The 72,089-nt window shown below is 39.0% G+C and overlaps 1 protein-coding gene across 1 annotated transcript; it reads right to left on the reverse strand.

Moving 5' to 3' along the window:
• Positions 1–11,159: 11,159 nt before the first annotated feature.
• Positions 11,160–36,090, reverse strand: EDNRB (endothelin receptor type B). Its single transcript, XM_082859328.1, has 8 exons — positions 35,979–36,090; positions 34,653–35,188; positions 20,078–20,190; positions 19,738–19,942; positions 18,014–18,163; positions 17,478–17,611; positions 16,535–16,643; positions 11,160–13,703 (listed from the first exon to the last, which is right to left on the reverse strand). Exons 2-8 carry the CDS (start codon positions 35,136–35,138, stop codon positions 13,569–13,571), a joined length of 1,332 nt encoding a protein of 443 aa, XP_082715454.1. The 5' UTR covers positions 35,139–35,188; positions 35,979–36,090; the 3' UTR covers positions 11,160–13,568.
• Between the last annotated feature and the right edge of the window lie 35,999 nt (positions 36,091–72,089).

Consider the following 72,089-nt stretch of genomic DNA (forward strand, 5'->3'; position numbering starts at 1 on the left):
GTGTGTATGTGTGTGTATGGGGTGAGGTAAAAGCAGGGTGAGGTGAGCGGTTAGGAAGATTGCTCTCTGGCTCAACTTGCAAGTACTAAAATTTAAAGGCATGAATATGTGCAGATCCTGGCTGTAAGTGATAGTTAATAGCTGCATGAGGCCAGCTATCACATGCTCATAGGATGGAAGGGACATGTCTCTTCACATTCACTAGTTATCAGCTCCCTTTGCATATCACGTATTTATTACCAATCCCTGAACGAGAAAAACAACATGCAGCGTCCTGATTTTGTATTTTCCTTTTGGTTTCATACTACATGTGGTCGTACTCCTTACCCTTTCTTTGGACACAATTGATTTCTTAGGAACCACAATATCTGGAAAAGGATACACTAGAAATCCTTTTGAGTGATTCATAACTCCTCTCCTAAGTAATATAGCTGAAGGTTGAAGCCAGATAATTGTGTGGAAGTGCTTTTAAAGAGATTTTACCGTTTGGGATGATCATTAGAGACAAGAAAAGTAGGGCATTCCTCTTATTGTCCCTAAGTGGTGGATTGTATTACAGGGAACTCATCATGACACACAGTGGTGGGTTTTTTGGATTGACGCTAGCCTCACTTATTGGTTCCCAATTGCTGTTGTAAGCTGAATAGCCTCTAGTCTTTTTGGATGTATTGGGGTTTATCTGAATTTATTATTCTATTTTTTGTGCTTTGACCCACTGACATTGGTTTACAACAGATTGAAAACTTAAAGCTGACCTTCAAAAAATAATTTCTCGAGCAATAGTCCTGGAAACAAATGATGTGCTGCTTTTCTCTAAGGTGATTTCTTGGTTCATATTTTCTTGGTAAAGGCAAACTTAAAATGTTTTGTTAGACAGAGTACACGTTTGTTAAGATGTCTGGCTGGGTAAGTAGAAAAATAATTGTTTTACAGAAGAGAATTGAAAAATCAATCTAACTTCACTGTACTATCAATCTCCTCCTATTCCATGAAAGAAAGGCCATTTGTCTGTGCAGGTGGTCTGAGTTAGAGTCAAGTCACTCTATTGATGACAGGTAAGATGTGGTGTTTCCCCAGAACACTGGGCTCAGAATAGGCTCCTGGCTTGAGGAAAGATGAGAAAAGTACTCTACTAAGATAGCTCTTCTTATTGCTCTCTCCCCGACCAGAGTCAATGAACAGAAGAAAAGAATTAACTCAATTCAGGAAATAATTATAAAACCAAGCAATTTATTAGAGGACAAAAAAATCTTTGAAAGGTTTCATGTAGTTGAATTATTTGTCCAGAACAAGAGAAAGTTTAAGGCTGAGTAAACAATTATCTTAAAATTATTTCAGAGAGTATTTTTTATAGAGGGTGTTTTACTCATTTAATAAATAGCTCTTGGGCACTTGTGCCAAGTGTACAATGGTGAGTAAGGTAAGACCCTTACTCACCAATGAGGGTAAGACCGTGCCCTTAAGGAGTTTTGCCTGGGAGAGAGCCCCTCCCACAAATCAAGTAAGTGAACAGAAGATAAAGGAATCACAAATTGTGATAAGGGCTGTGAAGGAAGCATACGAAGGGCTCAGACAAAAAATTAAAGAAGAATCTACTTTAGATAGGAAAGTCTTTTCTTTCCCATCTCAGCTTAAATATTCCCTTTAGAGGAGGCATCGCATTTAGGGGAGGTGGCATTTAAGCTGAGATCTGAAAGAAAAAAAAAGGAGCTAGCCATGCATGGCAAACGGTGGGGAGGAGGAAGAGTGTTCTAACAATTTTGTATGTGCAAAGGCCCTGAGGCAGAAAAGTGGTTGGCTTTGAGGATCCCCTGGAAGACCATTATGCTTAGGTGATGGGAAGAAAAAGAGAGTGACTCAAGATGTGGTTGGAGAGATAGGAGAAGTCAACATCATGTAGGCTTCATAGGTCATGTTAAAGACTTCGGATTTTATTCCAAGCACCAGGAGAGTTTATTGAGGGGTTAAACTGAGGTAGTGACATGATCCAATAAACATTTTTAAGTATTATAATTTTACAAATATGGAAGTGGAGAGACCAATCAGTAGGCAATTACAGTACCCAGATGATGATAGCTTTATCTGCCTTGCAGAGGCAGAGAAAGAGAAAAGTGCGTGAATTTGAGAGACATCTTGGAATAGAACCCAGAGGCAGAACTTTCTATTGCATTGGACATGACAAGTACGGAAAAGGAAGGAATCAACCTTTCTATTTTTTGGGGGGTGGGGCGGTGGCTGGTAGTACACTTGACTTAACGGAGGCATACTGAGAGTGGTGAGGTGGAAAAGAGATTTGAGGAGAAAATCAAGAATTTTGTTTTAGATATGTCATGTTTCCTATGTTCATGGGGCCCCCAAGTGGAGAAGCCAAAAGGATGTTTTAAAGAGAAGTATGGAGCCTCAGAAGAGGCCTGGGTTAATGATACCAATGTGGAAGTCAACAGCTAATTCAAGGCTGTGGGAATGGATGCAGTCAGCTATGAAGAGAACAGAGGGAGAGAAAAGAACAGGTGAGGAACCCAGCCTCCATGAGCATGATAGAGGCTGGATCAGGTGACAGAGGAATCTAAGGAGAGACGGTCGATGAAGCAGAAAGAAAACCAGCACACGGGGCATGGGAGTCATGAAGAGAGTGTTTAAAGGAGGGAAGAGCAGTCAGTTGTGCCAATTGCTTCTCAGACGTCTGAGGACAGAGTAACTAATGCCTATTGAGTTTGACAACATGAAGTTTTGGATGATCCTGATCTAGGCATTTCCTTGGATGGTAAGGCTGGAAGACCATATGCATTAGGTTGAAAAACTAAAACTCGAAAGAAGGACATGAAAGGTAACCTTCTGTCCTACGTGCTTAAGACTCAACCATGCATCCAACACTGGTGATTTAGGAATAATTTTATGACAGTCAAAATTGATTTCCTCAATTTTGGGAGGGAAACGTAGACTCTCTCCTTCTTTGAAAGCATTTTAGAGCTCCACAGTTCTTGATATATCCAGAATGCTTAATGGTAGCCTAGCTACCAATATTTATTGTGTTATCTGGTGGTCAGCATTTCTGAATATCCACAGTGAAGAAAGTATCATGTAAAGCACCTGGGGGGGGTTACAAAAGAGGCAGAGACGTAATCACAAAGTTCCAAGGAACTTACAATTTCAACTCAAGCTGTGGCCCAATATTTATAGAAAACAATTAAGCAACTTTCTCTCATAATAATCTCAACAAAGTCCTGTTGTCCCCACCATGGTTTATTATGAATAAGGAAGATTTTCTGTACAATTAACGAATTAAATATCATCTATTTCAGTATTCCAGAATGTATTTTGTAGATATACGATTATGTGTGTCTCAATAACAACTTTTTAGAAGCCGAGGAGAAAACAGAGACTCAAACCAAGATTAATCAGAAGAGTTGTTTCTAGTATAATGTTATATGCCAATTACATCTCAATTTTCTTAAAAAAGTTGTTTCGTTGTTTCTCTCTCTCTCTTCCAGTCTAAACCCAACCTGTCCTTGTAGAACTCCAATCCCATCTCCTCACACTTTCTCAGGGTTTTCTTCTTTACAATATCCCCCAAATCTTCTGTATCTTTTACCTCTCCCTCTCTAGCAGTTTACCCCCATCGTTATGTAAACTCTCAAGATTCTCATGTATAAAAAAAGACAAATGATTTACAAGCTCCTCAAGTTTAAGAGATGCCAACTCAAATACATGTTCTCCCCTCACTCCTGGCATGCACACACACACACACACACACATACATACACACACACACCCTTCAAACTAATTTCAGGCTTCCTTTCCCTTGTGATTCCCCCTCTCCGTGAATGACATCACCCAAGCCAGACACCTGGGATGTGTCGTTGACTCTTTAACTACCTGACCGTCACTTTTCATTCATCACTAGGTGAGGTCCTGTTGACATACCTTCTAAATATCTCTTTAGTCCAGCTACATCTTTCCAGGACTATTACCCTAGTCTAGGGCACCATATCTGTCACCTAAATCACCTATGACCTTTTAACCGGTTTCTGGAATTCCAGTTTTGCTCTCTTTAACTGTCTACAGTGCATCCATGGTGATCTTTCTAAGTGCACATCCCTGGATTAAAAGTATTTAGTGTCTCCCCATCGCTACCCAGGTCAAATCTGAACCTCTTATCTTTGAAGAGCCTTTCTGAACTAGATTTGTTCACTTGCCTGTCACTGTTCTCTTGCTCTGATGCTACACACACATACGCAAACACACGTACACACAGAGACATACAGTTCAGATACACATGCACGTACACATGCACAGAGACATACACACCCATTCACGTGCATGTGCGTACATACAGACACACACACACATCTTCAGAGATCATGTTCTCGCTCATCTCTAGGCTATGTGGTGCTGTCTTCTCTCCTGGGAGAATTTCTTTGTTTATGGCCTCTGTCTAGCTAACTCCCACTCATGCTCAGACTTCAGCCTAAATGTCACCTGCCCTAGGAAGCCTTCCCTAAGTGCCGTAGAGTCTGGGCTCCTCTACGCTTTTCCTGTCAGAGTTCTTACTGAGCTCCATGTTGTGTGATTGATTTGGGGGCTGCTGATAGGAATAAATAAACAGTGTTGCTTATCTCAGATTTATAACTTGGCTTTCTCCACACTCTTTTTAAAATGTACTGAACAGTGAGTTTCCAAATGACTACAATGTGAATTTAAACAATTGAAATCGTAAAAACTTTCCTAGTCTAAAAGTGACTAGGATAATATGCTTATTTGTGTCTTGTTGATTATACTATGTTTCAACCTCTTGGAAAAGATAATTTTTCTAGCACCACCTACAACATATTAAAATGAACTTCACTTTCAGCCATTGTTTTCTTTTTCCCCTGTTTCCTTTGATTTGCCAAAAAGCTTAAACTTTCAAGAATTATTTTAGTAAGGCATTCGAATTTACCTGCTTATTATATTGAATGCATTATAGTTTTAAAATCCCCTTTGGAATTTATTCACTTAATCTTTAGTCAACATTACAAAATGCTTCTATATTACCTGTTTAGTAAAATAACCTTGTCCTACTTCTGCCAACCCCAAGGAATACAGACACTCTGCAAATAATAAACACCAGTGTGATTAATAAGCAGCATAAAAAAATCTAGCCAGAATGATTATAGAGCTTACGACCCAGGAAATGCACTCACATGCCTCTCTCTACCACTATTCCATTTTTCAAAATTAATTTTTATATTTATTAAACGAACATATACACCTAGTTTACTGTAAGAAGGTTTATAATGAGTAATAGCTGCTTCCTGCCCCTTCCCCATATCCTTTGCTTTTGTGAATTCTGTACCCTTAAATAATAACTTTCTTTTTTTACTAGCCTTTTTAGGCTTTTCCTTTCATATTCCTAAATAACATACTTTTATTGCTATTTCTTGATTTTTCAATTACGTGTTATCTATATTTTCCCTGTTTTTTTTTTTTTTTTACTTCTTGAATTATAAACTATAACACAACTATAGAAAAGGGCATAAGACATGTATACTTAAAGAAATAATTATACAAATTTAGTAGTATATAAAGTGCATCATATTTTATATAATATGTATATAATAAATAATATATATGTAATTTTATATAGTACTTGTATAATATATAATATAATGTATAACACATGTACAATATAAATAGTGCTGAGGCTGAGAAAACTGTAGTAGAGTATTTCATTGTATGGCTATACCAAAAACTCTAGCCACAGAAAATTATCATAGAAATTATCATAGATGGAGTTAGAGTTTTTCCATTTTAGGCCTAAACAAACAAAACTTCTATGAACATTCTGATATCTGTATCCTGGTCACATAAGCAGTTTCTCTACAAGTAGAAATTTTGGTCATAGGATAAGCATATCTTCAACTTTTCTAGATAGTCTGCAATTGTTTTCCCAAGTTGGGTGTTAGGTTTTTAACATAGAAAATTAAGATTTACCTCTGTTGCACCATAACCATCATACAAACTTTTCTTCCCCTTTTCTTCCAGTTTATTCATATCACAATTTTATTTGTGTCACAAGACTATTTAAAACAGTCTTCGGTGTTCATATTGACAACATAAATGAACTTATATCCAAGTCATGTACCTATTATGATTATTTTTCTCTGCAAGAAAAAAGTTTGGAGATGAATAATTACGTAATTAATTTTTTTGTTTGCTTACGTTCTATGTAACTATTATCCATTTATCCTTAGATGCTTTCATAGACTTATAAACTCCTGTAAATATAGTCAAACATAAAAGGCAATCTCTCTGTTCTACTTTTTCTTGGAGAGATACTTCCTCTACTCTTCAGCTCCTAACTAGATTAATTGCACTGTAGACAGGTTAAACAGTACTTTTTCCCCCTCAGTCATCTTGGGAATAGTTTTTGAGTCTTTCCTGTGTTGGATTCACCTGTTTCCTGGATTCCTTAATTTCCTTCCTCAGTTGAGCTTAAGCACATTTTGGAAGAATAGCTTTACATTCTACTTTCCCTCAACTTCATCTCTGAAATCCTTTAATTTTATTTTATTTCTCCCATCATATTTTCATTTTCCAGGGGCATTTTTCCCCATCTTTGAATGTCCCTTTTATTTATACAGCATCCAGGTTTTGCTGTTTGTTGTTTATTGCTCTGGGAAGATCAATTACAATTTTGTTGTATTTTTTTCTTGCGCTCCCTGCACTTTTGTTCCCTCAGTCTCTCCCGTTTTTTTTTCTCTTTGTTTCAGGTTCTTTCATTTCAGACATTTTCCTAAAATGTCTGCTGGTCTTTGCCTGCTTGTTCATATTTCAAACTGTGGCGCCAAGGGGCAGATTGGAAATTCTATGTGTGTGGTGGGGCAGAAAACCCATTTCAGTGAGAACCTTCCTCACCCTCAATGTTGATATCTGTAGGTATTCTTTTCCTTGAGTTGAGTTGAGCTGGTTATTTCCCCAGAACAGAATCTTCAGTCTCTTGCCGGGATGTAGAAGGCTGTCATCACTCTTCTGGTGTGTCTAGTGGGGGATAAGGGCTGAAGCTCTCACTGTCTATAAGGCAGGTCTTTGCTTAATCCTTCTGATTCCAGTAAGGGGCCTCCGTCCCTTCCCACCTTCAGCTGTCCTCATTGTGTGCCCAAGTCCACGGATAACAGGCACAACCTCTCTGGGAGATAAGCTACATGTCTTCAGCTGACTTGGAGCAATCACACGTTGTACGGGCTGGAGACGGATGCTTGAGTCTGAGCTCTTAGAATTTTAATAGAATCTTTTGTTTCTCACTTCACTTCCGTCCCTTGTCTTCAAAGACACCTGTTCTTCCAACTCCTGAGCCTCTTCTGGGCTGTGAAACAGGTCGGCTTGCCTCCCTGGCAGCCACTGTGTAGAGAAAAAGCCCAAATCTGACTCTGTTGTCCCTCATCTCTCTGGTTTCCATCTTACACAATATCGTTAACATTTCTAGTCAGCTGCTATCTCCTCTTTCATCTCTGTCTTTGTGGGTTTATACCTTTAAACATTTTTTTCCTGTCATTTTAGAGGAGTTTTGGAAGGAGCATGAGGAAAAAAGCATATATTTTTAATACGCTATCTTTAACCAAATGCTTAATCCTTCTCTGTTGCTAAGGTGACATGCTATATGATATATATATATATAAAATGTGTAATAATGAGTTAATAGGAGATGAGAAAATAGAGACACGTTATCATCATCATCTCTCTCTCTTTCTGTCTCTCTCTCTCTCTCTCACACACACACACACACACATACACACACACACACACACACACACACACACACACACACACGGCTCCAGATGAGTTCTCCGATGTTTCTCAAATTGCCAATTTCAGAGGTTGCTTTGAACATTCTCATTTTACTCTGTTTGACAGCCTACTTCTTTGTTTTTGCATTACCTTCCCATGACTCTGGGGACACCAGGCTTCCTTGTTTCTTACAGTGTCTTCTGAATTTCTCTTCTCTGTTCACTCCTCATGCATTTGTGACTCCCATTATTTTATTCTTTTTTTCTACTTTTTCTGATTCTCCTTGAACATTTCCTCCCTTTAATTAGCATCTCTAAACCACGATACACACATTTTCGTCTTGCATTCCGATAGAGCTCCTACGTTTCTCTGCGGTTGCTCCATAATGGTACCATAAGCTCATTCTACCCCAAACAGACTTCATATCATCCCCACAGTTCTTTTTTTCTCCTCCAATTCAGTTGCTACCTCTTTTTTCCCTTAATGCTGTTTATCTAAGTCAGGGGCTGGCAAATGTTTTCTGCAAAGGCCAGATAGTAAACACTTCAGGCTTTGCGGGCCATGCAGTTTCTGTCACAATTGTGCTGCTGTAGTGAAGGGCAGCTATAGTCAACATGTAAACAAGTCAATGTGGTTGTCTTCCCAAGACTTTATTTACAAAGTTGGCCAGTAGGCTGGCTTTGGCTTGGCCTATAGTATGCTGATCCCTGATCCAGATTAATGGCCATCCAGCCAGAAACCTCATAAGAACTTTACCTTACACATCTATCTGCTTCGTGGGTTACGGTGACTGTGTCTTTCCAGATCTGCCCTTCACCATCTTCACACATTTTCCTCCCTCAGACCCTCATCTCTCTCACCTGTCAGTTGCAGTAGCTGTTTAACCCATCCCCTTACTTTCCATCTCGTAGTCATGCTACACATTGCTTCCAAAGCAGTGTCTTATGAGAACAGAATTTATCCTGTTACGTCTTGTTTAAAATACTCAGTGTTCTTCAAATCTCTACACTGCAGGGCTTCCCCAATTTTAGATGTATAAGAGCTACTTGAAGTCTTTGTTAAAGACTTCTGGGTCCCACCCAGAGGTTCTGATGATATGAATCAGAGTTGAAGGTCAGGAATCTGCATTTTAAACAAACATCCAGATGAGTCTGCAGCATGCAGTCCTCAGACACTTGAGAAACACTGGCCATGGAAAAGGGCAAACCCTTCTGTGTGGAACACAGGCCCTGTGACCTCTCCAGCCCCACCTCTCACAGCCCCTCCTTTAACGTGTTGTGGATCAGCCCTTTTCCTGAACTGGCCGTGCTGGTTCACCCCTTCAGTTTCCCTATTAGATGGTCATTTTGCCAGTAATGTCAGTAACTCCTGGTCTGCTGGGAAAACTTCCTTTAAAGCTCAATTCAAAACTTCCTTTAAGGGGCTTCCCTGGTGACGCAGCGGTTGAGAGTCTGCCTGCCGATGGTAGGGGACGCAGGTTTGCGCCCCGGTCGGAGAGGGTCCCACGTGCCGCGGAGCGGCTGGGCCCGTGAGCCATGGCCGCTGAGCCTGCGCGTCCGGAGCCTGTGCTCTGCAACGGGAGAGGCCGCAACAGTGAGAGGCCCACGTACCGCAAAACAAAACAAAAAAAACTTCCTTTAAGGCCCAATCCCTCTGATGAGTTTCCCTGAACTCTTGATTCTTACTGTGTGTATCTGTATTCTAGTAACTATAACAAATTAATTGCTTTAATTTATTTGTCTCTTGTGATTGTGAGTTGCTGGAGGGCAGGAACTATGTCTTCTGCATTTGAGTATACCTATGTTTTAGAGGGGACAATAAAATTATATAGTAAGTACGCCAAAAATTTGTTGATTCCATGTAAGAATTAGGTTGGGAATATTAATATCTATATTTTATAGATAATTCAATTGGAACTCTAAGATATTAACTGACTTGTTTGAGGTCAACCATATTGATGAAACAATCAAGGATATCATATTGTTTTTTGACTTTTATGCTTTTTCCATTACGCGTGCTGCCTTCCTACCATGATGGAGTTATTCCCTGTGCTTAAGCGAGCCTTGAATCTTGAAAGTGTTCAGTGAGATTTTCTGATTTGGGTATACACATTCGACCAGTTGATTATTATTATTATTATTATTTGCAGTACGCGGGCCTCTCACTGTTGTGGCCTCTCCCGTTGCGGAGCACAGGCTCCGGACGCGCAGGCTCAGCGGCCATGGCTCACGGACCCAGCCGCTCCGCGGCACCTGGGATCCTCCCGGAACGGGGCACGAACCCGTGTCCCCTGCATCGGCAGTCGGACTGTTAACCACTGCGCCACCAGGGAAGCCCAGTTGATGATTTAACGTTGTCACTTCTGAGGCTTACTAACGACTGAAAGCAAGTCAGTCCAGCCAGATACATTGTTCTTCACAAGCTTGGCCTCTGCACTCTTTGGATTTCGGGACATTTCCATCTTAGAGCTGCCACATCTTTTGGTATTCTTCCAAGAATCTACATTGTATTTATTCTGCCTGCATTTACTATAATGAATTATGTGGGCATTATTATTATTATTGTAACTTGACAACTAACAGTTCAAGAGAGAGGGTTCTGCCTGGGTTTTGCTCTCTTGTACTTCTCATATAGCTCCTGAATTCACAACACCTATATCTCAAAATACCCAGCTCAGATTAGGCAGGTGAAATCCAGCAAAGGTGAGGGATGACTCATAGAAACCTCTGAAACACTAGGCTGAGTTTAAGATAATGATATGGGAAAAGAGTAAATGCTAATTCTAGATGATTTTTGTCAGGGAAAGAAAGGGATTATGTGCTAAGAGATACAGACACGTGAACCTCAAGAGCAGTCAGTACACAGTTATTTAGTGGTCACTTCATTTTGCCTTGTATTAAATTTTGTTATCATTTCTATCTCCTGTCAAGTAGGAACCTTTCTTCTTATTAATTTCATCCCATCTTGCACTCAGAGCTTATGAACTGAAATGAGTGATTCCAAAATCTCATTTCAGCCTTTCAACTTTCACCTATGGTACAATAATGATTAAACAATGAAATGCTCCAAAGGCAGGAAACCAGAGATGGAAAGACACAAGGTGCCATTGGAAACAATCAGTCAGATAACCAACCTCAGAAAACTGAATGTGTATATATCTGGTTACTCACCTCAATAAAACAGAACAGAAATTTGGCATTTTAATGTAACAGCTTTCATATTTCCTTGATAATAGTGTGTTTAACATAAATAATGTCCATTTGTAACATTTATATTTCCTTTAAACACTTACTAATAAATTAGTATTAGTTATTGCCTGCACAGTGAAAAACAAGCTGGTCTTTTTTTAAAGCAATTTAAATTTTTATTGATTTTGTTTACATAACATAGAATTAGCAACTACATTAGTTGCCACTTTAAGTGACCTCAGAAAAACAAAATATATAATTATTTTACATGGTTATATTACAATTTTATAAAGTTAGCTACAGCATACCCATGCTTTGTTATAAACTGTATTCCTTTGGCCATATGTTGTAAGCTGTCAATACTAACACGCACCCATGTTAGCAAATATAAAGGAGAAAACAGTCTAAAATCGCTTATAAATCTTTTAAGTTTTACATCCATGTTAACATTATTTTTGTCCATTGTTATATTATACAGTCCTTAATACTAGAAAATACGTTTTAAAGTTAAACAGTAGCACCTTTTCCCATATTGATTTTATTCATGCTAAGAAATCATGCTTGTTTCTTACCAACCTTTGTCAGTATGTTAAAATTTTGAATCAAACATTTTTAGAAAAGCTACTGAACACAATTTCATTATAAATAATGCATGTATATGCTATTTGTGTGCAGTTTAAAATTTGGCAAGATGATCACAGACCACAACTCTGACAGGGAGAAGGAAGGGGCATTATGATGCAGATGAGAAACAAAATGAATGGTAATAAAATGAGCTCAAATTTAAATAGGAATAAAAAATATATTAACAAACTGAAAACAGTAGTAACCCAAAGTTAATTTAAAATCCGAAGTTTGAAATGTCTTTCTTGATGACAAGCATCTGAAAAAGTGATTGGGAAGAAATTAATAAATAAGCCTGGGATTTGTAAATAGATTCCATGTGGCATGTGAATTAATTACTGTCCTTTCATTCTGGTCCCATTATTGGGGTTTTGGTAGCATCACCTTAGATGCTGGCAGAAAACAACATTGCTCGCTTATTCTCAACATGTGGCTGTGGCCCTGGGTTACCAAAAAAAAAAAAAAAAAAAAAAAAACCACACACACACACAAAAAAACAAAAAACAAGGGTAGAAACTCTGTTATATTTTAAGACAGAGTTAAAGCTCTTGGGCCCAATTTGTTCCTGAAGCCACTGTGAGAACATTGCACTGTTTTGCTGGAACAGAATCAGGACCTTTTGCATTGATATGATGGGCAGTGACGAACATCAGGCTAAGAAACGGAATCTGTCCCCATGGGTTTCCTCCCGCCCCATCTCATTTCCTCTGTCTTCCGTTTTCTCTTGTACATACTTTCACACACATCTCATCCAAGTTAACCTGAGGCACTTTGCTGGGGAGATGAAAGAATTAGGCAAGAATGCACAAAGTAAGAGGTTCTTAACAGTCTCAAAAAGCAGTTTTGCCTGTAAGTGGTAGGAAAGCACCACATCCAGAATTCTTTTCTATTAGTTATTTACACAAATAATATAAAAATTAGTAATAAGCTTTACAGGTAACTGTTACATTGACTCTAATATCTATGATCTTAAAAATAGTGTTTTAACTATCGTATGATGCATTGCCAGAGACGATCTTAACTGCAGCAGGGGTGAGAGAAGATGCTGCTTTCTCCTTTGCCATGTGGACACTGCTCCAGGCAACTCACATTCTGTCCATTATGGGGTTCCTGGCATCTCTCCATTGTAAAGGTATGAACACTGGGGCCTGCCCTTCGTTTAATCATCTACACGTTGTGTATTGTAGCTAAGTATTTACAGATGACAAAACTGAACAAATAGCATTTAAACTACAATAGTGAAAGAAGAATGTTTTAATAATCCTCAAAAAAACTGTAGGTAGTATTTTCTTTGCAGAGTACACGAATAGGAGATTTCAAAGCAGTGTTTTGGGATGGCATTCCAAACCTTCTCTCTGTGTCCCTTTGTGACATTTGATCTTATCTGACTGTAAAGTTGAATATTTTCAAAAACCTCAATCTCTCTGATACTCCCTCCTGATCATTTAAATATGTCTCTAACATCAAAAAAATACACCAGCTGAACTGCTCTCATATTTTGTCTCCAATTACAGTCCAACCAATGGTGTGAGACTATTAATAGAAAAGGTCCTTTAAAAGATTTTTAAAATTCTAAATTGAGCAATTTAAATTTCATTTAAAAATTCTGTTTCGCAGCAACACATTTATCCTTTGCATCCGATTCACCTTAATATAAAAAATAAGCATCTTTAATAGGAATTCTGAGTGAGCTCAATTTAAACGTAAGTGGTGTATGAATATACCAGAAGTTCAGAAGAGCCACATTGAAGTGCTGACTGTAAAGGATTAAGTGCTTTCACAATGAGGCTTCTTAATTCTCATCGCTTTTCTTCTCATGCTGTAAACAGCTCGTAAAATGTCATGAGTAACTCTGAGTGTTAAGAAAATAATCACTCTCACATTTTTACATCGTTTTGTGCAAACACACAGTTGTTTTGTTTTGTTTGGCGGATGCCTCATTGTTTTAATGATTTCTGTCCAAAGTAAAGAAAATGAATATTCCTTCTTTCAAGATGAGCTGTATTTATTACTGGAACGGAAGTTGTCATATCCGTGATCATTAGCTTTGAACTTTAAGCACGACTGCTTTTCCTCCAAGGACTGCTTTTCTTCAAATGACTGGCACCAGCAGCATAAGCATGACTGTACAAAACAAGGTAACTCATAAGTTTACATCAGTTACACTATCACAACCCTTCCTACTCTCCAGAATTCTGGCTTTCTTTGCATGATATGCAATTCTGCCAATTTCTCTCCATGCCCTCTTATTTTCCCCTTAAAAACATATAACTACATAAGTAGTATATGATAATTCTTTTAAACTAGAAAATACAGAGAAGAAAAAATGTACATAATTAAACTTCCTCATCTTTTAATTCAAATTGAAAGAGAAAGCCACTCTTAATTCTTGATACTTACTCTTGATTACTTGAGAAATACTTTTAATATTTGATAAATACGTAACTCAAGACTTTTTCCTATGCAAATGGAAATATTACCACACATATCTACAACATGACTGTATATGTGCATGTTTGTGGAAGTGTGTGTATAATTATGTTAATAAAACTGGACTATACATACTACTCCATGGCCTTGACAGTGACATAAACATCTTTCCATGTCAATAAACTTAATATTACATCACCATTTTTTTCAGCCACGTGTTTAATCTCATGTGACTTTTCAATACTGTTACACAATAAGGTTATAAAGTATATGTGTCTCAGTTTTAGTCATCCAGATTTTTTCTTGGATTTTAAAAAATCCTGTTAATTCTGTTTGTTTTCTGAGAATTTATATGTATAAGAAAATGTGAGTTCCATTGCTTTCTGTTCTGTAAAATGAGGGACATGATCTGGTGACGTTCTCTTCTAGCTCTAAAATCTATGAGTTTATGAGTAAGTGAAGAATTTTATAGACTGCCTTTGATCTTACAAGGAAGCTAAGTTCTCGGTTTTCCAATAATGAACTTCCAGTGGAACCAAGCAGAACCAAGGCACCACGCCCTCCAGTACAAAACCCAGCAGTTAATAATAGGACAATAGAGCCACAGACTCAGTGTCTGATGCACATTCCCCAGTTGTTGTACAGCTGCCACCAGAGGGAAAAAGCTAACTCCATGACGACCAGACTGTAACCATGACATAAGCTGCATCATCCTGAGCAGTACTGAATCTGTGGCCAGCACAAGTCCAAGAACGAGCTTCAGGAGAATGGGATTAACATTATTGCTCATAATAATCTGTATCTTGGTGGGCAGCAGAATAATTGTAGCTTGTTCTGCCCGTATATGTAAGCACGCAACTACAATAAAATTGTCGGCAAAGAGATGTTACAGATCCATGTTGACATCTTCCACTCTGAGAATGTGGCGTCCCATGTCAGCATGAAGAAGTTACAGAAGATAGACCTTTGCCCCTAATCCCATAGAAATGGAATGGTGTTTGACAGTGGGGAACTGAAAGCAGCTCTTTTGCCCCTTTCCTGTTTGCCCATTTCTGTTCCCCTCTAACCTTGAAAGAACCTAATTATAGGAATGTGATCACTAAGCAATTGAAACTAATTCCTGACTTATGCTCTCCTGAATGCACACCATGCCTTGCCTAACCTGTCGATTCTCTTCCTAGATAAAAACAAGTAAGACTAGCTCTCTACCCACAGTAGCCGCCCCCCCCCCCCAAGCAATCCTGCATGCAGACCACTCAGGCAAGATAACATCTGAAGAGAGAGCCAGCCAGTCTGTCCGCAGGGGAGAGGCAGAACCCAACCTCCTGCCTTGATGATTCATTGAGATTCTTCCCCCTCCATTTTTCCCTTTAAAAACTCATGGCTGAGCAGAATCTTTGGTGTTGGTCTCTGGACACGAGTCCACCATCTCCCCAGACTGCTGGCTTTTCTGATTAAAGCACCTTTCTTTTCTACTGACACTTGCCTCTCGAATTATTGGCACATGAGTGGTGAGCAGCTGAATCTGGCTTCTGTTACACCAGGGACAAGTGAATCATTCCCACATAAGGGAAGGCAATATTTTATTTATGCTAGATTGTTGAAGGAGTGAATGAATGGATGGATAGATGTTACACACAAATGCAAGCAGGCAAATGAGGAATAATCTCACATATTCCACATCAAGGAGCGCTTCTCTGCTATAGAATGAAGGCAGAAAAGTGGAGGTAAAACCTGAATTAAACTGCTTTGTTTGACTCGTTATTGTCACCTCTGTATGAAAAAGAAACTAACTTAGTTATAATCTACAGTGTGCGGCATGGTCCAAAATCTTCCAGAAATGGGAACAGTGCCTTTAATCATGTGTAGCTCTTATTTTATCATGTGATATTTGTCAGACATCAATGCATGCAATTGTTATTCATTTTCTGTGTAACTCTATGAGTAAAATTGATTGGTTGAGGCAGTAGGGAATGGTTGACTGGGATTTGTAGGGAGAAATCAATTATAGTGATTTATGAGCAAAATTCACATTTAAAAAGAAACGTCTAGGGCTTCCCTGGTGGCGCAGTGGTTAAGAATCCGCCTGTCAAGGCCGGGGACACAGGTTCGAGCCCTGGTCCGGGAAGATCCCACATGCCGCAGAGCAACTAAGCCCGTGCACCACAACTACTGAGCCTGTGCTCTAGAGCCCCCGAGCCACAACTACTGAAGCCCGTGTGCCTAGCGCCGTTGCTCCGCAACAAGAGAAGCCACTACAATGAGAAGCTCGCGCACCGCAACGAAGAGCAGTCCCCGCTCACCGCAACTATAGAAAGCCCGTGCGCAGCAACGAAGACCCAACGCAGCCAAAAATAAAATAAATAAATAAATAAATAAAAAAGAAAGAAATGTCTATCATGTAATACTAGGGGAAACTGCAAAACAATTGACTAGATCTCTTTGGATAGAAATATTAATAGTTTGGAAGGGTTATATTTGATGCCAGATTAAAAAGGGCTTTTGATTTTCAAATACTCTCTTACCTTAAAGCAGTTTTTGAATCTTTTGCTCACCAAATACAGAGCTATTGGGTTAATACAGGAATTCAGGGAGGCCATGTTGATGCCAATGTAGTCCAATACCAACAAAAAGCTGCAAAAAATAATACAAGACATGTCTGTAAAAAAATATGCTGCTATGAACATATATTCTTTACAGACTTTTGTGTTTTTGTGAACAAAAAAATTAGCGATTTACAATGGTTTTGACTTTATCACTAGTCTTTGCCAATTATGATCTCTCTCTCTCATTCTCTGTCCCTGTCATCGCCTCACCCCCCATGCCCAATTCTCTCATTTAAAATGAAATCTCAGGACTTCCCTGGTGGTGCAGTGGTTAAGAATCCACCTGTCAAGGCAGGGGACACAGGTTCGAGCCCTGGTCCGGGAAGATCCCATATACCGCAGAGCAGCTAAGCCCATGCACCACAACTACTGAGCCTGTGCACCTGGAGCCTGTGCTCTGCAACAAGAAAAGCCACTGCAATGAGAAGCCCGTGCACTGCAACAAAGAGTAGCCCCCGCTCGCCGCAACTAGAGAAAGCCCGCGTGCAGCAATGAAGATCCAACGCAGCCAAAAATAAATAAATTAATTAATTAATAATAATTTTAAAAAATGAAATCTCTTTTGGAAGCGCTGAGGCTGGATGAAAAGAAAGGATTTACAAAGTGCAAAGGAGAATCAGACCTAACGTTTTCAATTGTGCTACTCGCTCATTTGGACAACCCTGGCTCTCCATTCCCAGTGTTCTCCTAAGTCCCTTTACTTCTCCCTTGGAAATAGGAGTAAAGGTAAAAAGATGGCCATCTTATTTGCTCCCTAAGGATTAGAAAAATGGTACTCTCTCTCTTGCCAATGAAAGGAATCAATGGACAAACTTCTGAATGGCATTTATTTACACAATTGTTTCTATTTTACCTTTCTTACCTCAATAGTTCACATCTATTGGGATCATTCCGATCATAAAGAGTGCGCTTCAAAATCCTGCTGAGGTGAAGAGGAAGCCAACACAGGGCAAAGACAAGGACCAGGCAAAATACTGTTTTGGCCACTTCCCGTCTCTGAAATAAAACCACAGTCAGACACTGAATAGACGCCTCATTATAATCACAGCGTTCTCGCTTTCCAAACAAAATATTTAATATCGTTTACAAAAAATCAGTGGCATTTGTAAAAATTCAGGACACTGAGCTTTAAACTGAATAGCTAATGTGAATTAGACAGAAAATGGTTAGAGATTCATCCTTAAAAAGTAATGGCTCTTTTTACATCTTTTTAGACTATGTAGAATATCTCCAGATAGATAATATAAAAAATATTCTTTGTATATTAAAAAATACCAGCACAAGAAAAAGGAAGTATGCTGTGGTGTATGATAATTTTAGTTTCTTATCACCATGATAATTTTCATATTCATAATCAGGATTGTAATCATGAGTCAGCAAATATTTCTATTTTCTTACCTGCTTTAAGTGATCATTTAAAGCAATTTGCATGCCACTCTTCTTTCTCAACATTTCACAGGTCATCAGGGTATAAAACAATGCAGTGATGGCCAATGGCAAGCAGAAATAGAAACTGAATAGCCACCAATCTTTAGCTGTCTTGTAAAACTATGGGGAAGAGAGAATGTTATACTTAATATTCCTCTGTAAGAAAATCTTACATATCAAACGTTAAACTAAAAAATACTCATCAAGGAGAAATTATCTTCTAAAGTCGATCCATTTTATAAATACTATGTAGAATCTTTCAGGCCACGTCTGCTAAACAAATAATTAAATTAAATGAAACAAACTTTTCCTAAAAAGCATTTCAATTCTCTAAGGAAGTGTGCTGTCATTACACATAAAAAGGTAAGTAATTGGGCAAAATTTTAAATATTTGGTAATTCAAATATTTTTGTCTTCACATAGGCAAGTTATCCTTAAGGAATTCTTTGTGTGAAATACCACATCTGAATGGGTAAAGATATCCTAGTGTTTATGGGAGCTTTTCACTTTTTAACAAGTTTGTTTATGGGAAAAGCAGGTAGGAAGAGGTCTATATTAATCATTTACCTAATGGATGTATACATCTAACCTATCAACTAAAAATCAAAGCTGCTTGTAGCATGCTTTTTCTCTTATTCTTTTTCTGCTTTTTTTTCTTTTTTCTTAAAATTGTTGTTCCAGATATGTCTGTGTTGGAGTAGAATTTACGTAATCTGTGCAGTACTTTTCCCATTTTAACTAATAAGAAACAAGAAGGCTTCCTTGGTGGCTCAGTGGTTGAGAGTCCGCCTGATGCAGGGGACATGGGTTCGTGCCCCGGTCCGCGAAGATCCCACATGCCGCGGAGCGGCTGGGCCCGTGAGCCATGGCCGCTGAGCCTGCGCCTCAGTAGGAGAGGCCACAACAGTGAGAGGCCCGTGTACCGAAAGAAAAAAAAAAAAGAAAGAAACAAGAAAACAGCAGTCTCATTCTCAGTTTCACATTAATGCCCCTCTTTATTCTTTTGTTTACCACGATCTATACATATATTCATAAAGCTTTATCTCGTCTTATGTGTAAAATAGAAAATAATCATTGGTGACATTTGGACCAGCCCCCTTTGCATCAACTCCTCTTAACCCATTCTGTTGGGAAGAGCCTTTTACACTTAGGATCTATCTTCTGATGACCAGTATTACCATTCTTTTCCTATTTCCTGATTAAAAGCTCTTGAATAAATGGCCAAGATGAAGTTCTTTGCAACGGCAGCTTTCCCTTTAGAGAGAGGGCAAGCTTGTTATTCATACCGAGCTTCACGGATCAATCCATCCCTACCAGGGCGACTTCTACTTGATCGTTCCCTGAGCCACACACTCGCTCTGATGACTGCTGTGCTGCTTCATACAGAATATGTAGTAGCCGCCAGTCCTTATGGGAATTTGAGTAGAAAAGCTATAAATTCAAACCGATTCTCTCATGTAAACTTGGTTTATCTGTATTCCTGAGCACCAGGAGATTCTGGGAGAAGTAGTGACCCAGCTTCTTGCAGCCTGGGTCATTAGTCACCGTTAACCCCACAGCCCTAGGACCTACACTCCTAATTCATGCCAAGGACAGTCATAAATCAGTAGCTTCCCAAGAAGAGGAGATCGGGGAAAAACAGCTAAATATTTATAAGGCAACAACAGAAAGGGGGACAAAAGAGTAAAATTTACCTGCATGAAGGCTGTTTTCTGAGTGGGATGGAGCAAACAGATTCTCAGATAACTTCCTTTGTAGTCAGTGGTAATCATATCAAAACCCACGGCTTCAGGGACAGCCAGGACCACGGAGACCACCCAAATTAAAACAATTTCTACTGCTGTCCATTTTGGAACCCCAATTCCTTTAATTCGACTCCAAGAAGCAACAGCTCGATATCTGAAGAGTAAAACATAATCATTTGCCAAGCTGGCAGAGCCTAGTTTTATAGAATTAAACAGTTTATTTTCTAAGTAGCATAGCAATCACTAGGATAGCAGTCAGGATATACCTGGCTTAGATATATGCTCTTACCTGTCAATACTTAGAGCACATAGACTCAGCACAGTGATTCCCACAGAGGCCTTCTGTATGAAAGGCACCAGCTTACACATCTCAACTCCAAAGGGCCAGTCCTCGGCAAGTAGCTGCGTTGAGGAGACACGAAGCTCTGTTAGGGAGATTTTCACAGGGCGCCCTCTGAACTGTATGTATCACTTAGTGGAGACAAATGAACATGTAGAGTTAAAATAACAAATTCCAGTTCTTATTCTTTTTCTCATAGACTACTCCTCTGAAAAGCACTTGTGTTTGATATCTGGAACAAGGAAGTGGATTGGGAATAATGAAAGGGCAGCCAGTTCAGGAGAATTAGCTATACACAGACAGTAGCTTAGGGTCAAGTTCTCCTCCACTGCAGGGCCAACTGGGGCCAGTTGCTTAAGTTCCCCTTACAAGATTGGGCCTGCAGTGCTGAAAATGCCTCTCATACTGTTATAGAGTCTCAAATACTCAGCTGGTGGCCAAATCAAAATAAGGTTAACTAAAAATAGGTGACGTGGGACTTCCCTGGTGGTCCAGTGGTTACGACTCCACGCTTCCAATGCAGGGTTCCATCCCTGGTCGGGGAACTAAGATCTCACATGCCATGTGGCACGGCCAAAAAAAAAAAACCAACAAAAAAAGACAAATGTTTCTTAGCCAGAGAGACTAGACGACTCCTATGGAGAACAGTGTGTGTGTTCGTGTACTTATTCCTCACTCTAGTCAACTTGACTGGTCTGTAACTCGGCACACAGCTCCTTGAATCTAGCAGGCACACTCCTTCCTTAGGGCTTCACTTGAGGTTCTTCCTTATCCTGGAAGGCTTTTCTCCCACAGATCCACTTGGCTAACTCCTTGACCTCCTTCAGGTCTTACTCAGATCTCATCTTTTCAACATGACCTATCCTGACCACACTATTAAGTATAGGAACTGGTCAGGCCTCCCCATCTCCCTCACCCTACCCCACTGCCCGTTTCATCCAGAGCACTTATCAACTCCTATTGTATATATTATACCATACTTGTTTGTTTGGTTAAGTTTTTGCTGTCTGGAACCCCTAGCCCATCAAACAGAAAAGAACTTCTGCAATTGCCTAGTACGGTTCCTGACACACAGCAGATGCTTAAATATTCAGCCCCCTAAAATATATAGGCAGTGGCTATCCAGCGAGCAAAAGACCTAGTTCTTGGTACTGTATATATATTTCCGTTTATCTGACTTCAGACTATGCAACCATCTATTGTTAAACTCAGTGATTTTCTTTTTTAGGACAACTGGGTGTGCCCCACCCTGGCAAATGAATCACTTTAGGTAAACATCTGGGTCGAACGTTCATGAGGTTTTGAAAATAAAGAAAAGTATTTCAAATCTACGTGTCTCTGTGTGTGTTTTAATGTTTTAAAAAATAACCTTCCAAAAGTGAAAACTATTTTGAAACACAATTGAGTCTTTCCGTTCTTTCACTCGTGAAGGTTCTTTGTGGAGTTTGTCATGCTGGGTGATTGTTCTGTAACTAGAGTGGCACCCAAAGCTGAAATGTGTGTTTCAGTACGAATATGACTCGGAGCTCCACCGTGGAACCAATTTCATTTCTAAGGTAGACATGAAAAGTTACACTGACATGTAGAACAAATGTTGGCATACTTACAGCAAATACGCTTTTTCTAGGGTCTGAAAGCCTGCAAGGCCAGGCAGGCAACAGAAGAGTGGAGGCAGCCAGGTGTAAGAAAGTCATTGGTGTCAGGAATAATAGGGAACAGAGGGGTCTGGGGTAAATCCTGTCTAAATGGAGCTGCTGCTAATAAACTTGATGTGATTTTTGCCAAGAGATCCCCAATACAAAAGTATCTTGATTTTTAGCCCCAAATTGGAATTTCTATATGAAATCTCACAATTTATAAAAATTGTCAACTAATTCATATTTTAAAAAAAAAAACCACTGTCAGATAACATTGTATTAACAAAATATTTTTATGTGTCAGACCGGCCTCTAACTTGGGACCTCTGGATTAATGAGCTGACTTATAACTCTGCTTGTTCATTCATTCATTCAACAAACATTTATTGAGTACCCACTATGTGCCATACACCATTCGGAGTACAGAGTGCCTATCAGTGAACAAGGCAAACTCCCTGCTCTCATGGAGCTTACAGTCTAGTGAGGGAGGCAAACACATAAATACTTAATATGGTGTCACACAGGCGGTGTCACCATATTGAAAGATTATGGTGGAATTTAGGGGGCTTTCTTGATAGGCTTCTCAGCAAGGTCTCTCTGAAGAGGCAACCTGCAGTAGGGACCTGACTAAAAAATGTAAGCCATGCAAAGAGCATTCTAGGCAGAAGAAAGAGCAAATGCAAAGGCCCTGAGGTCAAAAGAAGCTTAGTGAGAGGAAGGGACAGCAAGAAGGCTCTCAAGGCTGGGGTCGAGTGGTCCAGGCCAAGTGTCTAGGAGATGTAGTTGCACAGGGAGGAGTCTGAATGGTTTTTTTTGTTTTTGTTTTTATTTTAGGAAATCCATTGCTAGATTTTGAACAGGGAAATGGAAAATGGCATCATCTTATTTATGTTTTTTAAAACATCACTCTGGGGACTTCCCTGGTGGTCCAGGGAATCAGCCTTCCAATGCAGAGGACGCAGGTTCAATCCCTGGTTGGGGGGCTAAGATCCCACGTGCCGTGGGGCAACTAAGCCCGGCACGCTGCATCTACAGAGCTTGCGTGCTTTGGAGCCTGCGTACCACAACTAGAGAAACCAGCATGCTGCAACTAAGACCTGCGCAGCCAAATAAACAAATTAATTAATTAAAAAATATAAAAAGATCACTCTGGAAGCTCAATGTAGACTAGAATGTAGAGTCAAGAAAGGAAGCTTTGATGAGAGATTGTGGGCTGAAACTTGTGATGCCCTGGGGCTGAAAAGAATGGGTTATATAGACTGGATATGTATTGAAAGCAGAGCTAGCAGGACTTGTTGATGGGTTGGATATAAGATATGAGGACTCAGGAAACTCAAGGAGGTTGAATGGTGGAGACATTGGCTGAAATGGGAAAGAGCCAGGGTCCTGCAAGTCTGAACCAGCTATGAACTCAAGGTGCTTTAAAAGACTTGCCAATTACCCTTGGAAACATAATGAAAAGATTCCAAACAGTTAAAAGAACCCTGCCAGACCCAGTTTGGTACAAACTATCCAGGTAATATTCTGTCTAATCATTCTGATTGCCTTTATATGTATTGGGGTGGGGGGTGGGAAGCAAAACTAACACATATATGGTACTTACAAGGGACTAGGCACTATTCTAAGCCCTTTACACATGATATATCATTGAATTCCCAAAGCAATCCTATGAGGTAGTGTTACTATTACCCCCATTTTATAGGTTAAAAAAACTTAGGGGCACTTAGAAGTTTATTAACTTGCTGTGTTGATTTTAAATATGCCCACACATTCTTTGATACTCCTCCCTTCAAAAGGTGAAGCCTCATTTTCCTGCCCTTGAACACGGGTTGGACCTAATGATTTGCTTTTAGTGAATAGAATGTGGTGGGTATGATGATGTGTGACATCTGAGACTAGTTCATAGAAGGCATTATGGCTTCCTCGTTGCTCTCTCTTGGATCACTCATTCTGGGGGAGCTGCCGTGTCAGGAGAAGACTCAAGCACCCCTAAGAAGACTCCAACAGGTGACAAGGAACTGAGGCCACCTAAAAACGGCTGGCACTAATTTGCCAAGTGTGTGAATGAAAAGATCCTCCAGCCTCAGGCAAACCTTCTGATGACTGCTGCCCCGCCAACATCTTGACCCTCATAAGAGACCCTGAGCCAGGACCACCAGCTAAGCAGCTCCTGAATTCCTGACCCACAGCGAGAGTGTCAGGTAATAAATGCTATTCTTCAAGTTGCTAAGTTTGGGGGTAATTCACTTCTCGGCATTAGATAACTAACATATTTGTCCTTGGTCACTCACTTAAGTAAGTAATAGATCCACATTTGAACCCACGTGGTCTGATTCTAGAATCTGTAATGTTTTGAAGAAGCTGATCTTAGATGAAAAGTGTTTAGAATTAAACAATATTAGTATTTTAAACCCATAACTATGTGTCAAACAACGGTAAAGTATCTAGATGTAGAGTAAAACTTTCTTCTAACCCCCCTGCTATCTTATTCATCTACTGTCCAAAAATTCAGATAGTGTCAAGTGTTTTCTTGTCTTCAATGATTTCCAAATATGCAAATATTAGTATCACATAGGTACAGCCATCAGATGAATCAAGATGAATGAGTGTCCGGTCACTGAAGGGAGAGAAGTCTGGCCAATGAAAATGAGCTCTGCACTGAATCCAGGCCCTGTTTTGAGGTTACTATTGTTTTTGGCTCAGCCTAGAAATTGGATGATTGCTCTTCATACCAGTGGGAGGCCTGCAGCCCAACCTCTGACCCAAGTTATCACAGAGGACAGGGAAACACAAACTGAAAATTGTAGCAATTCTCTTCAAGTTCAACACAGAGATAGTCAGAAACCTAATCACAGCTGAGAGATTACGGTTTTCTAATCTACCCTTCCGAAGGGAAAGAGACTGAAAAAAGCCTCTTCATCATTTCAGCTCAGACCTGAATGCTGCCAGTCCCGAGAGGCCACAGAAGGTGGGGGGACGGAGTGCCCACTTCTGTTATTTTGTAGTCAGTCAGAAGGATGACTTTGGCAACCTCTGCTTCTCTGATCAGAAGGCTTTGTGGGGACACCAAGAAGCCTGACACCCTGTGACAGAGACCACGCCCACTGCTGATGCTCACCTCTGTCTGAATGGCCTCCAGCCCCAATGCCTTGGCAATTTAGGGCTTGGAGCTTATTTAAAATGCAAAAGACGTCAACCTCTTGTTTAATAATAAACAAAGCCCTGGGTAGGGGAAAAGCTGTGAACTTAAAAAAAAAAAAAAATCACTCTCAACCAAGATGCCATCTTTAAAATTTGGTGAAAGAATGTTCTTAGAGATTTTTATAATTCCTGGGAATTAACTATTTCACTGTTTCTTGACAAAAATAATGACATCCAACATCTATCATTTGAAGTCCGACAATACAGCTTTCTTCTTGGTAGAGGAAATTTGATTCTCCTTTATTGCAAGAGGAGGCAACTCTAACTTTAAACCCAGCAATAATACATTCTTATTCCTTATTTGCAGTTTTCCCCATTCAATTAGATAATTTAAGGGCACGATCTGAACACTGAAGACAAATCATGCACGTAATCAAATCTCTCTGATCGCAAAAAGAATGTTAGAGGTCCGTATTGTTTCTAGGTCCCTGCCACGTGAATTAAATTTTTAGGTCCTGTTTAAAACGAAGTTTGAATATATATTACCTACCATTTATCAAATGTGAGCCAGTCAGAAAATACTCCCATAGCTGACACTGGTTTTCACATGGTGATGGTTCATCCAAGGAAGAGCTTTTGTTAGTGTTGGTCCTAGGAGCAATGTGGTGTCCATTTGACAAATGGTAGCCTGTCCTCATGCTGGCCCCTTTCGCCTAAGGCTTCTACTGCTTCCCTAGCACATTTCTTTTGTATGAGTAAACACAAATAAATAAATAAACACTAGATTGAAAAAAGACTTGGTCATACTGACTACAAGGTTTCTACACAAGGATGGCCATGATTTCATAACTTTATGTTGAAACAGCTGTTTGAGAAAGGAAAAAGTCAAGAGAATCCAAAACATTATTTTATATCATATTTAAAAATTATTTTTATATTAAATATATATTATATAATTTTTAAAAAACTTCTAAAAGGATAAATAACATGAACAGAAAATAAATATCCTTTCTGTACAAGTATGATTAAGTGAGTCCTACAAAATCTCTTCAACTGGGGATTTATATTTTTCAATTCTTTTTGTAATTAAAAATTACATTCTAGAGAAATTAAATGGAGAAAATCCTATTAATACACACCACTCTTAATGCTCAAAGGCATCTAGCCCCGTAGAGTCCGGAAATGCCAAAGTTAACCATCTTGCACTAACAAATGTTCAATAGCCTCATTAACCGTATATACCATTTTCCTTTCCTATTTTTTTAAAAATTAACAGTATACACTGAGCTGTAACTGTTTCTTTGTTTCAGAATATTCTACAACATTTTTAGTGCCTAGCACAGTGCCTGGCACACAGTGACTGCTCATTAAATGTTGCTGAACAACAGTGAATGAATGAGTTCATGGACAAATAAATGAATTTGATCATAAGGCAAAAATCTTGTGATAAAACTTTTGTCATGAACTTTTCAGTTCTCATATTTGAAACAATTTCTTTAGAGAATTGGGATGACTATGCATTTTATATATTGATTGAGTTTTGTATTGTCTAGTGCATGCCCTCCTCCTTTCCAGATGATCAGGTCTTCTTGACACATAGAGCCAGGGCCTCTGGTATTGAGGCGTTAGCTCTTCTCTTGGACTTCTGCCTTCCAAGCAGGCCGGAAAAGGTGGAAAGCAAAATTCCTCCCCTCCCCTCTCTCCCCTACTCAAACCTATCAGGGAAATGACTTTTAAAAAAACAGAACCTACTGTTTCTCACTATCTGATGGGATTCAGTGAAGTGCTTTAGTTGTAAATTTGGTGGAGATGGACTCTGGAAGCATAGAGACGCTGTAAGAGACGGTCATTTAAGAAGGTAGGTGAGCAACACATTAAAAATGACAACTAAGGTTGCTTTGCCGGATTGCTGTCTGTTCCATCTGGTGATGAACTGTGAACATTTCTTTCAAATGACTGGCATTATAGAAATGTTTTTACAGTCAGAGTCAAAAGAAGGAAATAATGGAGTGGTTGTGTTTCACAAGTTTGGGGAAGGGTGTATTCTGCTGCTTTTATCCCTGTTTCCTGTAGCAGATAAGAGTTTTTCTGCGATTGAACTGGCGTCTTAATAAGATAGTACACCCTCATTCAAGGATTTCCCATGTCGGATCTCCCTTTCTTTTTTCTTATTCAAACATACAGTGAGAATTTAAGCTGCTCGTCAAGTGCATAGACAATATTTTCTTGACATACATTGCACCCGTGCCCTTGGGGACGAATATCAGTTACCGGTTCCATCCTGGGTCCATTAAAATGCACTTAATCACTTAAAGATTAGGCCATGTGGGTTAGAATATGTGGGTGAGGAATAATGTCAGCTTATCCCCCAGGGGTACCATTTAAATACCACAATATGAACAGTGCCCCCTGGAGTTGTTCAAGGCAGAGGCCCTGTCCTAGGAATCTGTTGTGTGCACACTGGCAAAGGGAGGGCTTTCCACTGCTCTGGAAAGATTCCTATCACTTGCTGAAATAGAAGAATGACTCCATTTAAATGAATTAAGTTTCTGGAAACAAAATCTTTAAGAGAAGCAAAGAGATAGAAAAAAGATAAAAAATAAATATGTCTTAGAGAAACTTAAGTTCACCTTAAATATATATCCCTACTTCTGTTACAGTGAAATTTATTTCCAAGTCTGTAACAGGCCAATAAATAAATGGATTGCTACTCTCCTATTACCTGAACTTAAAAACTTATCCACAGTTTGTGCTTAAAACCTTTCATTGACATGTCACATATTTTGAAAAGATTCAACTAAGAGCATTAAGACATGCTATTCACAAACCTAGCTTTATGGTCGGATTCACTTAGCTGAGCTGGATCTTCTAAGATCGCTGTGACACCTGAAGAAACTAAAGAATTATAACCTGATGGCCTCATGGCTCAGAAAGTGACTCTCAAACTTAAAGAATTCAACAAATCTTATTAAGTATTTTCATGTCTTACTTAAACCTAATTCTATCCAGAAAATGGCTTATGGGATAAGCCATTGGTGAGAAAGCGTTTGATTACCATGGAATTCAAAAGCCCGTTAATATAATTTGAAAACACTGTGTGAGGGGGAAGAAGATATGTACAAAGTAAACATCCAGAGAATAGGCTTCCTCCTTTCTGGAAACCATGATGAAGCTAAGGAGGAGAGAAATAGAGAGGGGATGCGAGTTAGGTGGTGAGAATATGGCTGGGAGACTCAGGGACAGAACACTGCTTGATAAATGCTTCTGTCAACTTTGCTAATAAACTTCTGCCTCAAGAACAATCCTCTTTCTCTCTCTCTCCTACCATCCCAGTTTGGCCGTTTTCTTGTTCCTTTACATTTTCACCAGAGGATCTATAGGGACAGAGAAATAATCAATCTCTAAAGTAAAAGCACTGGAAAGGAAAAAAGTCTGAAATTAGAGCAGTTGCCAGCTAAGGTATATCCATCCGTACACCGTGCTCAGCTATCTCCCAGACATAACCAACCTCTTCTTAACTTTGCAAAGTCCTGAAAGAGAATGTTTCACATCATAAATTACCTCTAGAATCTTATTTCAGCTCAGGCTTTATCTGTCAACACCCCTGAGAGCACTTAATCATTGATTAGCATTTGGCATGTTTCTCTAAAAATCATCAACTATAGCGTACTAGCCATACCTTATATGGTTTTCTTTGGAAAATGAAGACCCTGGCTCCCTGGCCTTGAAACAACATGGTCTCGGCTGTGTCATCCTCTTGTACAACTATGGAAATGCCTTCAATCTTGAACGATTCATTTAAAAATGAGCAAAGAAAAAATGTAAAGCCTTTGATAGATAAGCCTTACCACATTGAAAGAAACATTGCCTTGACGTTTTAAGAGCCTTGGATTTACGGAGTGACCGAGTGGCAGATCAAAGGCAAACACAGGAAGCACCCTCGAGTTAACCTGGGCAACATTTCATTGCCCAAGGCCAAGAGTTTGCCCACCATTTTGTCACAGCCATCCACAGCCAACATGTGAAGCGGTGAATCAGAAATAGGAAGTCTTGAGTGTCTGGGCTATTTGACATCTGCTATTGACCTATTATTCTGTTATGGCCAATATCCTCATACACATCGAAAAAAGAACAAAATTTCCCCCCCTTTTTTTGGACAGTTATAAAAATATGAGTATAACGTCTTTTGTCAACAAGCGTTTGTCTGGAATTGGTTGTTGCAGGCACTATGCTACGTGGGTGTTGGGGGGTTAGCTTTATTTATTAATTGACCCAAGGTCATGCAAAGCTAATAGTCTTACTCTTTATTAACACTCTTAAAATGTTAATCCTTCAAATGTGCTTAATTAACACTCCTTAAAAATTTTGTTGCTTTAAATAAATGAACCTCAAAGGTATCTAGGTTCTGTTTTGGCTACAAAATGCTTCTGCTACTAAGATGTCTCTAGACATCACAAAAATGTCACTAAAATATCTCAGTTACTTAACTGGAAATATGCACAGTGTTATTATCTTGGGCAAAATTAGACTTCCCTACCCAATGATACCTTTACTTCTTCTATTGCTCTATATGCATAAACTGCATTTACTAATCAGAAAAGTATAACTTTGAAAGTTAAGTTTGCTGGTCCTTCATTCACTTTTACTCCTAACTATGACATTAGTTAATTATATGCAGACTTATTAAGTACTAGAAGTAGTCTAAGACTGGATAGTGAGAAAGGTGATTTTGTTCAGAAAGACAGCTTTGATTGTGTTACAAGTAGGAATGTCTGACTACGTGACAAGGTCACTTCGCTCGAAACTCACTTGAGGGTTCAGTGAAGCAATTCCCATTTTGACATACCAGCACTTTAATGTTACACGTACCCCACCTTAAGTAGTTAAACGTTAAAGGTCAGTAGCTATGCTTCTCAGAGCTATGAAGGCAGCCGCTCTGACTCTAATAGTAGCCTATGAAGTCTTAACAGGAAAACCATCTAGAGGCACTCCAACGGGTCACCAGCTCAATTTTTAGAAAGCTCTCCATCACCACTAGACATCTGATTATACTTGGATCCTTGTCAAAGTCTGCCCACATAGATATCTGTCATCAGTTTCCAAGGAGATTTGTTTTCAAACTCAATTTGCTTACACATAAAGGAAGCTATATTTATGTTATTTATTATATTTAGATTACATTATATTTATGTTAACTATATATATATTGAGTCAGTTATTCATGCAAATATAGTACAAAGAGAATGAACTTGTTATAATTTTAAAACTCATTAACTTCTTAAGATGTTAAGAGAAGTTAAAGAAATTTTAACTTCAACCTGCAATCAAGGCTTGTTAAAAATCACAGCTAAACTAAACCAACTAACCAACCAACCACCAACAACAACATAAGCAACTTCACAGCATCTACAAGTATACCCAGCTCTTCCTATACAGCTTTGACATTGGTGCTACTCCAACTTACTCTAGGCTCCTACAGGCAACAAATGTCTAGATTATTCCATTCATTTTAGTCTACACAGGAATGGCACAATAAGTAGCTTGTGAATAAGGAGATATTCATCCTCACATCAGATGCTTAAACACTGGTTTTGGGGTCAGGTACATACATGGACCATGTAAATACCGGCATAGTGACCCATGTATGTATTAAAGATAGACATTGATACATATATATGTATATGGAGATGTTACATAAAATAGTGATTCAAACTAAGAGTACAACAATAATTTGGGGGTACAGTATGGCAATATCTATCAAAATTACAAATGTACATGTCCTTTGATTCAATCATTCTAATTCTAGAAATTTACCCTTCAGATATAGTCACACATGTGTGCAAAGCCATATGGGCAAAGATGTTATTTGTAGTCATGTTTATAATGGCAAAAGCTGGAAAAAGAAACCCCAAGTTTCCATTCTTATTCACACACACACACTCACACGCATCCTAATAACATTTATTACTGGCTTACTTTGTGCCAGGCACTGCGACCAATGATATTCACCTATGTACTTATGCATCTCTACATTCTTTATAACATTTAATATATTTACATATGCATATGTATACATCTATATTTTTAAACATCCTTTTTGGACGCTTGCTTTTTCATCTGGATGCTCTTATGTAATGCAGCGACAGCCCTAGTGTGCGCTGCTGAGAAGGAGAAACGAGGCTTTTATTTCCAGCAGGTTCTCATGATTATCTGAAGCTCTTTTAGAGCTTCGATTTGCTGAGTCTCCCACAACATCGATCTATCAGGATTGCCTCCTTGACACAGGAGCCCTGGTGAAAAGACTGTCTAGAAGTTTCCAGAGAAACAGTTCCCTGAGGGAATCAGAGCAGAGTAGACACATTTCCTGGGCTTTGTCAGCCCTCACAGCAGCCTCTCCCTGTGAAGTCCCATCCTGTTCTACAGCCGTATCAAGGAACATGGCTTCCAGCCAGATCTATGACATTTTGTGGTTTGTCAACTTTACTGAACTCTAGATTTACTGAAGTCCAGATTAATGTAATAGGTTCACGTTGATGTTTCTGGACCTGTGGGTAAACCAACAGAGGAGATGCGGGATTCTATGAACCCTCAGAAATTGTGAACGTACATTATAGTATCTATTAATTATAATGTATATATAAATTATCTATTTATATGTTAATTATATATAACATATATGATGGATAATTAACTGGATTCTCAAGAGAATAATAACATCCCACAAAAACAAAATTAGAAATTGCTAGTTTAGAGATTCAAGTCCCCCACTTTAGGATAAATTTAAATGGCACTCATAATTCACTTCAATTGCTTTGTATGAAGTATAATACTTGACTACTCTGAAATTATAAATGCATTTTTTGTAACTTATATGGTGTCACAATTATTTAAGGGAAAATGGCTTTTAACTAGCCCTGGATTAGGTGTTTTTGTAAATAAAGCCTTTAGAATAACAAACAGTGATATCAGTATTATACATTACGGATCATCTGAAAGGGATTTCAGGAGATAGAAATCTTCAGATGACTCAAATTAAAACTGAAAATGCTTACCAAGTATCCTACTATGTAGTAGCGTGTCCCATAATTGCAGCACTGCACTGAAATGAGGTCCTAACAATGCTCCAGGTTGGAGAAGGGCAATCTATGCTCATCTCACTCTGTGCAGGGGGCCAGGAGGACCACGGGTTCTAGGGCCAGAAGACCTGGGTTCAAGCCCTAGTCTCATCACTTTCTAGTGGTGTGACATCGACCTTCTAGTGGTGTGACATCGAGCAATTTACTTCTTTACCTCTCCAAAATGTAGTTTCCCCATAAAACAGTGGTGATAACAATATTTCTGCCATAGGGTTTGCTGCAGTGATTTAATGAACTAAACCAAGTACTGAGTACATAATAAATGGTAGCCATTACTGTTGTATCTCAAGTGACACATATTTATGCACAATATAAAAATAAACCAAAAGCCACTATGTAGGATTCACTGGTGGCAAACCTAGCGATGAGACCTAATTCTATGTGATGCATTTGTTCATGACCAAAAAGGATGATTACATGGCCAGATTTGTAATGACTCAGTTTGTTTATTTCAGAAATAGAAACACAGCTTTAACAGACTGAATGGTTTCAGGCAAAACGTTGTAACTTCCTTGGGAAATCATAAAGGAATTTGAAAGGAAAGGAAAAGCTGTGTGTCCTTTGGGAGTAGGATAGTCTCTGGCTTATCGAATGTAATAATTTAGCCAGACAGAGAAAGATGGTCCTGGAAGAGCTGTGATTTACATCTGATCTGGAGGCAAAATGCCCTCAATCCAACCTTCCATACAGCACTTCATCTGCTGGCTGACTTAGGAGGGTTTCTAAATGGGCTGACCATGTGGGGTTTCCTGGGACCTTCCTAAACAATCTTTCACAAAACTCTGTGCAAGCCTAGCAAAACTAGATGTAATCTCCCTTTTCAGAAGGATCTTATTACTTATTTAAAACTTCTCACAACACCTTGTACTCTAAAATTTCTAAAGTCAGTTTTGAGGAATTGAATTGAAATTCTCCTGCCACATTGGAATGGTAAGACTTAGTCTGTAGGACTCCTCAAATGGGTTCCTTCTGGCCCTAATGGAGCTGTGACTGCATTTAAGGGACCCATTTCAGCCTGTGCTTCTCCCAGGAAACCCTCAGAGTTCACAAGAGCTGGTAGCCATGCAGGAATTTAAGATTTCATCTATTAATCCCTCATTTCTGGGAGTGTTGCCTTCTAGGACCTGGATCCTAATCCAAATCCTGTCTCTAAACCTCAGAAATCTCTAGAATTCCTTAATGTATGCCTCGTTGGATTAGGATTTCCAGAGATTCATAAAAGGCAATTTAAAGGCATGCCATCTGGTGACTTCTCCTGCCACAAAGATCAAAGTATCTCCCACAATCCTTTCCTAAACCAACATGCCTTTTCTTTCCCTTGTACTGAGCCCAGGACTAGCTTTAGGCAAATCCCCAAAGTACATTCCCGGTCCCTTACACTTTTGATTCTGTTTTTATGCATGACTTCCTATTGCTGGTTACGATGGGGAAGCAGAGTTTTACAAATTTGCATTGCCCTTTAAAATTTTCCAGCTCTTTCACTTAGGCTATTTTTCTTAACACCACAAAACCCCAGTCGGTGGGCACTAGAAACTTTATTGTAGAGTTGAGGATGCTGAGGCCCAGAGATGTTGGGAAGTGTCCAGAGCTTCAAAGCGGGAGTCAGAGTGTAGGGGTTTGCGTCCTGCCCTAGCTCTTCAAGCCCATTCCCTCTGATGCCTGCAGTAATCACATAATGATGTTAGCTACTGAAACTGTTAGAGACTTTGTGTTCAGTGTCCTTGGTCTTGTCCACAAAGTCATTGATGGGGTGCAGTTTGCACTTTGGAACCTGACAGATTGAGCCTGATCCTCCTCACCTCCATCACTTACTCACTGTGAGACCTTGAACATCCTGTCATCTGTTAAATGGAGTAATGTCTACTCATGGGTTGTCAGAAGGAGTAAAGGAAAGTAACACATCTATCTCAGCGCTTGGCCCATCGTAGGCATTCAGTAAAGGGTAGGTACAGTATGGTCATTCACAGCAGGTGAACTAACACAGCAGATGTTTTCCTACTCTCCTGTCTGGGTCTCTTTCTTCTAGACCGTTTGTCTCCTAAAAACCTATTTGAGCCCTTCTACTGTTAGGGTCCTTTAAGAAAATGCTTCCTAAGGTTAGTATGCATTTGAATCACCTAGGTATTTTAAGATGCAGATTCTGATTTAATAAGTCTGGGTTGGACTTGCAGTTCTAACAAGTTCTCAGGTGATAACACTCCAGCCAGTCCATGAATCATCAGTTTCTGAGTAGAGAGAAGGTACCTTGTGAGCTGGATTTAGGGACAAGGTCCTTCAGGACCAGTGGTTCTCAAACCTTACGTGCAGGGCTTGTTAAAATACAAACTACTGTGCTTCACCCAGAGTTTCTGGATTAGTAGGGTTTGAGGTGGGGCTATAAGATGTCATTTCTAACAAGTTTCCAAGTTATGTTTATGCTGCTGGTCTGGGGACTATGCTTTTTCCAGGCTTAGCAGTGGGCTACTGAAACCAGAAGGCTATTTGGTTCCAATGATTACTGACTTCTAGGAAGGGACGGATCTTCGTGACTAAGCTTCCTGCAAAGGCTCTGGCATCTCCCCCTTCCTAACGGTGTGCCCTCCCATTGCGATATTAGCAGGCACCCTTTACCTTGTAGACATTGATGGGGATATCAATGACGATGTGCAGCAGGTCTCCCAGGGCCAGGCTGGCTATCAAGATATTAGGGCCGTTTCGCATGCACTTGTTCTTGTAAATGATTCTCAGCAGTGTGGAGTTTCCGATGATGCCCAGCACGAACACTAGGCAGGACACCACCGTGTTGATGTACTTGAAAGTCTCCTTGATCTCGATGGGTCTTTCGCACGGGGGCGGGGGAAGGGTGCGCGGTGGGGTTCCCGCCATTCTCGCTCCTTTCGGCATCTGCGGAGATGCGGACGACCGCTGCACGCTGGCGTTGGAGCCCCTGGGCCAGGAGGTCTTAGTTGGGGGCGCCATTATCTCTCCGGCCCCCAGAAGTGGCGGAGTGGCCCCGGCCGGCGGGAATCCCCTCTCTTCCGCCTGGACCCCCACCACGCCGCAGGCAAGGATCAGCGCCAGCAGGGCGCGTCCGCACAGGCTGGGCAGTGGCTGCATGCTGCTGCCTGCTCCAGGGGGAGTCGGGTGGCCACTCTTCAGCTTTCAGTCTGGAGATCAGCAAGGGAAGGAAGACGGGACACCCGGGTCAGCTACCCCAGCCACGCCCCTGCAAGCGGCTAGCGCAGAGCGCAGCCGCGCCCGCAGTATCCGCGCGCAAAAGTAACTCAAGTTTGCGCGTCAGTGGGGGGACTCGGGCGCGTGTGACCCGCCCGAGCCCGTCTCCTGCCCTTCCAGAGCTAGCTTTCGCTGGTTTTTCTCCCCTGCGTTTCCCGAGGGGTAAATGACTCGCAGTGGGGTGGGGTATTCTGGAAGGGGTGTGACAGGGAGGAAAGGATGGGTGTCTAGAGCAAAGCTTTGAGCTCCTGTTGTGCCCAGAGGGAGACGTGTGTGTTCGTTCTGGCTAAGGGCGCGTGGGGACGGGGGAAATCAAGGCACCTAGAGGCCAAGGGATGTGCCAGTCTCTGCATTTGACTCCTCAGGAACCCGGATACCCTGTGTGTGGACGCCAAGACTCCTTCCTCCCCGCGGGTGAAAGCAGCTACTTCCCGGCTGCCTGCGCTCGGGCTCCCCCGGACGCCCCACGAGTGTGCCGGCTGACTCGGAAAATCTCTGGGACATCTCAGTTCTGACTGGGGGAGTATCTGCATTAACGCGGAAGCTTCTGTGCCCTCCAAGCGGCTTCAAACACTCACGCGCTCTCCTTCGCTCCAACCCCATTGTAATTCGCTGTATCCATACATTAAAAAAAAAAAAATCCCCAAACAAGTAATCCAAGCTGAAGCCCCAGGATAAGATTCAATCACTGATTTTAATTCAACACCAAGCCAGAACTTTTACCTCGCGGACCGGACGCGCCAGGCGCAGAGGCTCCAGCGGGGACCTCCTTCCCGGGACGCACTTGGCTCGCAGCTGGGTTCCAGGCTACCCTGGAGCAGAGCGCGCCTCCCTTCAGCTGCGGGCGGATCTGGCTCTGACGAAACGCTGAGGGAATGCCTGACCGTGTAGCCTCCGCAGCTTGCTCGGGATCCTTGCTGTCCCTAGACAAGTACCTTTATTCATTCGTCCCTTCCCCATCAATCACCGCCAGACTCCTCCCGCCTCTTGCGACCGCGCGGCAACCTTTCCCCTTGAGCGACGCCTGCACTGCATCAGCAGGACCTGCCCGCGGCCGCAGAGGGCAGTCCTCGGCCCGCGACGCGTCCTGGGAGGCTGTGGAGTTGTCATGGTTCTCAGTTCTTCAGATGAGGAGCCTAAACCAAGGGCAGGTTTTCACACACCCCGCGACGCTCGAGGCTTCAGACTAGAACCGGGCTCTGAATTAAACGTGTTTCAAGCCCGCTAGGACTTTTCAGAGAAAAGTTAAGTATCCCGCTGTGACACCTAAACCTTGATTAGTCGTTGGGAGGGTGGGGGAGAGGCTGCTATTGTTTTGCCCTTCAGTTTCAGGTCCGCATGGGTCCCCACCCACACGGAAGAGCACGATCCTTTCTTTTCAAGCCCCGTCACTGCCCTAGGAGAGAACTAAAATTCCTCCTTCATTTTCTCTAGCAGAGGCTCTTCTCTCTTCCTGCCATCTCTTGAAGTGTTATTGTCAGCCTATCTCTGGATTTTATTACTGTCGAAGGACCCGATACCTATAGGGGGCATGAAAATCATCAGAGAGCTGCCATTCAAATTTAGAATATTTATTTATGAGGCAGAGCCATAAACTCCTCCTATGCATACTTGAACTCAATTTTTAAGGGGTAGAAAGAATAATAATGACTGACAGTTTTGGCCAGAGATTGTATAAAACAGAAGTCAGAAATCCAGGCTGAGCCATGTACACTGGAAATTACTCTGCTGTCTCCCAGTCAGCTAAGTCCCTGTTGGACCTGTGAAATTTCAGAGCCAGGAGGAGCCACTCACTGTAGCAATTCACAGTAGAGTCCAGGTGGCTCATTCTTGGCTTCACAGCTGGTTAAAGGCGTAGGTGGGACAAGCATCTTGGATTTTTTGTGTTCTATGCAATGCTTTCTGGGAAAGTCGAAGTAGAAAATCAATTTCTATTTTAAAAAGGTGAACTTTAAGTTTGAAATGTGGTCTAAAGTATATGATTAAGGAATAATGCTAAAGGAATGAGAAATATGGTTTAGGGTTATGAGTGTTAGTTCCAGTGCTAATTCCAGTGCTGGCTATTTTGAACCCAGTACTCATCCTCCTTGTCTTGGTAAAAACAAGGTCAACATTCAGTCGCTTCAAAGCTGAGCCGAGTAACAATATAGAGTGTTATGTGAATGAGGAATTACATGCATGCATTTGGAGTATGAATATTCTGCCCTGTTTTGAACCTGCCCTTCTTCCCATCGTACATACAGCCCTAAAGATAGGGCCATTTTCTCTTCCCTCCCAGTTGCTCTCCCATCTTCACTACTACCTCCATTCATATTTCTCCCATCCAGTCCTGGATGCCTATTCTAAGCCTCACTGAGATCTCACTCTCCTCTTTTCTCTTAGCACTTTAAGACTGTTAAATACAACTGAACACTTGATCACATGGAGGCTTTTTTGGCTCAATACTGATTTCATGTGTATTCACTTCTTTTTCAGGACAGGGACAGAACGATAGGCTCTTTCTGGACCACCACAATGTACCTGCCACAAGTTGAGCTCAAGGAATAATTTTTATAGATGTGATAATTACATTTAGGTTACTCAATTGAATTATATTTTGGTAACTCTAGTCATAAGTCTCAGGGTCGAAGGCAAATAATTTTAAGGTAAACATACACATTCCTCAACTGGAATTTAAAATACAGTATTGGCTACCTATTACAGGACCTACTAAGCACCTCATCCACAGGATGTCATTTACTCTCTCACAGTAGTCTTTAGGTTAGGAATTGTTTTTCATGACTTTATAGATAGTGAAATGGAGCTTTAGAAATGCATGTAAGGTCACATAGCTGGTTAGTTGTGGGACTATGATTTGGAGCTAGGATTTGAATCCGAGCCTATCTGGTTACATGGACTGTGCTTTCGATTAATTACATAGAGTCTAAACAGATTTTTTTTTTCCCTAACTTGAGAAGGCAGTATTTTAGACATCAGAATATTTAACTGAAGTTTAACCTTAAATTGAGTGAAAACGTAAAAGTAACCATGTGAAAGATTTATTATTTGATCCTTATGAATGACCTTAATCGAGTCACAAGAAATTGAGTCTCAATTTCCCCTTTTGTAAAGTGGAGGGACAGGATTAGATGATCTTTAAAGCTGTCTCACTCTAATACATCAGTTTAACAGATAAGCTAACTGATCCTGTAAAAGTGGCCTGAAAAGCAAAAAAGCAAGGCGAGATCTTATGCCAGCCCTTAGTTTTCTTCTTTGTACTTTCTCTACTCATACTTTGAGCGCCACTACTACAGATACAAGAGGTTTTTTTCACCTGATGACTTAAAAGCCTTTATTGATAAACTTTATGTGTAACTTCACCAGTAGTTAAAGTGTGTGTAAATGGCATTTGTAAATAGGAGTAAAAAGTTGGATCAAGTTTTAATAACCCTTTCCTGAAAACTTTTGGGTTTGAACTCATTTTGCTGTTAGCACTGATGAAGGATATTTTTTTTGACTTCGTAAACGTGGAAACTTTTACAAAGTTGCTTTTACGAAGACACTTTTTGAAGTGTCCTAGGAAGTATATCAAAATCCTAGATAGAGGGGTGGGATAGGGAGGGTGGGAGGGAGGGAGACGCAAGAGGGAAGAGATATGGGAACATAGGTATATGTACAACTGATTCACTTTGTTATAAAGCAGAAACTAACACACCATTGTAAAGCAATTATACTCCAATAAAGATGTAAAAAAAAAAATCCTAGATTGGCTAAGATCACCCATCAAAGACAGAAAGGGTGGTGAAGAACAATGTCCCACATCCTTTTAAATGCTCTAACTAGAAGGTCTTGAGGGCATGCACATTCAACAATGCACTTCAGAATTCATTTCTCAGAGAAGTTTGCCATGGGGAGCTTGCCCAAAGCAAACCTTTTCCCCGGGTAAGAGAACAAAGAAAAGCTCTTTTAGTCATAAAAAAGAACTAATACTTTCATGTGATCCCCTTAATATGAATGTACCTTTCGAAATCTACCTGGCAGTCTCTAAATCATGAATGCTGGGGAACACGGTGTGTGAAAAACAGAAAGCATTGGTTCAATTGCTTCTCCACAAATGATGATCAAATAGTGGTTGAAGGAAGAGCAGATAGAGATTTAAAGTGACTGTACAAATCAACAGCAAACAGCCTGAGCCTTTCTATTTGGGGATTTTTCTCATATATTAAGTGACTGTAGCTATTTGGGCCTTCTGGCTAAGGATGCTTTTTTAAGTCTTTTAAAGTTAAGGTATAATTCGTACATAGCTAAATGGACAGGGCTTAACTGCACAGTTTGCACTTTTGGAAGAGTTTTGACAAATGAATGCCTCCCTATGACCCAGACTTAACAGGGGTTTTTGAAAATGCATTTATTCTTCTAAAGTAGCAACATGTGAATATTTTGGATTTGGATACTATTCTATTAAAATTTTTATTTAGACATTATTTCTGCTCTATTAGCTTATTTTATACATATTATCAGTTTCTGTAACTGAAACATGATTCATAAATTAGAGGTGTGTTTGTAATTGAAAGACTCTAAGATTTGAAACTTTATTGATGATTACTTAATAATGCCCCTAAAATAATAAAAATTTGATAGGCTTATAGTAACTAGAAATAAGACATAATTAGTTCTTTTCTGCTTATAGAAAATATGAGAAATAGCAACGCCACACTTCCTTTTTTTTTCTGTTTGAGAAAAGCAGTGAAGTTCAGCTACCTTAGGCTACAGTCTACTTTAATTAAAGGATTTAAGTAAAGGATTTACTCTCCTGCTTATGGCTTAAGTAATTTTTATATTCCTTTCTTTGATGTATTTTTTTTCAACGCCAGTGTCAGTAAAAGAAAAAATGAGTATAACCTGGTCAACAAAATCCTTAAAACTGTTCACCAGAACTATTTAGCACAACTTAAAAATGTATTAGAAATTCCTTTTAAGTAGGCAGTCCAACCTGGCTCACTCAGTTTGCCAGTGCACACTTGACATTTATGGAAATTATTCTTAGGCCATTCAATCATGGACAAAACACTCCCACTCTTTGATATTAGAATAATCCCATCATGTGTAAGGAACTCCTTTGGGGGCTGTTATTTCAATGATATAAAATTTATGATGAATTTACGGATCATTTCCTCTATTCTCTTTAATTTTCACCTTTCCTTATTTCCATTCTTTTAATATCCTAATGGTGTGTCCAAAAGGATGTGAAATAGTCAAAGGAAGTTAGAAAGAAAGGAGAGAGAGAAACTTGGGGATTTAACAATACCCTGTTGAATAAAGGAGAATTGCTATTTTCTTAAAGAAAGGAAAAGTTCTTTGCAGTAGAGAATAGAGTGTGTTAGGAGATGAGAAAAAATTTCCACAGCAGGCTTTTTAAAAAAATTGTATTTCATCAATGAGATACTTTTATTTCACTTCTGCTAATAATTAAGGTCTGGATTTTAATGAAAATCTTTTCAATCAAATTCTGCTGACATCTTTAAAAAGTTTCCTATCCGTTGAGATCTAGTAGTAGAATAGAACTGCTTGAACTAAAATGTAAAGGGAAAGAGTGAATTTCCTGAAAGTTCATTTACCTTACATAAGATGAATAATTTTATCTCCAGTCCAAACTAAAATAAATACCTCAGAATTATGGCATCTTTGTTAAGGTGAGGGATCATCAGGGGCTTTCAGAGCGGTGCCCGATTTCACAAGGCTTAGAGATGGATGTGCAGAGAGTTGCCTCTTCTCTTTCAGGCCTTTGAGGAAGAACATTTATTTCTACCTGTGGAAATAGGGATTCTGAAATGGTTTTATCAGCTATGGATTATTGAAATTGCTCATATGCTTTCATAGGAAATGCACAAAAGACATATTCCTTCAGGGGCTGCTGGTCCAGATGCAAGACTGGCATTCGAGGGGCCACTGCAGAGGCAGTGGATACCAAGTAATAGGCAGGGAGGCAGGCAGGATAGAGCAATAAGGAATCCAAAGCTGTTCTTCCTTTGGGCTTCCCTGGTGGCACAGTGGTTGAGAGTCCGCCTCCCGATGTAGGGGACATGGGTTCGTGCCCCGGTCCGCGAAGATCCCACAGGCCGCGGAGCGGCTGGGCCCGTGAGCCATGGCCGCTGAGCCTGCGCGTCCGGAGCCTGTGCGTCCGGAGCCTGTGCCCCGCAACGGGAGAGGCCACAACAGTGAGAGGCCCGCGTACCGCAAAAAACAAAAACAAAAACAAAGTGGTTCATCCGTTGAAAATCTACATAGTTTATTTTTTATTGTGATAAAAAACACATAACATAAAATTTACCATCTTAATCATTTGTAAGTGTACAGTTCACTGGTGTTAGGCCTTGTTACAGATCTCCAGTTTTCATCTTGCAAAACTGAAACTCTGTACCTTTTCCCTCTCCTCCCAGGCCCTGGTAGCCACCATTCTAAAGTTTCTATGAATTTGACTACTTTAGATGCCATACAGTAATTGCCTTTTTGTGACTGACTCATTTCACTTAGCATAATGTCCTCAAGGTTCATCCATGTTGTAGCAGGTGGCAAGATATCCTCTCCTTATCAGGCTGAATAATAATAATAATAATGTTCCATTGTATATATATAGGCAGGGAGGCATATATATATATATATATACCACATTTTGCATATCCCTTCTTCTGTCCATGGACATTGGGTTGCTTCTACCTCTTGGCTATTGTGAATAACGTTGCAATGAATATGTGCTGTGGACTGAATGTGTGCCTCCGAAATTCGTATGTAGAAACCTAATCCTCAGTGTGATGGCAAGTGGGAAAACACAGGCTGGGACTGATGAGCAGAAAGCCTTGGGCCAAAACTGGTGAGCAGGAACCATATGCTGGGGTTTTAGCAAAACTTTCCTGAGGGTGGGAGCCCCTGGTGTTCTGCACACATGCTGCTGGGCACACAACTTGAAGCTGAGTTTCAGTCCATGTGAAAGCTTCCACCTTTACCCTTATGAGGCAATACCTTTGGGCTTCCCTGGTGGCTCAGTGGTTAAGAATTCGCCTGCCAATGCAGGGGACACGGGTTCGAGCCCCGGTCCTGGAAGATACCACATGCCGCAGAGCAACTAAGCCCATGCACCACAACAACTGAGCCTGTGCTCTAGAGCCCGTGAGCCACAACTACTGAGCCCACGTGCCACAACTACTGAAGCCCGCGTGCCTAACGGCCCCCACTCGCCGCAACTAGAGAAAGCACGCGCACAGCAACAAAGACTGAATGCAGCCAAAAATAAATAAATAAATTTGAAAAAAAGGCAACACCTTTGAGTTGCAACCCCGAATGGGGGACATTTACGAGGGCCCACACTCATGGTGTCCTGGACTCAAACTTTTGTCTTCCTACCTCTGCAAGGCTGGAAAGAAGCTGCCTCTTCCCACAGCCCCCAGGTTTTCTCAGGGTATATGCCCAGTAGTGGGATTGCTGGATCATATGGTAATGCTATTTTTAGTTTTTTAAGGAACATCCATACTGTTCTCCATAGTGGCTGTATCAATTTACATTCCCACCAACAGTGCAAGAGGGTTCCCTTTTCTCCACACCCTCTCCAGAATTTGTTGTTTGTAGATTGTCTGATGATGCCCACTCTAACCAGTGTGAGGTGATACCTCACTGTAGTTTTGATTTGCATTTATCTAATAATTAGTGATGTTGAGCAGCTTTTCATGTGCCTCTTTGCCATCTGTATGTCTTCATTGGAGAAATGTCTATTTAGGTCTTCCACCCATTTTTGGATTGGGTTGTTTTTTTAACATTGAGCTGTGTGAGCTGTTTATATATTTTGGAGATTAATCCTTTGTCTGGTGATTCGTTTGCAAATATTTTCTCCCATTCCAAGGGTTATCTTTTCATCTGGTTTATGGTTTTCTTTGCTGTGCAAAAGCTTTTAAGTTTCATTAGGTCCCATTTGATTATTTTTGCTTTTATTTCCATTTCTCTAGGAGGTGGGTCAAAAAGGATCTTGCTGTGATTTATGTCAAAGAATGTTCTGCCTATGTTTTCCTCTAAGAGTTTTATAGTGTCCAGTTTTATGTTTAGGTCTCTATTCCATTTTGAGTTTATTTTTGTGTATGGTGTAGGGAGTGTTCTAATTTCATTCTTTTACATGTAGCTGTCCAGTTTTCCCAGCACCACTTATTGAAGAGGCTGTCTTTTCTCCATTGTATATTCTTGCCCCCTTTATCAAAAATAAGGTGACCATATGTGTGTGCGTTTATCTCTGGGATTTCTATCCTGTTCCATTAATCTATATTTCTGTTTTTGTGCCAGTACCATATTGTCTTGATTACTGTAGCTTTATAGTATGGTCTGAAGTCAGGGAGTCTGATTCCTCCAGCTCCGTTTTTCTTTCTCAAGATTGCTTTGGATATTTGGGGTCTTTTGTGTCTCCATACAAATTTAAAGATTTTTTCTTCTAGTTCTGTAAAAAATGCCATTGGTAATTTGATAGGGATTGCCTTGAATCTGTAGATTGCTTTGGGTAGTATAGTCATTCTCAAGATATTGATTCTTCCAATCCAAGAACATGGTATACCTCTCCATCTGTTTGTGTCAACTTTAATTTCTTTCATCAGTGTCTTATAGTTTTCTGAGTACAGGTCTTTTACCTCCTTAAGTAGGTTTATTCCTAGATATTTTATTCTTTTTGTTGAAATGGTGAATGGGAGTGTTTCCTTAATTTCTCTTTCTGATCTTTCATTGTTAGTGTATAGGAATGCAAGAGGTTTCTGTGCATTAATTTTGTATCCTGCAACTTTACCAAATTCATGGATTAGCTCTAGTAGTTTTCTGGTGGCATCTTTAGGATTATCTATGTATAGTATCATGTCATCTGCAAACAGTGACAATTTTACTTCCTCTTTTCCAATTTGTATTCCTTTTATTTCTTTTTCTTCTCTCATTGCCGTGGCTAGGACTTCCAAAACTATGTTGAATAATAGTGGTGAGAGTGGATATTCTTGTCTTATTCCTGATTTTAGAGGAAATGCTTTCAGTTTTTCATCATTGAGAATGATGTTTGCTGTGGGTTTGTTGTATACAGCCTTTATTATGTTGAGGTAGGTCCCCTATATGTTCACTTTCTGGAGAGTTTTTATCATAAATGGGTGCTGAACTTTGTCAAAAGCTTTTTCTGCATCTATTGAGATGATCATATGGTTTTTATTCTTCAGTTTGTTAATATGGTGTATCACATTTGTTGATACGCATATATTGAAGAATCCTTGCATCCCTGAGTTAAATCCCACTTGATCATGGTGTATGATCCTTTTAATGTGTTATTGGATTCTGTTTGCTCGTATTTTTTTGAGGATTTTTGCATGTACATTCATCAGTGATATTGGCCTGTAGTTTTCTTTTTTGTGAAATCTTTATCTGGTTTTGGTATCAGGGTGATGGTGGCCTCATAGAATGAGTTTGGGAGTGCTCCTTCGTCTGCAATTTTTTGGAAGAGTTTGAGAAGAATGGGTATTAGCTCTTCTCTAAATGTTTGATAGAATTCACCCGTGAAGCCATCTGGTCCTGTACTTTTGTTTGTTGGAAGATTTTTAATCACAGTTTCAATTTCATTACTTGTGATTGGTCTGTTCATATTTTCTATTTCTTCTTGGTTCAGTCTTGGAAGGTTGTACTTTTCTAAGAATTTGTCCATTTCTTCCAGGTTGTCCATTTTATTGGCATAGAGTTGCTTGTAGTAGTCTCTTATGATGGTTTGTAATTCTGTGGTGTTTGTTGTAAGTTCTCCTTTTTTGTTTCTCATTTTATTGATTTGTCCTCTCCCTCTTTTTTTTGATGAGTCTGGCTAAGGGTTTATCAATTTTGTTTATCTTCTCAAAGAACCAGCTTTTAGTTTTATTGATCTTTGCTATTATTTTGTTTCTATTTCATTTATGCTCTGATCTTTATGATTTCTTTCCTTCTACTAACTCTGGCTTTTGATTATTCTTTCTCTAGTTCCTTTAGGTGTAAGGTTAGATTGTTTATTTGAGATTTTTCTTGTTTCTTGAGGTAGGCTTGTATTGCTATAAACTTCCCTCTTAGAACTGCTTTTGCTGCATCCCATAGGTTTTGGATCATCGTGTGTTCATTGTCATTTGTCTCTAGGTATTTTTTGATTTCCTCTTTGATTTCTTCAGTGATCTCTTGGTTATTTAATAACGTATTGTTTAGCCTCCATGTGTTTATGTTTTTAACGTTTTTTCCCCTGTAATTGATTTCTAATCTCATAGCATTGTGGTTGGAAAAGATGCTTGATATGATTTTAATTTTCTTAAATTTACCGAGGCTTGATTTGTGACACAAGATGCGATCAATCCTGGAGAATGTTCCCTGTGCACTTGAGAAGAAAGTGTAGTCCTTTGTTTTTGGATGGAATGCCCTATAAATATCAATTAAATCTATCTGGTCTATTGTGTCATTTAAAGCTTGTGTTTCCATATTAATTTCTTGTCTGGATGATCTGTCCATTGGTTTAAGTGAGGTGTTAAAAGTCCCCCACTCTTACTGTGTTACTGTCGATTTCCTCTTTTATAGCTGTTAGCATTTGCCTTATGAATTGAGGTGCTCCTATGTTGGGTGCATGTACATTTATAATTGTTATATCTTCTTCCTGGATTGATCCCTTGATCATTATGTAGTGTCCTAACTTGTCTCTTGTAACATTCTTTATCTTAAAGTCTATTTTATCTGATATGAGTATTGGTACTCTAGCTTTCTTTTGATTTCCATTTGCATGGAATCTCTTTTTCCATCCCCTCACTTTCAGTCTGAATGTGTCCCTAGGTCTGAAGTGGGTCTCTTGTAGACAGCATATATATGGGTCTTGTTTTTGTATCCATTCAGCAAGCCTGTGTCTTTCGGTTGGAGCATTTAATCCATTCACGTTTAAGGTAATTATTGATATGTATGTTCCTATTGCCATTTTCTTAATTGTTATGGGTTTGTTTTTGTAGGTTATTTTCTTCTCCTGTGTTTCCCACTTAGAGAAGTTCCTGTAGCATTTGTTGTAGAGCTGGTTTGGTGATGCTGAATTTTCTTAGCTTTTGCTTGTCTGTAAAGCTTTTGATTTCTCCGTCGAATCTGAATGAGATCCTTGCCGTGTAGGGTAATCTTGGTTGTAGGTTCTTCCCTTTCATCACTTAAAAGATATTGTGCCATTCCCTTCTGGTTTGTAAAATTTCTGCTGAGAAATCAGCTGTTAACCTTATGGGAGTTCCCTTGTATGCTATTTCTCATTTTTCCCCTTTTACTTTTAATAATTTTTCTTTATCTTTAATTTGTGTCAATTTGATTACTATGTGTCTTGGTGTGTTTATCCTTGGGTTTATCCTTCCTGGGACTCTCTGCGCTTCCTGGACTTTGGTGGCTATTTCTTTTCCCATGTTAGGTAAGTTTTCGACTATAGTCTCTTCAAATATTTTCTTGGGTCCTTTCTCTCTATGCTCTCCTTCTGGTACCCCTATAATGCAAATGTTGGTGCATTTAATGTTGTCCCAGAGGTCCCTTAGACCTCTTAGACCATTTCTTTTCATTCTTTTTTCTTTATTTTGTTCCATGGCAGTTAATTCCACCATTCTGTCTTCCAGCTCACTTATCTGTTCTTCTGCCCCAGTTATTCTGCTGTTGATTCCTCCTAGTGTAGTTTTCATTTCAGTTATTGTATTGTTCATCTCTGTTTGTTTGTTCTTTAATTCTTCTAGGTCTTGTTAAACATTTCTCGCATCTTCTCAATCTTTGCCTCCATTCTTTTTCTGAGGTCCTGGATCATCCTCACTATCATTATTCTGAAATTTTTCTCTAGAAGGTTGCCTATCTCCACTTGATTTAATTGTTTTTCTGGGGTTTTATCTTGTTCCTTCATCTGGTACGTAGTCCTCTGCCTTTTCATTTTTTCTATCTTTCTGTGAATGTGGTTTTCATTCCACAGGCTGCAGGATTGTAGTTCTTGCTTCTGCTGTCTGCCCTCTGGTGGATGAGGCTATCTAAGAGGCTTTTGCAAGTTTCCTGATGGGAGGGACTGGTGGTGGGTAGAGCTTGGTGTTGCTCTGGTGAGCAGAGCTCAGTAAAACTTCAGTCCACTTGTCTGCTGATGGGTGTGGCTTTGTTCCCTCCCTGCTGGTTGTTTGGCCTGAGGCGACCCAGCACTGGAGGCTATAGGCTCTTTGGAGGGGCTAGTGGTGGACTCCAAGAGGGCTCATGCCAAGGAGTACTTCCCAGAACTTTTGCTGCCAGTGTCCTTGTCCCCATGTGATCCACAGCCACCCCCCGCCTCTGTAGGAGACCCTCCAACACTAGCGGGTAGGTCTGCTTCAGTCTCCTATGGGGTCACTACTCTTTACCCCTGGGTCCTGATGAGCACACCAGTTTGTGTGTGCCTTCCAAGAGTGGAGTCTCTGTTTCCCCCAGGCCTGTCGAAGTCCTGCAATCAAATCCCTCTGGCTTTCAAAGTCTGATTCTCTGGGAATTCCTCCTCCCGTTGCCAGACCCCCAGGTTAGGAAGGAAGACATGGGGCTCAGAACCTTTACTCCAGTGGGTGGACTTCTGTGATATAATTGTTCTCCAGTTTGTGAGTCACCCACCCAGCGGTTTTGGGATTTGATTTTATTTCGATTGTGCCCCTCCTACCATCTCATAGGGGTTTCTCCTTTGTCTTTGGATGTGGCGTATCTTTTTTGGTGAGTTCCAGCGTCTTTCTGTCAATGATTGCTCAGCAGTTAGTTGTGATTCCAGTGCTCTCACAGGAGGGAGCAAGCACACATCCCTCTACTCCGCCATCTTGAACCAATCATCCATTATGGTTTATCACAAGATATTGAATATAGTTCCCTGTGCTATACAGTAGGACCTTGTTGTTTATCCATCCTATATGTAATAGTTTGCATCTTCTAATCCCAAACTCCCAGTCCTTCCCTCCCCCACACCCTCTCCCCCCTGGCAACCACAAGTCTGTTCTCTAAATGTGTAAGTCTGTTTTTGCTTTGTAGATATGTTCATTTGTGTCGTATTTTAGATTCCACATATAAACGATATCATATGGTATTCGTCTTTCTCTTTCTGACTTACTTCACTTAGTGTGATCATCTCTAGGTCCATCCATGTTGCTGCTAATGGCATTATTTCATTCATAAGAAATGTTCTTAATTGCCTAGTTCTCTATTCCTGGTGGTAGAAGTCAGAGGTTCAGTGATCACTTTGGGAGCACTGAGCCCTCAGGTCCTTGATCTGGGAGCTTGAGTAAGTTCAGAGATTTTCAAGTTGAGGTAGGTTGAGGGTTGGACTTAGAACTTGTTCTGGATTCCTGTAGAAACTGGGCAGGCCTGAAATTGCACAAGAAGGGTATTAACAGACCCATCTGGGGGGATGTGAGGATTGGGGAAGTCTGTGTCTAGAAACTAGGTCAAGGGTTAACAAGGGTGGGAGTTCTCAAGACAAATTGCATACAAATTTCCCCTTTTTGACCATTTGGTAAGAGACTAGCCGTGGAATTTAGGTGAAATAGACAATCAGGAACTTCATAGAAATGTTTTCATGATATTTTTCCAATTCCAAGGTAGTTGAAAAAGTAGGTATATGATTATCACTGGGGTGCTTTGGATAAAATTTATCCTGAGTAAGAGCTATAACATCTTTAGACTTTCACAATTTCTCTTCTTCTAACTTTATCCATCTATCCAACCATTCATCCCTCTATCCATCCATCCATCCATTTAGATAGTCACAATGAATAATCCATACCTTGCGAGGGAGTCAAGTATTTGTAGAAAAAGGTTATTGTTACTCAGGTATACTTAATCTTTTATATGCAAGCAAGAAGACAACAGTTAAATTAATCTTTTGTCTTATAAAATTTGGGGGGTAAATAAAATACCACTTTTATTATATATGTGTGGATTTAATATTATATATGACTATAATATCTCATCATATTTTCAAAGCTGTGATGTTAACCACTGTCTTATGTCAAGAACCAAATGACCTGATCTTTGGTGGTCCTTCTTTACCACCAAGAAATATTCTGGGGAAATATTTCATCCCTTTTGTTTACCACAGGGTGGTATTGTTACCAAATATTTTATATATTTTTTTCATGACAGTGTTTTCTGGTGTAAAATTAGCTAAAGTACATGATATTTTAAGGAGCTTTGTTTCCAAAAGGAATGTCTTTTCCTGAAAAGGTTTACCACTGAAGCCATCAACAACGTGTTTGGCTTAAAACTACCTCTAAAAACACATATTTAAGTTATTCAATCTGAAAGATATAAATGCAAATGGATTTGCCTGAAAAACAAAAATGGCCCCTTCCCTTGGAATTCCAGACACAATACAGCTTCTGGGAAGTCAAGAGAAGATCAAGTCTGAGAACAATGCGATCCTTACCTTTACTCTAGGGATAAGCTGAATTTGCTCGAGGGATAAGAAGCAAAGGCAAAATGTCATTGTCTTGGTAACATTTTCACCAAATTATTTAAGAAGAACTAAAATATTTCTAATGCTTAATTTAACAATATTCACCTTCCAATCCCCAACTGTTAAATTAATTTCTGTAAGTATCAAATTTACTTCGAGCCCAGGCCATTAGCAGAAGATTCAAAGCAATAATGATCGAAGCATTTTCAGTTGTATTCAAACATGTATCAGGTTGAAATTTTAGGTGCAGACACTCATGAAGGTCAAAAGGTGAGTGACTCATTTCCTGTACTTGTCACTATGCTGCTTGTTACAACAGATTTCTGGAAGTGACTGACAATGGAAATAATCATGCAAAGGGATTGTTTGTTTTGTATGAGCAAATGAAATGTGGGCCTAGTACCATGAATTGTTTTGATTACTAGAAATCCTCAGAGCATATGAGTGAGACGACCAAAATATACAGGACTCGATCTCCCTAAACAGTCACTAATATGATGTAGGGGAAAAGGGTAAGATAAATATCTAAGATCTGGTCGTGGTAGGTGTGCCTTTCATCTATACATATGTGTGAATATTCTTTGATACTTAGTGATGTTATATTGGCTTCAGCTTGGTCTAATAACACAGCTCCTGTTCTCTTTAGGTGGCCTTTATTTTTTAAAAAGTACATTAGAAGACTTCCCCTTCTTTGGTTTATTTGCTATTATTTTTTTGGCTGAGATTGACCTATCTATATTAGAACCATGAGATATCAACTCTCTTAATTCTTATATGGGCTAGATGTTTCTTAATGACCTGAAGACATATTTGTACACGGCAGGCAAATTTTCCAATACCTTCCTGATAACAATCTTCTTTTTAAACCTCTGGATTAGAAAAAGCAGAGACTCATGTCCCCTTACAAGGGAGGTGGCCTGGAAAAGATAAAAGAGCATGGACCTTGGCAACTCTGAATCCTGGTTATTTACCTAGCTGAAAAGCCTTACGTGAATCATTTTACCTCGATGTATCTCCTGGGAAAAAGGGAGAATAAGAATAGTGACTCCATTGTAAAATTTAAATTCTACAGTTTGTAAAGCATTTAGAATAGCGCTTGGGATAAACTGACCATCTAGAAATATCAGAGATCATTTTTATTATTAATACATTTTCTGGTTGCTTGAAGGTAAGTATTAAGATGGGGACACTGTATGATGGTGGCGAGGCTTGCTTCTAACAGAATTGATGCATGTATGACTGATTGACAGCTGAGTTTATGCAATCCCTGGTTGTTGTGCTGAATTGCTTTCTTTTGATGATCAACTATATGATGACCAGAAGTGAGCAAGACTGACCATCTCAGTGACTGTTTAACTGGTCTTCAAAGACATGGCCATTGTCTATATGACCAATTCAATGATAACCACTTGAAAACCGGCCAAGAAGACTGAAGACTGTGAAAATTAGTTATATAGATACTGATTTTGCATCACTTACAGAGTTAGAGCTACATAGATTCAGTTGCCTTGTTTATTCCAGTAAGTTCTTAATATGTACTTTCATATAAGAAGTGTGCTCCAAAAAAAAAAAGAAGTGTGCTCCAGTAAGCTACTTTTGGAGAGGAGTGTAAAAATAACTGGTTCATTGGGCTGTCAGTTCTAATTTTTACTTCAGAATACTTTAACATTTTATATTTAATATTATTAAACATCTGTAACATGGCACCACAGGTTAGCATAAATGATTTCTACTTTCTTTGGCTGTCTGTTCTCTGGAAGACAGTAGCATTGTGATGGAGAAATGGTTTCGGGTAGAAATTTCCATGTTGGTGGACATGTACTATCCATCAGTGCAGATCTGAGACCAAAATCATATCAGAAATTTTGATAGTTTGTAACATACTAACTTTTCATAAGTATATGCAGGATGCTCTTCAGAAAAATCCAGCATTTATTGATACATCTGTTATGTGTCAAAATAGAAATTTTAGCAGTTCTGAGATGTTCTCAGAAATAATGAGACTTGGCTAAACGCATGCAGTGCTTAAAGTGCAGTCTTTGAGGAGTTTAACATGCACAGCTGGGTCTTGTTATTGATGCCAGTGGAATTTGGAGCACTGTCTATTTTACGACATTTCTACACCTATTTTTACCTTATAAGGTAAAGACCCAAACTCTAAATGTGTATTATACATAGGCCTATATTTAGCAGCAAAATACTGATTTTTGCAAGCCAAAGAGAAACAGAAATTCAGTCTCCAGATGCTATTTTTGAAAAGCAGCATCTAAATAGTTGCTGCCCAATGTCATGATGTTGTTGTTGACTAAGATAATTCCAGCCTGTTTTCCTAAAGCCATTATGTAAAGCCAGATTTCTGTTTTTTAATACAACATCTAAAATACTTACATGGATAATTGACACTAAAATCAAATGAAACTTCAAGTATTGTAAGGCCATTGGTGAAGTGGCTCAGTTTTATTGGAGTTTATGTTTAAAGTCATGCCCCCACATCTTCCTTTCCTTATACTGATGAGGAATTTTTCAAATTTTATATAAGAAGTTATATTAAACAACAACAACTTTTAATCAAGCTGCTTATAAATGATACTCTTGGAGAAGCCTCCTGACCCATAGAGGTTTCTTCCTCTGTCTTAATTATGCAGCGTTGTACCCGCAATGAGACAAATGTTTGTACCATATGACAGCCTTGCTGGCCAAAGCCGGTCGGTGGGGAGGTACCAGACCCAAGCTGTCCTACTGTCCTATCAATATCCTTCTCATAGTTTTTTTGTTTTTGTTTTACAGTGTGTCAGGGAAACATTTTTTCACAGCAGATGTTGGTGGTGTCTCTCAAATGGCAGGGGTCAGTGCACAGTTAGGAGAATTTCACCAGCTACCCAAAAAGGGTGGAGAAGAGCTCTACTGACTTTGAATCCCTCCATCTAGTTTTTTCTTTGTTTGTTTGTTTGTTTGAGTTCTAGCCATAACCTTCCCTTTCCTTAGGGTTAAAATAGTGGAACATGAAAAAACTCCTCTTTTTGCCAAATTATGTTCAGTAGAGCATCTTTCAGGAAGCATAGTAGTCAAAAATAGTTATGACTGATACAAAAGTTAATTCTATTCCATGATTTGCCCCCTCTTATTCTGACAGATTGTACACATTTCTGTTTGACAGTTGTCTATCTCACTCCCCTAGAATATAAGCCTACAAAGACAAGAACTTTTTCTTTCTTATTCATTACCACGTTCACTGTGCCTAAACAGTGACAGACACATGGTAGGTTTTCAGTGAATATTGCTAAGTGAATACATTACCAAAATTTAAAGATGGTTAGCCATCAGCATATCTCTTTCCTGGTGGCAGAGAGGAGGTGCTTATCTCTGTCAAATATTAGGGAATTGAAGAATGAATTTGTGTGTGTGAACTGATAGTAGGAGGATTGGAAACAGAAATTAGTTTTTCAGTGAATGATGGCTGACTCAGATGACCTGGCTAACCTACCTCCTTCATGTCTTTGTTAATACGAAATTTTTTAATGAGGAAGACTTTCCAAAGCTGCAATAGATTAGGCCTCCTAAGGGCTTTCTTATCACAACAATTATTACACTATATTGAGATTGCTTGTCTGCCTCAATGTATCCAACAATTTTCTCTACTTCTAATACTGCCACCACCATAATCACCATCACCACACCCTTATCACCACCACCATCACCAACACCACTAAGTCATCACCACCACCATCACTACCACCACCAAAGATTGTAGGTCCTTTGAGATCAGGGGCCATGTGCATACATACAAACAGGGGAGGTTCTGAACAAATACGCTTAGGTGTGTATCAGAGGTTGGAAATATAGAAATATATGGCTAATGTCTCTAAAACTTAACTGAAAAAAACCCTTCATGGAATGCTAGGCTTTTTTTCTTTTGGAAAAAATATTACTTGAATTTTCTGATTTTCTATTTTAAATGTATGTGAATGCTATTGTGATTAATGTAATGCAAAAATTTATTGAAGTAAACTGCAGTGGAGAAAAAATTAGAAGCAACTTACATGCAACCATTAAAAAATTGGTTACAACATAATTTTATTACATCCATAGTAGGAAATACTGTTTAGTCATTGATGATTGAATAAAGTATCAATAGATCTATATGGAAAGATGTTCACAATAGATTGCTGTATGGAAGAGTCTGCTTCAGAACAGAATGTATAGCTCCTGAATATTTTTATGAATTATATACACACATGTGCATGCACACATGCACATACATGAATATATGTAAAAACATAAAGAAAAATTTAAAACTATAGACAACAAATCATTTATAATTTTTATATTGGGGGTGTGAAGTGTATAGAAAGCTTATGAAGGACTCTTATTTTTTGTTTTAGAAGTATGTGCTGTTTAGAATATATTTTAATTAGTACGCAGTTAGTTACTGTGGCAGCCAGTCTCCAAGATGGTCCACCATGATCTCTGCTTCCTGGTATTAAATCTGTGTGCAGTCCTTTCCTACATTGTACCAGGGTTGATGTGTTGATCTGTGTTCTCAATAGAATGTGACAGAAGTCATAGTACGTGACTTCCAAGTTTAGGTTATAAAAGACCCTGCATCTTCTCTCTTCTCTCTCTTCTATGTCTCTTTCACTCTCTCTGTGTACACACACACACACACACACACACACACACACACAGTCATACATATTCTTGTCTCACTCCTCACTTGATCTGAGGAAAGTCAGTTGTCATGTTACAAGCATTCATGTAGAGATGCTCTTCTTATAGAAAAACTGAAGGCTCTGGCCAATAGCTAATGAGAAGCTGAGGTCTATTAACAGCCATGAGCCAGAGCTTGGGAGTGGATCTCACAAACTTAGTCAAGCTTCAGATGACTAACTTCCCAGTCAACAGCTTGACTACAGGCTGATGAAATCCCTGGGCCATAACTATCTAGCTGTACTACTCCTAGATTCTTGGTCTCAGAGACTATTTGCTATAATAAATGTTTGATATTTTAAGCTATTAAACTTTGGGGTAATTTGTTACATAGATATAGATAATTAATACAGTTAGTAAGTACTTATTGAATGGATACCTGAATTAACTTTGATTTCAAAAAATATATAATTGTATTCAAAGGATGAGAGAGCACTTTTAAAAACCATTGAATCCATGGCAGTTCTATGTCATTATGTGTGGTCTCAATCCACAGATATGAGAAGCAAAATTGCTGTCATATGGAGGAAGTGCTTAAGACATATATTAACATTGTAAGTATTAATATCATATTTGAAAGGGTTAGAAATACTGTTGTAGACTATTGTTTATAAAATTGAAGTGATTCTGATTTAGATTCAAAGAAAAGCAACCCCTTTTTGTAAAGTGAGTTATTTTTTACATAGCCATATATAAATATTTATAACATATATACTCATATGCATATCTATATGTGTGTGTAACAAACATAGACATACACATAATTGAAATTAGATTGTTCACAATCAAATGTAAACTGAAGTCCAAAGTATAGTAAACAGTGAAAATACATTATATATTAATGTTTTTCTCCTTAAGGAGGTATGTGGTTACATTCAGAAAAATCCACCTATTTACAGCTAAGTGCTTATTGGATACATAGAAAACCAGGGTACTTTGGGTAAACTTCTTCAGCCGGCTTACAGGACCACGTTAACTGGCCAGTGATGCTGACGTGGGTGAAGGGGAAGAGACATTTAGTAAACAACAGCAATATATCTATTACCAGAAAAGAATTTGCTTTACAAGAATTTAGGGAAACTTCTGTCATGAGACACTGACTTTGCTCTTTAGAAACGAATGCTCAGGTTACTCTGTTATTTGGGAAAAGATTTTCTTAAGATGTTTTTATTTTTTGTTTTGATGCTGGGTTGCCCTGATTGGGGCCGAGGCCAGCAGGCAGTGCAGTAGCGATGGTGCTTGGTTACTAGTTTTTAAAATACATCTAATATCTGAGGGAGGAATGGTTTGCTACACATTTTATTCATAACTTTTCCTCCATACAATAATTCTTTTCCTTGATGCTTAAATTCCTAATAAAATTCTTGTTGAATTGAATACAATTCATGCATTCATTTCACTCATCCATTCATTTATATATATATTAAAAAAACCCACAACATTCTGAATGTCTTTTCAGACTGTAAATATTTATGCAAGTGTTCTTCATTGAATAGTACTTCTTTGAACGCTACTTCCTGTTTCCTTTCACATCTTTTTCTCTCTACCTACTCTAGGTTAGAGTATATGCCATGTCATTTGGAGTAATCATTTCTTATCTGGGAAAACCTAGCTTGCAAGTTATCTCTTACTGCTGGCTATGGAATTTGGGTACATGTTGAGTTAAATGAGAATTTCTTCCAGGCCTGAATTCTGTGTGTTCTCTGATTACTCACTAAACTATGCTGATGAAAAATGTCAGTTCATCTCCGAGGTAATCAGTTTACGTGATGCCAGATATCCTCGTGTTTGAGAGCTTCTTTGTTAGGTCCTATATTTGAAAATTTTCCTTTGGATTTTTTGATTTTGAAGGTTCTATCTGTATCTTTCCTTTTCACTTGTGGTGGAAAACTCTGTCCAATCACAAATTTGGTGCCTTTGATCAGGGCCCACCTTGAAGAGTGGGTAGCTATACTTAGGGTGTGATGAGGGTTCAGAGACCTGACCTGTCACAAAATTTTAGCATATAAATGACATTTGGAAAATTCTGGTCTGCGTGGGAGATGTTGAGAATTCCACTGTCAGGGAGCTCTTGCGAAAATTCCTACGAAGGGTTATATTAAGTAATTTTCAGGTGGAAATGTTCCTTATCATTTTAGAATTTTATTCTGAATTCTCAGTACACACACTGTACAGGTTCTGTGACCCACAATACAAGGTGTGTGATATTTTTCCCAGATACAAAATACAACTGTAAATTGTCTTCTGCTTATAAAATTGAAAAATAAACTTATTTAAAAATCTGAACAGAGAAAATAATAAAGAGCATAGAATACCATCTTATAAAACAAATATTTAAAGTAGTAAGTATGTAGGCAATATTTAGAACTTGGTCACTAATTCCTAGCTTAGTAATAAGACTTAACCAGAATCTTAGTTTTTTCTGTCCATCAGGATGTTTGTTTATTAACTCACCCTGAAACATGTCTTTGAGCCAACTCTTTGTCATGATTAGAATTTAGCTGCCAAGTCTCTGGAGCAAGTTAGCATCAAACTTTCAGACTACTTCCCTTAGCTACTCTAAGCAGCTTATTTTCCTTCTTGGACTGTCTGAGTTATTTAAATGGATGATATCTGTTTGCACTTCCAGGTTTCTGATCTTTAGGAAATCTGTACTACTTTCTCAGTATCTTATCTGCCCATTCCTCTCCTAAGAGCTGAAGGAAAAAAATGAATCGACCACATGGGGCTTGTCTGTTCTGAAAATATAAGATGATTAGTTATGTCTACTTGAAGTGAAGTAGTCTCTGTGTTATTATTACATAGGAGTTAAATATCCTTTCACCTAATAATAGTTATCTCTGGTTAAATACATTGGCTAGAGTAGGTCAAATCATACAATAAAAGTTCTCTTTCATAAGAAGCATTAGCTCACAGACTAATTTTTATACAACTGTTTCCTGAAAGACTCAATTCTGTTTGTATAGATAAAAACAAGACAAAATAATATCAGATGCCAATGTTATAACACAGACATAAGTATCTTGGCAAAGTAGATTATCAGAAAAATGTGAAGAAAGAGTCAGTTAAGAACAGGGAAGGAATAGACCCAAGGGTGGAGACAGAAGTCCTGAATTTTTGACACTGTCTCAGCAAGGAAGGCGGAAGAAAGTACAAACATGAACAGATGAAACAAGGATTCCGGGGACTGAAGATGCTCAAAGTCTCTGAAGTAAAGTGCACATCACAGACAGTTTCAGCTATTTCCTAATCTTTTCAGTGTCTCTCCTTGGATCTAATTTATCAGAACATATCTACATAGTGACATGTGAAAAAGATAGGAGAAACATCAATCTCTATTACTTATTTAACAAGGTTTATTATTTAAAACAATACTAGTAGCAATAGTTTTCATTTATTGAGTGAAATCTCAATGACATATCAGTTACTTAATTTCTCTATGTGTATGACTTTATTAAAATCTTATTTAAAAACCCTGTGAAGTAGGTATTTCCCAGCATTCAAAATGAGGAAACTAATGCAAGGAGAAAGTAAGTCTGGGCCTACGGACATAGAGCAAGTAAGTGCTGGATGGAGAATCTGACACTAAGTCCATCTGACTCCAATCCCACACTCTTCTCCAAAGGTTTTGATCATGCTCATATTGACAGTGCACGTTAAGGTCTATTCACAGATTCCACGGACATACTTATAGAAAAAGACAATATATACAATCAAAACCAAAAATACTAAGTGAATCATTCCAATGACTGGTGTTGGTCAAAGCAGTTTTTCTTTTAATCCCTTTGTAGGTGGAACTCAACTTTAATGTTTTAGTAACACAAATTTAGAGTTCAAATCTCTCCAAGATTAAAGCAAATGAATAAGTCAGGAGGCATAATGACTTCTGGAAAACATCCAGTTGTAACAAATCTGTCATGACCAGCTAAAGAACACATCACATTAAAGAAGCAAACTTTGACGTTTTGCCACGTATTAAAACATGCAAATTTCCCTTGAGTGGCATTATATATATTTAAGAAGTGTTGGTGACAGGGCTGTTTTAAATGTTCTGCAAATGTCCTTTCATGGAAATATTTTTTCTGTGGTGATCTTAAGATGCTAGCAGCTCCTGTGCCCATTTCAAAACACCCATGGATATCGTGGATAGATAAACTTCAAAATTTAATTTGTGGAACATTTATTCTGGTGGGTAGAAAAGTAGGATGGAATACTGTATTGGGGACTTTTAACTTCTATGACCTTCAGCAAATTTTCTAATTTCTCTGAGCTTTAATGTTATCATTTGTATATTTGTCAAAATAATACCTTCTTCACAATTTTGTTGGGAGGATTAAATGAAGTCATGAATGAGAAAAAATGCTTTGTATATTTTAGGTGCTCCAAAATGTCTATCTTAAAGAATTGCTGTGCAGGGCTTCCCTGGTGGTGCAGTGGTTGAGAGTCCGCCTGCCGATGCAGGGGACACGGGTTCGTGCCCCGGTCTGGGAAGATCCCACATGCCGCGGAGCGGTTGGGCCCGTGAGCCATGGCCGCTGAGCCTGCGCGTCCGGAGCCTGTGCTCCGCAACGGGAGAGGCCGCAACAGTGAGAGGCCCGCGTATCGCAAAAAAAAAAGGATTGCTGTGCAAATTAAATGAGATGATGATGGTAAAGGATTTGCACAATGTGAGCACTCAACAAACATACATGATTCTCTTTGTTAGGCATTCTTTTAAATTACGGTAACATGTTGGACTTAAAATTGTGTACAGACTCATGTTCTTATGTAATGCACTTCATGTTGATATTCACCATTACTACAGCTATCTCATCATTAACTTACTCCAGCAATGAATAAGCAAACATTTAGTGATTAACCTCTAGGTTCTGGGTACTACGCTAGGCACCAGAGGTTGAACATACAGAGGGGGATCAGATGTTATTATTGCCATAAAAAAGATTCATGGTAGGCATGTGATAAAGGTGTGAAACGTCAGAGAGAAGGCAGAAAAGGGAGAATGGTTAATTCTAACAGAAAGAAGTTTAAGAATTTTCTTAATAGGGACGATCATAATGGAGCTGAGTTCCAGGCAGAAAAGAAAGATAGGAAATTTCAGAAAAATGTAGACTCTTGATAAAATTCTCAGAGATATAAAATTTCCAAAGGTACCTGGGGAGCTTCAATGTCAGTATGGCTGGAATAGAGAATGGAAGAGGGGCATTCAGGGCAGTAAGGGTGAGATTTGAAGGATCTTGGAGGCTCCAATACACCAACCTAAGAAGACTATGGTTTACCTTTTAGACTTGGGGAGCATGTGAACTCACAGTTGGTGTCATGAGCATATTAGTATCAGAAAATCTCATTCCAAGCCAAGTAAAGGATGGACTGGATGTGTGTATGTGAGGGGGTAAGTGAGGATGCACAGAAAGCACTTTGGCTAAAATTATCACAGTCCCTGAGCACGAGGAAGAGACTTTGTCTTCAAATATTTGGAGAGGAGATGGATGGAAATTGAGGAAGTCATTTATGACTCAGAACTCACAAGATGTGGTCTCTGTATGTGAGTTGAAGGGAATGAGGAGTCTGGAGGTAATTCTGGCTTGGGTGCATGTTTAGTATTATTCATTAAGAGATGAAGCCCAGGAATTTTGGGGGGAAAGATGGTAAGTTCAGGTTTGGACTAGTTTAATTTAAGATGTCTGGGAGATATCCAGGTGTGATGTCTGGGTGAAAATTGGAGGTGTGAGTCTGGAGCTCACATCTTAGATGCAGATAAATGTTTGAGACTTATCAGCATTTAATTTGGATGCTCTCATCCAGGGTGGCTATGAGAAGTGAGTGCTGAAGCCAGCCCACAAAAAGACTGAGGAGGGATGGCCCAAGAGGAAGGAGAGTAGTCAGAGGAGACCAGGGAAGGAAGACATTGAAGAAGCAGCCCCGAGGCACAGTGTAATGGTAATTGAAAAGTCCACTGGAGAAAATTTTGTTTGTTTTCAGCCTCTATAGACACTCACTATTTCTGGAAGAAAAACTTCTTAGGAGAGAGAGGTGCCATGGTGGGTTTGTCTATTCTCTCTGAGGAAAATAAATATTTAGAAACGACCAGCATTCATGAGGAGACACAACTGTTTGAACTGCACTATCTTAATTGGTTGATGCTTAATTTATATAATGTCAAAATTCTTTTAGTGTTATATCAAATAACTAATACTTGCATGATGTTCACAAGATTCTTTCACATTTGCCAGTTCATTTTTCTCCCAGCAACCTCATTTCTATTTTATAGATGAGGATGTTTCTCTTAAGCAGGTTAAATGAGGGTGCATAGATTACCAGAATTGGGTTAGGAAAGCTGGAACAGAAATGTCTTAGTCAGGTCAGGCTGCTATAACAAAATATCATAGGCCAGGTGGCTTAAACACAGACATTTGTTTTTCAGAGTTCAGAACCTAGAAGTCTGAGATCAGGGTGCCAGCATGGTTGGCTTCAGAGAAGAGCTTTCTTTTTGGCTTGCAGAGGGCTAGTTTCTTACCAAATCCTCACATGGTGGGGGGAGAGAGGAGAGAGAGAGAGAGAGAGGGAGAGATCTGGTGTCTCCTCTTCTTATAAGGGCACTAATACCATCATGGGGGCTTCACCCTCATGACTTTATCTGAACCTAATTACCTACCAAAGACTCCATCTCCAAATGCCATCACACTGAGGGTTGGGACTTCAATATGAATTTTGGAGGTAAGGGGGCACAAACATTCAGTGCACAACAAGAATCATGGTTTAAAAATTTTAAAAAGGGATAAGAGTTGTTGGTTATTGGAAGCCTTCTAAGTATGTACAGTAGGGACAGGGACAATTGTGTTACACCCTGGAATCCATTTGGCACATGGTAAATGCTCAATCAATATTTGTTGAACTAATGCTCAAATAAAGCAAAAATCCTTGCTGGGAATACAACATCATTGTGTACAATACCATTTTGAGTATAGAGTTATAAGGTCAGTTAAGTATTAAGTTGTGGTTTCATGAACATCTGTAAAAAGAGACTGAAGAATAAAAGACTTTGTCAATGTTATGATACAATTTGACACAATTTTAAGATTACTGTAAAAGGGGCTTCATTACTGTGTGGTAATATTAACAGGAAAAGCCTATAATAATACTAGCTTATGTTTACTGTGTTTATAATGAACCAAGCCCTGTTTCTGTTGTTCTGTATTATCTCATTTAGTCCTCACAACAACTCTGAGAGATGGCTTATTCCAGATAAGAAATTTCAGGGGAAAGGAGGTTAAATAACTTGCCCAAGGCTGGACAGAGATAAAGCTGGTTTCAAAAACCGAAGAAACCCGAGTCCAGTGCCTACTCATTAGCCACTAGATTATACATATGTACAAATCTACAAATAATAAATACTGGAGAGGGTGTGGAGAAAAGGGAACCCTCATGCATTGTTGGTGGGAATGTAAATTGATACAGCCACTATGGAGAACAGTACAGAGATTCTTCAAAAAACTAAAAATAGAACTACCATATGACCCAGCAATTCCACTCTTGAGCATATACCCAGAGAAAACCATAATTCAAAAAGACACATGTATCCCAATATTCACTGCAGCACTATTTACAATAGCCAGGACATGGAAGCAACCTAAATATCCATCAACAGAGGAATGATAAAGAAGATGTGGTACATATATACAATGGAATGTTACTCAGCTATAAAAACGAACGAAATTGGGTCATTTGTAGAGACATGGGTGGACCTAGAGACTGTCATACAGAATGAAGTAAGTCAGAAAGAGAAAAACAAATATCATTTATTAATGCATATATGTGGAATCTGAAAAAATTGGTATAGACGATTTTATTTACAAAGCAGAAATAGAGACACAGATGTAGAGAACAAACGTATGGATACCAAGGGTGGGGTGGGGTGGGATGAAGTGAGAGATTGGAATTAACATATATATACTATTGATACTATGTATAAAATAGATAACTAATGAGAACCTACTGTATAGCACAGGGAACTCTACTCAATGCTCTGTGGTGACCTAAATGAGAAAGAAATCCAAAAGAGAGAGGATATATATATACTTATAGCTGATTCACTCTGCTGTGCTGTATAAACTAACACAGTATTGCAAAGCAACTATACCCCAATAAAAATTAAACAAACAAACAAAAAACACCCCAAGAAACCTGAGTCCAGTGCCTACTCGTTAGCCACTAGGTTATACATATGTTTCAGATAAGTCAAACAGGCTTTTCATAATATTTCTCCTTTTCTATGATTAGATCATATTGCACTGATTAATAAGGGTGAAAATTTGAATAATTTTTCAGTAATGTTTACAGCAAATAAAGGCCAACTGACATCACTATACAAAGAATTAATAATGCACCCAGGGCTTCCCTGGTGGCGCAGTGGTTGAGGGTCCGCCTGCCGATGCAGGGAACACGGGCTCGTGCCCCGGTCCGGGAAGATCCCACATGCCGCGGAGCAGCTGGGCCCGTGAGCCATGGCCGCTGAGCCTGCGCATCCGGAGCCTGTGCTCCGCAGCGGGAGAGGCCACAGCAGTGAGAGGCCCGCGTACCGCAAAAAAAATAAAAATAAAAATAAATAATAATAATAATGCACCCAGTCTTAGTAATAACTATGTTTACCCACATCTAACATGCGGGTAAAAATAAAAATATCAGTAAGGTTTTTTTTCTATTAATTGAAATCAGTGGAAAAAGGAAATTGAGAATCAAGGTGTTTTCAGAAACATTGTTATTTAAGGAAACATTATTTGTTCTCCTAATTATACAAATTTTTTCCTAACAGACTTGATTATTCTTAAATTATTTTACACTAATTATATGAATAATATTAGTTCAGGGAGTAGTACGCTTTTGCAAAAATCTGCTTAAATGGTTTGCTAGGGTAAAAGTTTTTTTTTTGCTGGAAATGGTTTGCCTGCCATTTAAGGCAACATCAGTCAGTCTAAAATAGAAATCAATTCCTGAATTCTGCAACTGCTACATATTGTAGTTTTACACTCTAGTTAAATATTCCTCTTTCTTTTACAAAAGCTCTTCTTTGATTTAACTGCCTGAAAATGTACAAAACCCTGTCCTGTAGAGCAATATTTTGCTGTGTAGATATGGTAATTGAGAAACAGTGATTTACCTAAATTATCTCTAATATACAGACAAACTTGAACATATTAGATTATACATATCTCATCATATTAAATCTTCTGTAGAGGCTTGACTATTGTTAAAACTCATGGCGTTAAAGAAGTCTTACTGTTCGGGTAATTTCCATGACAATGGAAGTTTCTTACATACTCAAGGATTTCATTTTTCTCTTTATAATCCATGGAACTCATCTATTCCTTTTCTTTGGCCTATTTAATTTTTCATGGAGGTGTACTGATGTAGTTTTACCAGTTTAAGTGTTTTATAAATAGTACTGCTTTTGATTTTAATCAAACTTTAAAGGATGGTCCCTAGTTTTATTGTTCTAAAATTTAGTCACTCAGCCATGTTTTTTTTTCTCTATTCAATAACTTAATGTTATTTAAGGAAACATTATTTGTTCTCCTAATTATACAAATTATTTTCCTAACAGACTTGATTATTCTTAAATTATTTTACACTAATTATATGAATAATATTAGTTCAGGGAGTACTACACTTTTATACATTTTTATCTCATCCTCCTCTCAGGCTATATCATTCCTGATTTTATGAACTCTAATTATTTTTTACCTTTCCGTATGGAAGCCTCAACTTCCCCTTCATTATCTTAGTTTCTCCTCCATGGATTTTTATGTTTCATTATTTATTTACTTATTGACTTCAGCGATTAGAAATATATCCACTATCCTGAGTTAGGATGCTAGAGTTTTGAATAAGTAAATAGATTTTTCTAGAAAGTCTCTAGAAAATTTTAAGAAAATTGTTTTCTAAAGAGATAGCCACCAGCACTTTGTTAAATTTCCGTAATACAGTCCTTTTCTTTTACATCGAAACAAGTTTGGGAGAGAGACAGGAAATTTCAGAAAACCTGAGAAAGTGAAGCTCTAACATTGGAGATGGTCAAACTCTGGCTAAATGACCACTTAGAATCTAAATAGTGAAACTCATAGAACGATCTGTCTCATTTCACACTTAAACAGTCAGGAGGACAGACTGCAAAGTGACATCTGTAAAATTTCAAACTCCCAGATCTTTTGGAGGCTAAAATACCAATCTTATGGGAGTAAACTTTTGGAATATTTACCAGGTTGTATGAGTGGGCAGAAAGATGTCTAATGAGCCGCAGCATAAGCTGTGATGCTCCAAAGGGAGTGTTATTCAAAAAGTGTTAAGAATTCTTGGCCCTGGATGTTGAGTCAATCTAAAGTAGGGGCCTGGTTATCAGTAGGATCCCTTCTCTGAATGCATCCATCTAATATGCTGCCTCGGACATGTGAGATTCCCATCAACTCTGAGATTATATCATTCAGTGGGCTTTAAGAACTCACTGCTCCCGGCACAAACTTAATCTCCTCCCTTCATGCATTAGATGGACAATTTTTTACAATGTACAAGGCACCACATATAAATTACATTTTAAAAGAAATTAGAGCTCACTTACCAGAGGAGATAAAGAAGTTGAACCTAAATTTAGATAAAAGGCAGAGAGTATGGTAAGTGCATAATAGAGGTATAAATAAAGGGCTGTATTCTTCAAAGACAGAAACTCACATACAGTTGATAGATTAATGAAGTTGCTTTCATTAATTAAAAGATGAACGGAATTTCAAAAGGTAGAGTGGAAGGAGTAGTATTCCCAGGCAGTGGAAGCAGTATGAATAAAGGTGCCAAACCATATTTTAGTGAACAGCAAGTCATCCACTTAAGCTAGATCTTAGAGGATTGGTGCTTGCAAGTTGGGTGGGAGCCAATCCCAGAAGCTAGGATGAATTTGGCCGAACTACTAGGCTGTGGGATTGGATTTAAAAAGCCAGGAATAAACCACTTTTGCTATAGCTGCCTTGGGTAAATAAGTGGAGTTGGTAAACTGAAGTTTGAGATTTGGTAGGAAAATTTCCAAGTGTGAGATCTTGGAGAAGTTGCAGCTATTGAATGACTGAGTGAATACCTTAGGGTTACTGCGAACTCAATGCTCTTTGTCTTAGAAGCCTGCTGGATTAGAGCTGGGGGCTGTGGTAGTACTGTCTTGTGTTGATATCTTGGATCTCAGGGATTGATGGCTTTATTGATGTGTGTGTGCGTTTAGTGTTTTGTATAACTGACTTAATTTTTAGCTTTAAAAATATATATAGGTCCTTGTGATGTTGCTAAAAACAAAAGAAAAACGGAAAAACCCCAGGAAGATCTTGGGACAATCATTTGGGCTCTTTTTGATTAAACAAATTAAACAAATACACCTACTTGCTGATTCCTAAGACAGAAATGTGGACTCCTGTTTTCAGCTCGAACATTTGTAAAGAGCTTAGAAGCCTTCCTTAAAACAAGAAAAAGCCTAACAAATTGAAAACCAGCACCTTTTCTTGGACCCATCAGAGAACTGAAATCACAGGGCAAACTATCACACCAAAATCTGGAGAGACAGGCAAATCCAGAGAGGAAGCAGCCAATACCTGCTTCCCTGGAACAGAAGCCACATAAACTGGGCTCCCATATGCCAACAGTGGGTTATAGCTGAAAGCTGCAAAGCTCAGACTCTCTAAAGAAGAGTACTTAGGAAATACCAAGTCAATAGAGGAGACAAAAATCAAGGATGCTACAGGAATTTGAAGTCTCTGGAACCCACAGCTACAGCAAGTATTAAACACAGCCCAACTTCTAAAGCAGCTCAATTGAAAACCTCACATTAAAGGCCTTTTTCACTCAGTTCTTATTATCTGGTACATTATGTCCAGCTTTCAACAAACTACTACGAGTCATGCAAAAAGCCAAGAAAAAACACTATCTGAGGAGACAAAGCAGGCATCAGAAACAGACTCAGATACGACACAGCTGTTGGAACGATCTGAGAAAGAGAGTCATGCTTTACCACGATTTATACCATTAGTCATCTCCTGAGATTTACCGTGCCACAAATCCTGACTCAGGTCTGAAGCAGTAATAATTACAAAATAAGACTCTCTTAAAAGCCACAAGTATCTGAGCTATCATATCCATGTAGAAACATTAGATAAACCAAACTCAGAAGCCCTGCAGAGAAATTGCACACCTGCTTCTCTGTAGAACAGGTGTTATCTAAAGAAAAGGGCAAAAATCTCCCAGGATAAGTCAGACTAAAGTTCAAGGGTATCATCTTGAAGAGTTTGCTGTCCTCAGCTTTTTTCTTAAATGTTAGGCAGAGAGAGGGTGTGGTGCAGAGGGGAGAAGGAAGGAAATGATCCACTTGGCATGGTGTAAAGCTAGATGTGTCATCACTTTCAATGGTTTAGGAACTTGAAGCAAATATAGTTATCAACACATAGGAAAGGGTTTATATTTAATATCGTTTCCTCTGGAAACCTCCAGTTTTTCCAGCTAAGATTTGTCCTACTGTTCAGTTGTTTTGGTTCACTCTGATTTATTGCTGAGCTCATGAATCATTTGCCTCTCCTATAGAAGAAGAAAAAAAAAAAAATCCCTTCTCCACTGATTTCAATTCTATGTCAGGGGCTGTGTGTGATACACAAAGTGATAACCTCAGCCACAGGTCATAAGCCTGAGACCAGAGAGACCGATGTGTAGAGTACAATGACAGGAATTCAAGTGAGCATGGAGCAGAGTTTTTATTTCCCCAGAGATAGCTGTGGGGAAGACAAGGGAAACACACTGACGTTATTAGTGATGTATTTATAACCGCCGGCACCTCCACCCTCCGCTCCATTGTTGAACTGCCATTGTTATTTCCATAAAAATCACACTAGGCAGTTTCAAGTTTATACAAATGATTTAGCTCCACATTTGCAAGGGTGAGAAATGGTTCTTTAAAGCGAGCATTTACTTGAGCAAATGTTTAAACAAGTCCTATGTGGTTACAGGATGGAGAATACAATCTAAGACCATTCTTTAAAAGCCTTAACATAACTAAATAAGCTTTTCTAAATTAAAAAAGAAAACATTTTATTAAAGTTTCAACATTGCTTACAACTCTGAGTGTAACAAATATTTGTAATGTGTGTAAAGAATGTGTATTTAAACTGGGGATTTATTTGAGGCTTTTATTATAATAACTACATGTATAGTAATAATAACACTGATGATAACTTCATAGATTTTATACAGTCTTTGCATTCATCTAAGAATAGGGATGGATTTAATTTAATTTAGTTATTGTATTTCCTATTGGATGACCACCTCAAAAATTTTAAGGTCAATTAAATTCATTTTCAGCTCCAGAAAACTTTTTAAACATATCTCTGTCAAATACATCTGGTGAATTTTAACTTTCTTAATAGCCATTAGAAAGGAATGGGTACTGGTTGTGAGAGAATACATAAATGCTTTTGTCCAAAAATATCTAAACCTTAACAAGACTACTTAATAGTGTCTTGCAAGACACATTCAATTTTGCTTTCAGTGATCAACTAGTCTAATTCTCCCAAAAGTCTCTGATGTGCTAGACAAAAATCTTTGAGAAAAGCAAAAACTTTTGAGAAAAAGTTGCCTTTGATTGAACTAGATTTCTTTTGGTTTCAAATAGAATTTTTAAAGCTAGAGTCAATGGTGTTGTGGGAATAACATACTTGGGTTTTGGGAGTCAAAGAAATTTGGCTTCAAGTCTCTGCTCTAAAAATAGGATTGAACTTGGCTTTGCACACCCAGATAGCTCCTGAAGTCCATGTTCTTCCTGGAGCTTGGGGATCATTGCACAGGGCAGTGCTTTGTACATGGTAAGGTGCTCAAAACCTGCTTCTGCAATTCTCCATGCCTTCATATAGTGGTTTTTAAGGAGCTTATCAAATGGATGATAAATAATGAGCTAATCTGATGGAGTTCACACCTGATGGCTTCTATTTTCTCACTAAAGTCGGAGCTTATCAAGACTGTCTAATGATGCAGATTGAAATGAAGGTTTAGAGTAGCTGTTGTGCCCCGTCTACATTAACTTGATATCTTCACTATAAGGATATTGATACTCTGTTTTTTTCATTTAAACTTAGGACTTGTAGCAGTCACATCTGTACATTTTACTACAAAGAAAACCACAGCTAAATAGTTGGTGAGATAAAGTTAATGCAAGTGGAAGTACTTTTTCAGCCACGCTGAGAAGTTAGAACCTACTCCAGCATGTGATGGAAACCTTTTTGAGAAGACTTAGTCCCTCTTCTTGGGCATTGTTTTTTTCCAATTTTTCACCATTTTTTAATACTGCAGTCAGAACAATTTTATGCATCGCTTACATTTATATTTTTATCAGTAAAATATAATTATGGAAAAATGAGTACAGAACAAAATTTTTGGTCTATTTATTTTCATTTTCAAAATAAAAATATCTATGTTCATTTATGTCTTTTGAAAGTTTTTTTCTCCTAGGTCATAGTGCTTTAATTTTCAAAATCTATTTATATATTGTGAATAATGAGAGAAGATCTGTTTTATATATTTCTCTAGTTTGTCATTTGCCATTTAATATTTTTGTTTGAAATAACAAAAATCTAAACTATTACTCGATTAAATCTTTAAATACTGTCTTTTTAAAAATCAATTTTATACATAATTAATCTTTATATATCTTTACATTTATAAATGTAACTATTCACTAGCAAACTCTTACTTTTCTCATTTGCCTTTGTTTTCAAAATTTTAAAATATTTCTAGGTGCATCTGGGATTGATTGTAGTGATTTTTAAAAGGTAAAGATGTAACTTAATTTTCAGCCTCAAATATAGTCTTCCCCCCAAAAATCGTATGTTGAATAACCCATTCCTGTTGAACTAAATTTTGAAGGAAAATTGGGAGTTAGAAGAAAATCTTAAAAAAAGAAGCAGAAGCAGAGAGGTTCTTTTCCCAGAGAAGAGAGAGGTGTAAAAACTGCAGTCAGTGATGATAAAAAGGGCAGGAATAAAAGGGGGAAAGAGACAGTGAGCGGGGTCCAGACCATGAAGTGTGCTGAACTCAGAAATTTGAGTACTATGTGAAAAACTATAGAGAACCACTCTCTGAGTACATAGATTTGGACCCAATTTCTATAGTATTCACCCTATTAGTAGTGATTAAGATAAATTAAGGGAGATAAGTATCCAACCAGAGCAAACCATATGAAGCTATTACAATAAACCAAAGGGCTTATATGTCCCAGGGACTATTGGGGAAAGAGGAACAAGCAGAGGAAAGGAAGTCTATAATATACAGAGTGGAGGAATTGCCAGAGTTGAGGTTCCTGAGACCAGAGGGTTTCACATAAATCAGGGATGAGTGACTTTCAGGAAGGGGGAGGGGCCGTCAACAGTGATAAATGGTAAATGATAGCTGCTATATGTTAAGGGAAGAAAAGTTTTCCATTGTAACTAGTAATGTAGAGGTAATGTTGTTTCATCAGAAGTGTTTCAGTTGAGTGGGAAGGAAGGTTATATTTCAGGGCAGGTTCCTCTGGTGGATATCTGTGATACTGTCTGCTGGCATTTCTCTTATCCTACTTGGAATTGCCACCTTTCACATGGCTACCATAGGGCTACCACAGTAGCATATGACCTCTTTCCTGACCTCAGCTGATTGACCTAGAGGCAGGTTCTTGACTGCCTGGACATTACCCTTGCCACGGTGATTTGTCCATGTTGAGTCCTGGGGCCCAACTAAGTCAACTGGTGCCTTTTCTAGGGACTTTAATGTGAGATTCAGACAATAGAGGTTAGACCCTCCCTGACGATAGAAGCTGTGTATGGTAAAATTCAGGGACCCGAGGTCCTAAAATGTGAAGAAAGTGCAACTGTATTAAGAGAAAATGAAGCCAAATGCAGAGAGACGTAGGGCCAAGGTAGAGAATACAGGCAATAAATGAGTCCTGATTATTCCTGAGTCTTGGCCAAATCTCTGCTCTTCTCAGACTTTGGTGTTTCACCACTTTCTTGTGTTATGGGAGTAAGTAAATTCCCCTTTTTATCTAAGCCAGTTCAGTTTGAGTTTTCTTTCACTTGCAATTAGAATGTCCTGACCACTACAGCCAAATGATGCTTATAGCTTGCCAATCAGTGGAAGAGTGATGGGGTCAAGGACGAGATTTTTTCCTTTAAGATGGGAAACAATCTGAACATGTTTATGCTAAGAGGGGAAACCAGTTGAGAGAGGGAGAGACTAAGGGCATACTAGAAGAATAAGTATGAGTGATGGGGTAGGGCCACTGGAGACAAAGAGGATGGGACCTAAAGTACGATAGAGAGGCTGACCTTGGACAGAAGGAAGGGCCCCTCTTTCATGTAGATGGAAGGAATAAGGGGGTGGAGTGGGAACAGATGCCAATACGTTTATAGGTAGTGAGAAAGGAAGTTGACAAATCTGACCTGTTGATTTTCATGCCAAACTGTCTTTGAAGAGGCCGTATCATTTTGCATTTTCACCAGCAGTCAAGAAAGAGTTGTTTTTTTGAGAAAGGAGTTGAGGCTGAGAGCGTATCTCAGACGTGACCAGACAGAACACTGCAGGGATTGAAACCAGGGGAGAGCTTGTTGGGAGAAAATGAGGTGCTGGTGACTGGAAGATGTAGAAAAGTAATTAAAAGTGAGCAGAGAGACAGTTTGTTGTGCATGTGTCGAGACTATATTTAAAAAAAAATCAACATGAATAGGTGGACTGAGAAAGGATTGTGAAGTTGAAGAGGTAGGAGAACAAGGAGAGTAGTGTCAAGGATGCTAAAGGAAGAGTTTACAAACAAATGGGGGGCTAAGAAAGGTGGGGTCATTAAATTACATGTAGAAGTCACTCCAGGACTACATAGAGGTTTTCAAAGCGGACTACTCACACATCAATGGGAAGGCTGTCCACAAATTTTGCTAGATATTTGTTTATTTGAGTAGCTGAGACCTCAAGAAAACCAAAAAGAGTGGTAAGGTCCGTCTGCAAAAATCTAATTTAACCTGATAGAAATTAAAGTACTATAATATTCAGTGTTTTAGAGTAGAAATATTCTGGGCAAAGTAAAATTTTTAAATGAGAACAGAGACCCTCTATTAGATAATATGATTGCATTTTTTAAAAGTAGAAATCCAATTTTACCCCTAATCTCATGATGCCTTGGACCTAAGATGTTTTTATCCTATCAAGAGGCCCTTGTATTGCTCTGTAGATTGATATTGTACCCCCTGCTGCACTGCTGATTTTCAAGGATGTTCTGTAGAGGTCTTGGCCCCAGGCAAACAGCATTCCTTTGAGGTTAACCCAAACAGGGCTTTATGGAAATCATTGTATGCGGGACAATGGCCCCAGAGGAAATGCTTAGGGAGTCAGCTGGCTCACCAGTTTCCAGGCAGCCTTAGTCCACAGCAGGCAAAGGCATCTCAAAAGGGCACTGGATTCCAAACTGTAAGAAAAACAAAGAACATCCATCGTATATTTTTCATCATCTTTATCATTTGGCTGTTTATCTTTAGCAATACTTTGAACCAACCGAAAGGTAAAACATTACCTCTAAGTAATACCTTAAAATGATAGAATTTATCAAATTTGGTTTAGATTTAAAGCCAAAAACTAGATTGGAGGAAGCAAAGAATTCT

The sequence above is a fragment of the Leucopleurus acutus genome (genome assembly GCF_964270905.1).
Source record: "Leucopleurus acutus genome assembly, chromosome: 18".
Taxonomy (NCBI): Eukaryota; Metazoa; Chordata; class Mammalia; order Artiodactyla; family Delphinidae; genus Leucopleurus; species Leucopleurus acutus.

What these genes read in the sequence shown, in the direction of transcription:
- EDNRB (XM_082859328.1), bottom strand. Translation starts at nt 35,138, where the DNA reads ATGCAGCCACTGCCCAGCCTGTGCGGACGCGCCCTGCTGGCGCTGATC. An exon ending in TAAATGATCACTTAAAGCAG is followed by an intron (nt 17,612 to 18,013) that starts GTAAGAAAATAG and finishes GTTTTATTTCAG; the next exon opens with AGACGGGAAGTGGCCAAAAC. An exon ending in GATTCAAAAACTGCTTTAAG is followed by an intron (nt 13,704 to 16,534) that starts GTAAGAGAGTAT and finishes TGTTTTGTACAG; the next exon opens with TCATGCTTATGCTGCTGGTG.